Source organism: Durio zibethinus, chromosome 25 (assembly GCF_047325235.1).
Source record: "Durio zibethinus cultivar Kanyao isolate XHJ-2024 chromosome 25, ASM4732523v1, whole genome shotgun sequence".
NCBI lineage: Eukaryota > Viridiplantae > Streptophyta > Magnoliopsida > Malvales > Malvaceae > Durio > Durio zibethinus.
The window spans coordinates 13,039,970-13,104,211 of record NC_143186.1 but is presented as its reverse complement, the minus strand read 5'-3'; the positions used below and the strand labels follow the sequence as shown (position 1 = coordinate 13,104,211).

At 29.9% G+C, this 64,242-nt stretch overlaps 2 protein-coding genes and 1 pseudogene across 6 annotated transcripts; all 3 read right to left on the bottom strand.

The window, feature by feature from the left end:
- Positions 1-10,383: 10,383 nt before the first annotated feature.
- LOC149511647 (uncharacterized) lies at positions 10,384-23,287 on the bottom strand. Of its 3 annotated transcripts, none has more exons than XM_089754633.1 (6): positions 22,402-23,170; positions 22,108-22,326; positions 13,646-13,936; positions 12,677-12,748; positions 10,771-12,044; positions 10,384-10,671 (listed from the first exon to the last, which is right to left on the bottom strand). In XM_089754633.1, the coding sequence occupies exons 1-5, from the start codon at positions 23,024-23,026 to the stop codon at positions 10,780-10,782; spliced, it is 2,472 nt and encodes an 823-aa protein (XP_089610759.1). In that variant the 5' UTR covers positions 23,027-23,170; the 3' UTR covers positions 10,384-10,671; positions 10,771-10,779. The 3 variants fall into 3 exon arrangements, with proteins under 3 accessions (XP_089610759.1, XP_089610760.1, XP_089610761.1); XM_089754634.1 differs by having other exon boundaries at positions 10,391-10,687; positions 22,402-23,287; XM_089754635.1 differs by having other exon boundaries at positions 10,535-10,671; positions 10,771-11,369.
- A 3,761-nt stretch (positions 23,288-27,048) lies between these two features.
- On the bottom strand, positions 27,049-40,285 carry LOC149511646 (uncharacterized; annotated as a pseudogene).
- A 13,181-nt stretch (positions 40,286-53,466) lies between these two features.
- Positions 53,467-57,999, bottom strand: LOC111276288 (receptor like protein 22-like). 3 transcript variants are annotated; one of them, XM_089754706.1, is made up of 5 exons: positions 57,817-57,998; positions 57,428-57,718; positions 56,784-57,077; positions 53,695-54,961; positions 53,467-53,549 (listed from the first exon to the last, which is right to left on the bottom strand). In XM_089754706.1, the coding sequence occupies exons 1-4, from the start codon at positions 57,854-57,856 to the stop codon at positions 53,736-53,738; spliced, it is 1,851 nt and encodes a 616-aa protein (XP_089610832.1). In that variant the 5' UTR covers positions 57,857-57,998; the 3' UTR covers positions 53,467-53,549; positions 53,695-53,735. The 3 variants fall into 3 exon arrangements, with proteins under 3 accessions (XP_089610832.1, XP_089610833.1, XP_022717790.2); XM_089754707.1 differs by having other exon boundaries at positions 53,700-54,961; XM_022862055.2 differs by lacking the exon at positions 53,467-53,549 and having other exon boundaries at positions 53,600-54,961; positions 57,817-57,999.
- Positions 58,000-64,242: the final 6,243 nt, after the last annotated feature.

The window sequence follows — 64,242 nt, the reverse complement described above, 5'->3', positions numbered from 1 at the left end:
GTCACTTCTTATGCACTATTTAAAATGTACTTAAAAGAAATTATGACGTACTAGCATGTTTTTCTTAGAAGAACTTTTATATTGTTTCAAGAAATGTTTCCCAGCATTCAAAAAAAATATATTTTTTTTAAAAAGCATTCCTTTGAGCACACTTCCAATACATGTTTTTCATGAACTTTTCATTCATCATTCTTTTAAAAGTGATTCTCATACTTTAGTTTATGAACCTTTTCTTGTTATTAAAAAAAAAAAATCCTAAACTGTTAGCATATCATCTTAAAAATGATTCATGATTAGAACTATTTAAAAAAAAAAATCCAATTTGTCATGTGCCTTTTCAATAATAGTATTCATTTTTTTAATTTCCTTGGATGAAAGATTCAATTTTTTATTTAAAAAAGAACTTTTACGTAGGGGAATACTATAAAAAGAACTTTTAACTATGCATTTTTAAGTATTTTTTAATTTTAACTTTTTTTAAAAAAATTCCTTGCCCATAGGGCATTCCTAAGCACAAGGATGCTTGTGCATGGAATGTTGTTTTTACTCTTAAAAAAAATTAGACTTTTCATGTTTCACTTTTATTAGTTTCTTTAACTTTGACTCAAATGTGTGGCATCTAAAAAATTTACTTGCAACCATTAGGGGAAGGCAAATAAAGTGGATGTGAAACAAGACAAAAGAAATTGTAGCAAATGAGTATAACCCATCCTCATTCTTCTCACCTCTATATATAAGGCAGGCCTTTGCGTGTAAGGTAGGCCTTTACGACCAAACAAAAAAAAATTTTACAATACTTGCTAAAAAAATTAGCTATCTTGATTTATTTTTGAAAAATAAAACTGATTTTTATTATTTGTTCTCTTCTTTTTTTAGAGAGATACTCTTATTACTTGTTCTTTTATTTTTTTTGAAAAATATTCATATTACTCGTTTTCTCCTTTTTTTTAGAGAAATACTACCATTATTTATTCCCTTAATTTTTAGGAAAACACTCTCATTACTTGTTTTTTTATTATTTTTTAGAAAATATTCATATTACTTGTTCTCCTATTTTTTGGAGAAATACTATCATTACTTGTTATTCTAATTTTTAGGAAAATATTTGCATTACTTATTCTCATATTTTCTTAAGGGAAACAATCATTATTTGTTGTCCTATTTTTTTTTTAAGAAAACACTCCCATACTTATTGTCATTTTTTTTTTAAGAAAATACTCCCATTACTTGTTATCCTATTTTCTTTAGGAAAACCATTTCATTACTTTTTTTTAAGAGAAACACTAATGTTATGGTTTACACTTTTATACATTACCTTTATCACAAGTAATTCTTTCATTTATATTAAAATTTATTTATTTTATATATGAAACATTCTTTGATCTTTATCAAAGAAATTCCATGCTGTGGGCAATGAACTTGCTCATGCGCAATGTGCAGTAAAAATATATATATTTTTGAATGAGGCATATAATACACTACTAAAAAAAAGGTTATTATCAATGGATTTTTATCAACGGAACAAAATTTATAGTTAATCTGTCACTAACAGTTTGGCACAAATTGCTGCCAATTTTATTGATGAAAAATTCATCGCTAATAATTAACGATGGATTTATGAATTCAAAATCTGTTGCTAGAAAAATTGAATAAAAATTTTTTTTGACATTACTAACAGTTTTACTGACAAAAACATTCATCGCTAAAAAAATTCAAAAACATTTTAGACTTTATTGAAAGAATTTTCATCCGTAAAACAATTGGTAAAAGTCAAATATTTTTTATTATCAACAAAAAATTCTATCAGTAAAATCATCACCAAAATTAAAAAATTCAAAACCCTCCACCATCGGCCCCTCAACTTTGCCCCTAAATTCTCAAATCCCTAATTATTCCCTTCCCTCTCCCCCTCCCTTTCTCCCTATCGCCACCTTGCTGCCAGTGCCACAACCTTGTCCCCTAGCTATCTTTGGTGAGTTTTTTGTAAATGAGTTTATTTTATATTTTTTTTGTTGAGTTTATTTGTTGAGTTTAGGGTTTAATTTTTTGTTATAAATTTGTTGACATTTGTTTGGGTTTTGGTTACCAATATGTTGAGTTTTTGTTAGTTAATCATTTGATGAAATTTATTTGGGTTTTGGTTTTATGTTTATTGAAATTTTTGTTGGTTTTATGTTTGTTGAAATTTGTTTGGGTTTTGGTTATATATTTATTAAAATTTTTTGGTGATATGCTTTTATTGGATTTTTTGTTGAGTATTGTTAATTTTTGTTTAGATTTATTTTTAGTATTGGTTTTCGGGTTTTTTTTTTTTTTAATTTGTTGAGTTATTTATTTTTTTATTTGTGAAAGTTTTGTTGATATTTGTTGGGTTTTGTTATATATTTATTAACTTTTAGATATGTAAGATTTAGGGTTGGTTAATTTGGGGTTTTAGTGCATTAATATTTATATATATTTGAATGGCTGTTTTATATTCAATATTTTCTAGATTTTAATAATAATTATAGAAATTAAAATTATTTATATTGATTTGAGGTTATAATTTATATATCACTAATAGCTATATGATTTTGAAGTAAGTTATATATTATTAAGATTTATATTTGTTTTGAAATAATTTATATATTTGATAGTTTAGTGAAATTTATATATTACTAATTATTAAAATATTGTGGTTTGATTGTATTGATCAAATTAATATAAATAAATTATATATTTATTAACTTTTAGATGTGTAAGATTTAGGATTGGTTAATTTGGGTTTGATGTGTATTAATATTTATATATTTGTATGGATGTTTTATATTTAATATTTTCTAGATTTTAATAATAATTATAGAAATAAAATTTATTCATATTGATTTGAGGTTATAACTTATATATTACTAATAGCCAATGATCCTTTTGAAGTAAGTTATATATTATTAAGATTTATATTTGTTTTGAAAAAGTTTATATATTTGATAGTTTAGTGAAATTTATATATTACTAATTATTGAAATATTGTGGTTTGATTATATTCGATGTTCACAATATAACTCACTTAAATATAATATTTTATTGTTTGTTTTATCTAAAATTAAATATATTTTGTTAATTTCATTTAATCTTATATTACTAAAGTAATATTACATATATTTGTTTTTTTCTTGGTGTTACTGGAATATTGATGGAATGTTTTTGTTCTATATAGATCAGATGATGAGACATCATACAAAAAGTACTATCGATCAAGATGGTTCTAGGGTAGGATCCAGTAAAGGTGATGAATGTATCAGGTCATCATTAAAAATGATATAGTATGATCCACCATACGAGTCAGTTGAACCATGGGGGTTAAGTTCACCCTAGATATAGTTTATTGACCATACTAGTCACCTCCAGCACCAATGATGGGTGATCCATAAATAGACCAATATGTCAATCCATAAATAGCCAATGATCCACCAGTTGAAGAAAAAAAAGGGAGGACAACTAGGTAAAGGACTAGGGGGAAAACAAAGGATTATTGATTCTTTTGGATCCAGATAAGTGGGTATGGATTACTCTACTTGAAGGTAGGTATTACTTGTTTTCTTATTATTTTTTGAATGTTAATGAATTTGTTTAGTTAAATTAATCTTACTAACAAATTGATGTTGGTAGTTGATTTGAGCAATCATCGGTTAGTTCAACAATTTCAAAAATAATTCAAGTGAATTATATTGGTCCTTGGCTAACATGGGGTAAAGTACCTGTGCCAGTTAAGTCTATGTTGTTTGATAAATTTAAGGTAATAAATGGATATTTATTTTTTTGTATATATTTTTATTTAATTTGAATTAAAAGTTCAAATTATTGTCAACGACTTATAGTATTCCTATTTATTATGTTAGAAAAAATGTCAGTGTGTAGAGTTAGATGATGATCTTGTTCAACGAGCTTGGAACAATATTTCAAAGAATCGATTGAAAGACTTATTGTTCGATGGAGAGACTTAGCAATGAAAAAGTGTGGAGTTGATAACATCATAGAGTGTAAAGGTATAGAGCAAAGGTGGATCATAGCTTTGATTTGGGATGCTCTTATTGACAATGTATGGAGCACTTTTCAATGGCAAAATATCTTTGCCAAAGCTAAAAAAATCATCGGACACAAAAGGAAGGAAGTATTATGAAGCACACTAGTAGCTTGATTCCTTTTTTTGTTCATAAAAAAAGAATAGTACTATCTTATTTTATGAGTTATTTTTATCATCAAATATTAATAAATTATATAAATTGTATTGTTATATGTTTCATTGAATTAGACCTGGCAATCCGTGTTTTCATGTTGTGTTTGATTCATGTAATGACACAAATTACTAAAACATGAATACGAAATGAATTATAAAATGTGTTTAAATCTTAAACATGAACACGATAGTTTATTATACATGTTACATGTGACATGACACAATTAATATGAATAACACTGATAACACTAATATACATTGATAAACACGAATAACATTGATATGCACGAATAACACCGATACACACTGATATACATTAATAACACTAATATACATGAATAGATAATAGATATATATCATCAAACATCATGCCCAGTTCAAGGCATATGAACCTACTAGCTTGAGAGTATTAAAAAAATAACAATAATTTACATGTTACATTTTAATAATATAGTATCATGAAATATAGAATAAATTATAAATTTTTTTTATCATTTTACATATTATTTAGAATGTGTATTATTTTTAATTTCAAATGTGTAATCTCTTATTTTAACTCTTATAATTTAAAGAATTGCATATTATGATTTATGTTATTAAGATGATCATATAATTTTTTATCATTATAAATGTTATCTATTATCATTATAATATATTATTGAATATTTAAATGATTTAAATTTGCTTTGCTTTATCAATGATCATATTGTTGAATTTTACTTGTTGTTAACAATTAAGTTTATATTTATCATTCTAAATTCTTTTGTTAATAAAAAATATTTTGTAATCTTATTATAAAATGCTACAAAGAACAATATATATTTAATATGTTAAAATTTATATATTATATATATTACTAATATAAAAAAATACTTGCCTATTTAAAAAATAAAAAAAAATTTATACCCATTTAATATGCATTTAACATATATTATGTATATTTCAATTTTAATATATACATTACTAATATAACAATCATAAATGTTTACATAACCATATTAGTTTTTATTGTCAAATCCAAAATGATGAATTACTAAAGATTAAAGAATAAAGTAATAATGTATTGAACTAATATTATTATTTATATTGTATTTATATTATTAATATAAAAATAATTTCACAATAATTATCAAATCAGTATCATAATTAAATGTTTAAAGTAATCCTTATATGTTTATATGAAATTAAAATAAATATAAAAAATTGTTAAACATGTTTTCGTGTAATGTCATGTGTTAAATGCGTTTTTGAGTAACACGTTTTATTTAAACATGTTTTTCTTGTCTTATACATGTTAACACATATAAGACATGAATTGTGTTGTGTGGAAATTCGTGTCGACATGAATAAACACGAAACATTTTTTTTTAAAAACACATAAGATTTTTTCATATTATTTTCATATCATAACATCATGTCATATAAAAAATTGTTAGGTTTACATTGAATGTGTCTAAACAAATGCAATCTCCTGAGTTGTAACGAGAACTCACATTTATAGAATTTTTCAATCGCACTCAGAAAAATTCAGGAGGATGTGGGGACTTCGTTGACAACAAGTTCAAAGTTGTCAATGTATGTGACTTTTAAATGACTGAATAATGATGAAATTATTGCCTTGCTTTATTGAAATAAATGATATCTTATGTGTTTTGTGATGCAAAGGCTATGAAATCATAAAAATTGTTGCGTAATTTGCTTTGTGCTTCTAGTTGTATAGTGTGATAAAGGTTGTATATTGTGATTATTGATCAAGTATTGCATTTTTTGCATTATGATGATGGTTGTGTATTTTGATTATTGATGAAATATGTATGTTAATAATATATTGCGAAAACTACTTATTTGTGAAAGGTTTTTGCATGTTATCTAGATGAGATCACATTTGTGAAAGGTGAAAATTTTTGTATATTTTCGTTTGTGATTCTGTTTGTGTATTTTGATTGTTAATGAAGTATATAGTGAAGTAATTGAAAGCAAAGACATTGTAGGAAATCTTGTATTGAAGTATATAGTTTAGTGTATATTGAAATGCAATGAATTTGTAAAATGTGAAAATTATGCTTAAATTTGTGAATTGTTTGAAATTGTTAATTGTTTAAAGTTGTGAATTTTTTAAGTTGTGATATTTTAGTGAACTATATAGATCCTATAGTAATGATTATTGTTTTAGACATTTTGTAGGAAAACTATGATGTTGCATTATCTTAGAAATACAGTGAAGTCTATTCCAATCATCTAGAATTTGATCCACAAGTATGGACTGAAGCTATTAGAGGGGTTGAAGCTAAATGCACTCATGTGCATGGCTTTGGATCAACATATAGATCTAGGGGCTTCCTTCATTCAACTTAATCTATGCTATAGTAGGGTCATCTAACTCTGTTTATGGTTCATTATCTTTGCCTTCTCAGACTCATCAGCTTCAGATAGAAGAACGAATTGATGAGTTGAGAACTAATCTAAGACTTGAGCTTAGATCATTCATGGAGCAGATGATGCAATTGATAGGGTCTAGACGAACTCCAACATCACAATATTCTAGACCTGATGACGACATTAGATATTCTAAATTAGGAGGTACAACAGTAGTATAGTGACATATTCTGTTGGATTTGTAAGAGGTATTGGATGGATGGATGGATGCTGTGGATATTTTATGATGTTATGGATATTTGATGGATGTTTGATGAATGTTGGATGATGTATTTGATGAATGTTACTTTGATTTGATATTTTAATTAATAATAATAGCAAATTTAAATAATTACACATGTTTAAATTGTAATTTACAAGGTTTGGAAATAATTATAGGTTTTTTGAATAATTATAAATCTTTTTATTTAAATTATTTATGAATTTGTACTTTTACTAACGAATTTACCGATAAAATTTTACTATTATCGATGGAAAAAATTATTTTGTGACTATTTTTATGGTTATTACCGATAAAATTTACTATTATTGATGGAATTTTAATTATTACTGATGGATTTTTTTATTATTGACTAAAAAAATCCATTATCGATAGATTTATTGACGATTTTACCAATAAAAAATTTCGTAGCTAATTATCGATGAAAAATTTTATAGGTAAAATTGTCGCTAATAAATTAGTCAGTAATTACAGATGGATTTTTTGTCAGTAATTACTGATAAATTTTAAGCATTATCGATAGAATAATATTACCAATATAGTTAACATCGACAAAATTATTTCGTTGATAGAACCATCAATAAAAGTATTTTCGATGGATTTTTAGCTTTTATCGATAGAAAATTTTGTCGATAAAGCCTATTTTTCTGGTAGTGTTATTCATTTTTAAATTATGAGAATAAATATATCATACTTATTATACATATATATTACTTTTACTCTTTCATTATACTAGTGCATGAGAATTTCTTATATTAAAAATTCTTATATTAGGGGCAAAATGTAGATATTTCATTTTGATTACTAATATTTTATTCTTTTAAATTTTTCTAAAATTGTTAAAGTTAAGGATAAGTCAAAATAGGTGATTAGAATGTTTTAGTAAAGATTATTTGACAGAATAGCTAGTCATGGAACAACTCTTTCACAAAACAGTTATGTACAGAACAACACCTTCATAGAACAACTTCCTCAAAGAATAACACCAACACCTTTATCGAAAACTCTTTCACTAAAAGTTGCTTCACTAAGGGTTATTCCATAAAAGATGTTTCATCGAATGTTATTTCATTAAAAGTAAAAGTGAAAATAACCCCAGAATATGATAGGGTTCTTGAGTTAATTTCATCATTGGGATGTTTCAAAAAACTTAGTTTGTTGGATCAGATATAAAGATAGTTAAGAGGTTTCCTCTTAACCTATTACCGAAATATGAATGTTCCCCTCCCTTTTTTTTTTTAAAATGGATAATGAACTTCTATGTTCACCATGACTATCACCAAAAGCTAATTAAACTCTCATTAACCAATATATTAACATCTTTTGTAACAGCTAGTTTCCCCATTATTTACCATTATTCATATTTAATACATTAACACTTTTTATAATTGTCAATTTCATCATTATTAATATTCAATATTTAAGATATGTAACTCCTATTCTTGAAACTTATAAATAGGAGTTTCCACAATTTATTGGAGGACTTTTGGAGATTTCTAGCAAATTTACTCAATTCTCTCTTCCTATATTCTTTTTTAGCCTTATTCTTTTCCTTACTTAGCCTTGCTTCACCACCTATTACCACATGCTAGATATCATTGCACTTAATACCTCAAAGTATGCTCCAATCTTCCTTTCTACCATCTCCCGGCACACTATTAGATATTGACTCAAATTCTAATTGGGAATTAGTTTGAATTCTAGTGAAATTCTATTAGTTAAAGAATTACTTGATAATTAAGAATAAATATTCTTAATGAGTAAGAGTTTTTAGTAAATAGAAATTCTTGGTGATCAAGTAATGGAGTTTTATAAATATGAAGTAAATATTAACTTTTAGAATTATGAGAGAGAGAGAGAGAGTTATAAGATCTCCATATGAGAGCTAAGTCCATAAGAATGTGAAAAAGAGTTTGTTTGAAAAAACACCAGTTGAATGGGATAAAGGATATTCCATAGGTTATACACTTGGGAGCATGGAAATTAGGATTGTTTAAGGGGCTCGAGATTAGTGTTTATTTATGGTGGTTTTTACTCTTTGTAATCTCTACGTTTTTATAGTGGATTTTCTCTCTTATTCGTAGATGTGGGCAATTGAGTTGAACCACAGTAAATTTTGCCTCTTGCGTGTGATTAATTTTGTGTTGATCTCATTATGGAATTTGTTTCTGAGTGGTATCGGAGTCAGGTTGCCAACATCTCCTCATGCCCGGGCATAAAAGATTTCTTCTATAGCCCGATGTGTGAAATAGAGAGATTGTTAAGGTTATCCCACATTGATTGTTGCCAACATCTCTTTGTGAGCTAGGCATGGAAGTTCTCTTTTACGACTTGATGTGTGAAAAAGGAGATTGTTGAGGTTATCCCACATCAATTGTGGAAGGGGATTTGTTGTTGTAGATTGTGTTTGTAAGATTAGAGACATGCAAGAGAATATGTTGCAACAAGGCATTAGTTGCATGTGGACTCAATTGGGTAAAGTTGATTTGGCTGCACATGAGTACTAACCATATTGTTTGAATCTAGTGGAGTCAGCATTGATTCAACCATGTGTAGTTGGGATTTCTTGAAGGTCAATGTTGTGGTAGAATTTGTGTCAAGGTAGAGATTTGTTAGATATTGACTCAAATTCTAATTGGAAATCAGTTTGAATTTGGTGAAATTCTATTAGTTAAAGAATTACTTGATCATTAAGAATAAATATTCTTAATAGGGTAAGAGTTCTTAGTAAATAGAAATTCTTAGTGATCAATTAATGGAGCTTTATAAATATAAAGTAAGTATTAACTTTTAGAATTATGAAATATAGAGTTATAAGATCTTCATATGGGAGATAGGTCTGTAAGGATGCAAAAAATAGTTTGTTTGGGAAAACACCGGTTGCATGGGATAAAAGATATTCCATAAGTTATATGCTATGGAGCATGAAAATTAGGATTGTTTCAGGGGCTCAAGATTAGTGTTTATTTATGGTGTTTTATACTCTTTGTAATCTCTATGTTTTTTTTAAATGGATTTCTCTTTCATATGTGGATGTAGGCAATTAAGCCGAATCATGTTAAATTTTGCCTCTTGCGTGTGATTTGTTTTGTGGTGATCTCATTGGGAATTTGTTTCTGCTTAAAAATATCCCAACTCACACCTTCTTCTATTTATTTGCAACATTTCCTCAACTCACCAAAGAACCCATTTACAGGCAGTTTTGTGAAATCATCGGTTATCCACTGATTCTGCTAATAAATTTGTTGTATTTTGACAATGAGCTAAGCATCAGTCAAAATGCTGTCACCTGTGGGCTAAGTACTTGGGAATCAGTCTGAATATTTTAAAAGGGAGAGACATATAAGAGTAAGCTTGTATATAGAATAATGTTGAATAAAACTATCATTAGTTCGAAGAAAAACAGGGGATTATCATATTCTATCAGATCTTTGGAAAGCTGTAATTGAACTGCAAATGATTGTTTTGCTTGGTTTAAAAGATTTGAAAAAAATGAAAAAAAAAAATATTTAAAATTTGAAGTTAGTGCTCATTAACTTTATTGAAGATAACAATGTGCAAAAGAAGTTGCATATCATTGTTATAGGGAAGCACTGTAGAATTTATGGAGTAATATTACAGCAGAAACTAGTCACTATAATCCAACAAACTGGAAACAGTAACCTCAAACACAACGATGTTTAACGTATAACAATATAGGATATCCTGCCGGACTTGAAAAATCTCCGTTCTTGAATTCTTATCAAGAATGTCCCATTTGCCAATCTGTTAGAAATAGGCCTCCCTTGGAGTATCCTTACTGCAACACATAAAATCTGGTCATAATTGTTAAAACTTGTTAAAGAAATTAAGATAAAAAAAAAAGCAGATATTTTTTGTTAGAAATATCGAAACTCACCTAAGAGTATTAGTTGTGTTGTTTTCTTCCTTGTCTTCTTCGGGTTTTCCCTGTAACATATTTTTGCAGAACTCTCTCAATGATCCTAATGAACCACCATGGTTTTCCAGTTGTAAATACAATGTATCCCATGCTCAGTCCCAGCACCAATCCGCATCCATAACCCATCAATATAGAAAATTTCCAATTCAATTCTCTTGTGGTATCATCATCTTCATCAAACTTTATTGGATGAGTTTCCGAATTCTGATCATCATCACATTTTTTTGATAAAGGAAGTCCACATAAACCCAAGTTCCCAATGTAGGAATCATTTGAGAAAGTACCAAACTGATTGCCTTGAGGAATCTGTCCCACAAAATGATTCTGAGATAGGTTTAATACCTCTAAGAATATCATATTCACTAGTTCTTGAGGAATTCTTCCTTGGAGCTTGTTTGACGAGAGATCTAATGATTCAAGTGCTGACAAATTCCCTAACACTGATGGGATAGAACCTGTTAAACTATTGTGAGAGAGGTTGAGGACTAAAAGGGAATGAAGTTCTCCAAGTACTTCAGGAATTTGTCCAGCGAATCGATTACTTGAAAAGTCTATTGCTGTGAAAGTGGTTAAGATGTCAATGAATTGTAACTCCAACCCTTTCGTCGTAATCAATACTGAGTTATCATAAAAACGATCTTCATCATATAAATCTATCATGTACTCTGCTTTCCTTTTGTTCGAATCTCTTATAGCATGCAAATTTTCGAAAAATTTCATTGGTAAGTAGCCAATGAAATCATTATGGGAGAGATCAATGATCCGCAAATGAGAGAACGAAGATGTAACTTCAAAATTGTCTATCCGACCATAGAATCTATTAGATCGCAAGACAAGAGTTTCTATATCCAAAATTCCTAACCAATGGGGAAAAGTGTCATTTAAGTTGTTGTTTGCTAGATCTAAAAGTTTCAAGTCTCTACAATTAACCCAAGATCGTGGTAGTGACCCTTTCAGCTGGTTGCTATTCAGGTTAAAATTTCTTAATGAACAACCTTCAGAAAAATTTCCTGGTATTGTACCATGAAAATTATTCATCTGTAACTCCAAGTCTACAAGGGAAAAGCTTAAGTTTCCAAGACATTGTGGAATAGTTCCAACGAGATTATTCTTAAACAAGCTGAGACCTTGAAGTGACCTCACATTGCAAATTGAGGAAGGGATGTCTCCAACTAAATTATTATCGGAAACCATGAACCATCTCAATGAAGGTGGTGGAGATGGAAGTCGTCCTAGGAGCAAATTTGAACAAGATTATGAGTTTGAAGATTCTAATTTAAAAGAGGTTTGCTCCGAAAAATGTAAATAAAATATTGTGATCTTTTTTCTTTAGCAAGAAAAATAACTCTTTTACATTCCCTTGTAGATTTGGAACTTTTTCCATGATACCCAGGCCAATTATTTTTTTTTTATTTGAAATTGTTAGAATTGAATTCGGTAAATCTGATAAGTGAAATTAATAATTTAACAATCTATCAACAGCTTACATAGGTATAAGTTAAATTAGAAAATTATAGTTGAGGATAAAACTATGAAAAGCAATTACTTCACTAATTATTTACATTATGTATTCTATGTCAAAATTTAATCTAACAGAAAGGAAAGCTCTAATAAGAAATGTTTAAAATACTTTCTAGGGACAAATAATTTTCTCTTACATGTACTAAATTTTTATTAATGACTTGAGTTGTGTTAAAGAAAACTTCTAATAAAGTCATATTTATATTAATTTGCTCTTTCAATATCACACAATTAGTACTATAATTTTGAAATCTAAATCCTTATTTTCAAATTCAGACGTAATTGAAAGAATTTCTGACATGTGGAAACCTGATAAAAAAAAGGAATGGAGATGATACTATACCTGTGAAATTGTTAGAGGGAAGAAACAGTACACCAAGAAAACTCATGTTTCCAATAATTGGTGGAATTTCACCTGGAAAACGAGTTTAAATCATCCATTATAGGTTAAAATTTTCCTACGAGAAAGTACTGCAACAAATAAATAAATAAATAATTAATTAAGAAGGCCATTTTTCAATCGAGCACTTGTGAGAAAAGAGGTGTTCTAATCTTCTTAATTTCCATTTATTTTTGCATTATAATTTTTGAAAATCCTAGTTATAGCTCAAAAGGAGAAATCAAAATTTCCTAACAATGGCTAGTATGGCATTTTTCAAATATGTAGCATTGAATATCCAAAAGACTTAAGTTGAATTAGTTTTCAAAAAGCCTTTGGTTATTGTAAATAAACAAAAGTTCTTGTTTCCTTTTTAAAGCAAAATGAATTTTTTAGCTTTTTCATTTTTTGTTTTAGTAAGTAATAGTTACTTTTGAACATATAAAAGAAAAATTTTCCAATCCAAGTGACCAAACATAAGCACGATGAAAAGATAAAGCTTTATTAGATATTTTATTTTATTTTATTTTTTGCTAACGCATAACATAAATAGTATAGCAAAATGATACATAAATTGAGCACAAGGCTTACCCTAATTACTTCGTATAATCATTTTTTTAAAAAATAATATTTAACAAATTTGAAATTCAAATTCTAACATGTGAATTATTTTTTACTCTTACCAAACTATGACCACTTTGTATTAAAAAAAAATACACTAGTTCACACTAGCAAGCTTCAAAAACTTTAGACAAAGTATCTCAAAGTGATAAACAAGTTCAAAGTGGCCAAAAGATCACAGCCACAAACTAAATGTTTAATTTATAAAAGAATATTTGAATTCAAGTTTTTGTTATACATAAAATTTTAGATGAAAATTGAAATTAAAAACAAAAATGTAAGCATTATTATAAGAATGAATTAATGTTTTACCTTGGAAGTTGTTATGGTCGAGAGCCAACTCCGTAAGCCAAGTTAAATTCCGGATTTCTACCGGCACAGTCCCCTTCAATTGATTGTAGGACAAATATAGGTATTGTAACTCTTTGCACTTGAATAAACTTGTCGGAATTCTTCCGGAAAATTGATTCTGACTCAAGTCAAGCGATTGTAATTCAGAAAGGTGATTAAACATATCTGATGAGAGATGACCTGAGAAGTTGTTTTTCCCTAGCTGAATTACTTGCAATGTAGAAATGTTGAAGATTGAGGAAGGAATGGAACCTGAAAACATATTATTATTCAAACTTAATTAGTTTTTGTAAGGTAGATAGATAGTAGATCATACTCTAGCTAACAGAAATTAATTGAATGTCTATTAATGAACAATCAAGGCACAATGTTATTTAGAAGCATTAATTTAACATTGCTATTTAGATTCAATCAATATATAGTTGATTTTATATATGTTGAGGAAAAATGACAAACCTTGAGCATTCATGTAATACTAGTTTATTCTACACATACATTGCACATGGATGAAATAATACTTTGATATCATTATTTAAAATATCATCCATATATAAAAGTGTGAACTCTAAAAGTATTAAAAGTGAACGACATAAATACCTCTATGAATTTTAAGAAATAATAAATTTACCTTTAAATTTCTAGCATTTTTTATTTATTTAATAAAGATTATTTGTCATTAAATATATAACTTTTATTAGTTAGTTATTTAAATTAAATCTAAAAGTGTTAAATATGAATAACATAAATATCCTTATAAATTTTAAAAATTAACACATTTATATTTCAATTTTTAGCATTATTTATTTATTTAATAATGATTATTTGACATTAAATATATAGCTTTTTATTCATTACTTATTTAAATTTAAATCAATTAAAAATTATAAAATTTATATCAAATTAAACTACATTAAAAATTTATTTGTAGGATATGGTGGATCTATTGTCCAAAATTAACTCAAATTAACTCTCATATTTATTTTTAGAATTCTTTTTTGTTAAATTTCATAAGTAATAATTCAATCAAATTCATATAAAATACATTTCTCATCCTATAGCCTATGATATACTATGAGTTCGTGATTTTGAGCGAAATATAGACAAATCTTTTCTTTATTTCTCAATTACTAATTGTTTTAGTCTAAATTATTAGACCATAATGTGTATGCCATCAAAACATTTAAACTTTATCTCAAGTAAAGCATATAATTTTTCATTTTTAAGATACAATCTAATTTACTCTTTATCTTTTTTAATGGTTTATATGATGAGTCCTTAAATATATTTATATTTTTTATTTATTTAATTTAGATTAATTAAAATTAAAGTTCATATAAAATTATAAATTAAATTATCAAAAAATTATTAAAAAAAGAGTAATACATGTATTATGGTAAGTTTATATGTTTTTTTTTTTATGATAAATATACATTTATATGTTTGATGATTGCAATGGTTGATTATAATATTTCTAATCACTCTATGCAATCACACCTTAACATTATAATGCTTAAATGAATCTTTACTTTATGAACATAATCTCATGTACTCTTGAATTGTCACTAAACTTAGTTTTTATTTCATCGTTTATAGATTGATTCTATACTACACCCAAATTAATTTCGGTCTATCCTTATTTTTTATACGTAATTTCAAATATTTAGTACTTAAAAAAAAATTTATGAAACCAAATACAATATTGGTAAGAAACATTAATATTGAAGAAAGAAATTATTTAATATATAGATAGTTAAGTTTTTTTTATTTCCATAAGTGGGTTAAGAAATTAACCCATCACTCACTTTTTTTTTTCAATTAGTTTTTTTTTTAATATACTCTAAAACCTAAAAAGTATATATCATGCTGCTAACTTCATTTGTGAAATTTAAAAATAATATTATCAATATATTTCATTATTTTTTCTTGAAAAATATGAATTTATTATTTTCAATTAATAATACTCTAACATATTTTTGTGTTTTGATAGTAAAAAATATTGATTAATTGTGTGTGTTTTGTTGAATGATCAAAGCATTGTTAGTTCTCTAACTAATTATTATATTCTTTGAAACATTAATGTTATAGTTCATTTCATTTTATTTGTTTATATACTTAGGTCATATTTGATATACAAAATTATGAGAATATAGGATAAGATAATATTATGAATAGGATTAGATTAAATAATATCATCAAAATTTGTGTTTGATGTATGCAAGGATTATGATAAGATAATTTATTTATTTGTCAAAATTATCCTTCCTCAAAATTTATATAATTTAAATTATTGATATAATTTTTAAAGGTATAATTGGACATGCAAGTTTAATCCCATGGATTAAATATAATCCTCTTCATTTTTGGAGGATTGAATAATCCTATGCCAAGAGGATATTAATTCTCCTCATAATCCATATCCCTCTCCTTAGATACAAATAAAATATAATATAAAATGATTATCATCTTATTCTATTAATAATTCTAGCATCAAACATGGCCTTAAAGTATATAATTATTGATTTGAATTCTTATCATGAAAGTATCCATTTAATAATTATTTGTACTCTTATGAGTGTGTTTATTATACATAAATACAAATATCATCTATGATATATGCATAAAAAAATGTGAACTACAAACAATATTAAAAATGATTTTTTAATTTGGTAGACTCCTATTAATAATACACTACATGCCAATCATGCATATTTAAATAATTCTTCAATTCATAAAGAATGGAAGACTTATAATTGAACTCATTAGTCACATTATAAAAAATTTGAAGTATGAGGTTCTGGAATAAAACATATCTATTTATATAGTCTTGCAATTAAGATAAAAAATTAACTCAATTGATAAAATAACATTATATATATATGTATATATACAAAAACAAGATAAATGAATCAATTAATATTTCATATAGATCCTCAAATTACTAAATTAGTCTTTTTATTATTCAGTTGGTCAATATATCATAATATATATGAAAATGATTAAAAAATGTATTAGATTATAGATGATATCATGACCTTAAATTTTTTTAATTAATGTGTAAAAAGTGCCCTATTTGGAATTGAGCCAACTTTACTATAAATAGTTATTTAAATTTTATCTAAAATTTAGAAAACTGACAAACATGTGCATATTTTAGATTTTATAGCTTACTTTGAATGGGACATTTTATAATTAAGAAGATGTTTCATATATATCTATATTATATATAATATGTGATAATTTACTAAATTATCTCTACTTATTTCTATTTAATTTTTTTAGCAAATTAAAATATTGTCTACTTTTTATTTAGTTTCTTGTTAAAATAGTTTTTCTTGGTTAAGTCATTCATGCCCCACTTAAAGTAAGCAATACGACTAGAAGATTTAAAATAATTTTTTTACAAATGAATATTTTAATGTTTGTAATACATTACGTCTATTAATATGTTTTACACAATTAAATTAACTATAGAGGATTTAGTGTTAAATAAATTGTAACATGATAGTAAATGTATACTATTCCCTCTGTCTTATTTTCTTTGTCCATTTTTTTAGGATGTCCCAAAATTATGTCTTATTTTCTGTTTTAAATATCTATACTCTTACATTTTATATTTTAAATTATTTTTATGATTTTTTTTTTTACTTTTTAACATTAAAAATCATAAAACTTTAATTTTATAAAAAATTAATTTTAATATTAAATATATTAAAGTTAAAATATTTTTCTTAAACTATGTAAAAATCACCACAAGACAAACAAATAAAGGTAGAAAGAGTCATATAGTAGCAAAATTATTGATAATGATAGTTTAGACAATACCAATAATAACTTTATATTAAATCAATGATAACTATATATTAAATTATGGATAACTTATTAGTAAATTATTAATAACATAATAGTAAATAAATAATAATTTAATAGTACATAATTGGTAAGATAGATGTATGTCAGGGATAACATAATAATAAATACATAATAATATAATAGTAAATAACAAATAACTTAATAGTAAATTATTTATACATAATTGTAAATACATAAAAATAAACTAGTAAATTAAGGATAGTTTAATAAAAATAAGTGATAACTTAATAGTAAATCAATGATAACTTAGTAATAAATTAATAATAAGTTAATAGTAAATAAGATTCAATTTAATACTTTCTCCATCCTAGTATAATTATCACATTTTTATTTTTGTTGGTCAATTTTTTTTAACTTTAATCACTTATTATTTTATATTTATTATTGATAAAAAATCTGAAAAAATACATATTTTAAAAACTTTAAATGAAGTGGTTTCTAAATATATGTTTTATAAAATTAAATTTATTAAAATATTTAAAATAATAAATGTCAAAATTAAAAAAATTTAACAAAAGAAAGTTAATTGGGATAGATAAAGAGAGTAATAATTAATTGACAAATTTAACAGTAAATCATAAACAACTTAATAATAAGTTAATGATAATTTAGTAGTAAATAATTTAGAACTTAGTAATAATTAATAATTAATAATTAAAAATAAATCAATATAACTTAATAGTAATCATTGATAAATTAATAGTTAATCAGTGATAATTTAGTATAGTAAATTAGTGATAACTTAATAGTATATCAATAATAATTTAATAGTAAATAATTGATAACTTAGTAGTAAATTAATAATAACATAATAATAAATGCATAATAATTTAATAGTAAATCAATATAACATAATTGTAAATGCATAATAGCATAGTTGTAAATTAATGATAACTCAATAAAAAATAAATGATAATTTAATAGTTAATTATTGATAATTTAGTAGTAAATCAAGGAAAACTTAGTAATAAGTTACTAATAACTTAATAGTAAATCTATTTTAGTTTAATAGTAATTAAATGATAAACTTAGCAGTAAATCACAAATAACTTAGCAATAAATCAATGATAATTTAATAGTTAATCACTAAAACTTATTAGCAAATCAATGATGACATGGTAGCAAATGCATAATAGTATATAGTAAATTGTTGATAATTTAATAGTAAATTATTGATAATTTAGTAGTAAATCACTAATAATGTCATCGTAAATCATTGATAACATAGCTGTAAATTAGTGATAATTTAGTTATAAATTAATGATAATTTAATTGTAAATTAGTTAATTATTAATAACTTCATACTAAATCATCAAAAACTTCATAATAAATTAGTAATAACTTTATAATAAATTATCTATAACTTAATAGTAAATTATCAATAATTTAGTAGTAAATTGTTTATAATTTAATAGTAAATCATCTATAACTTAGTGATAAATTAATGATAATTTAGTTGTAAATCAGTGATAAGATAGTAATATGTAATTGATAACTTATTGTTTAATTAGTGATAACATTTTTTTATATATGAAGTTACCAGTTATTGAACCCTGGTAACTAGAAAGAACAAAGCTAGAACTTTCATCATTAGGAACTATAATAAACCTTCCATGAACCTATTCATTAAAAATATTTAGTAAAAAAATTCTAAATTATGAATGAAACAATGATGTTATTATATAAAAAGGAAATTATTTCATATATTGTAATTTATTGATAAATTAATAGTAAATCATAAATAACTTAGTAGTAATTCAATTGATAACTTAGTAGTAAATAATTGATAACTTAATAGCTAATTGTTAAATTGTTAGTAATAGATCAATGGTAATTAGTAAATGCATAATAATATAATAGTAAATCATTGAATTTAGTAGTAAATCACTTATAATTTAGTTGTATATCAATGATAATTTAGTAGTAAATTAATTAATCATTGATAATTTTGTAGTAAATATTTCATAACTTAATAGTAAATCTTTGATAATTTAATAATAAATTACTGATAATATAGTAATAAATCCACGATAACTTAGTTATCAATCGATGATAAGTTTTTTTATACTTGAACTTTTTAAGGATTAAACTCTAGTTACTAGCGAGAGTGAAGTCAAAACTTAGTAATAAATTAGTTATAATAATAAATCAATGTTAACTTAGTCGAATTTATTGATAATTTAATGATAATTCAGTTATAATTTAATTATAAATTAGTGATAACAATAAATTAATGATAACTTATAATAAATCAATTTCAGCTTAGTAGTAAAATATGAATCACTTAATACTAAATTATTCATATTTTAATAGTAAATTAGTGATATAATTTAGTAGTAAATCATCGATAATATATATAGTAAATCATTACTAACTTAGTAAATTTTTTTGTTTTTGTTTTGGTTGAATATTGATATAGAGGTATATATATTTTTTAATTTGTGTAACATATTTTATTTATTTAAAAATATATATTTATTGCCATTTAATACTAAGGTATTGAATTACAAATATTTGTGGATATTGTACACATATATAAATAATTAAAACAATATTCATGTACCAATTACTATAATAACATAGTTTTATTGAAAAAAAATCAATTTCTGAAGTAAAAATTTGGAACGAATTTATCTAAATTTTATGTCATTGATTGTCTACTTGATAATAAATTAATAGTAACTAGATTAACGCTATATTTTTACTAAAAATAAATTCTTGTGTTATGTGGTAGGTTTTATAACACTGGCAGCAACTATAAAAAAATTATTGGCTTTAAAGATATTTTTAAAATGAAAGAAAGAAATAATGAGTTTAAACTTATTAGATAATACTATAGGAAAAATATCTAAAAGTTATTTTATCAAGTACATAATATTTTAAATCAAAATATATGATTTAATAACATTAATAATAATATGAATTCTATAAATTATACTTTTATAACAATATCAATTAAATGATAAATTTTTTGTATGACTTATACTAAATATATAATTAAGTGTTCGTTGAATAAAGAAATTACTCCATTTTAATTAAAAAAGAGTTCAAATATTAAAACTATATTCATTATCAATTTTAAAGTCTAAGATTTAAAACATAGTTTACCTTCAAAATATAATAATATCTTTTGATATTTATCTAAAATAGGTCATATCTTATTAATTTTAGAATTATTATATTTCATTATTTAACAAACAATAATAATATTGAACCAAAGTTAATTGAGAAAAATATTTCAATATTTAAAGAACAATATAAAAAAACTATTTGATTATGATAAGATATACCTTTAAGTAAAATGTGTTATTTAAACTCTTATTATAACATATTTTATTAAGTTATGCATATTTAGTGGCTTTTTAAGAAATCAATAGTCGATATTAAAAGTAGTTTTAGTTAATATCTCTTGTAAATGTATAAATAAACATCATTGATGAAAATGGTTCTTGATTGCTTCAAATCCTTTTTTTTAGAATATGTTTATAAATTAATATTTTTTAATTAGTAAAATTCATGTAAGTATGTATTTTTTAATATAAAATGAAACTACAAAATGATTTATATTTCATAAATAAGTACATATCAAAAACAAAAGTAAGTGATCATGAAAAAGAAAATATTATATATTTACTTTATTTCAAGCAACAAAAACTTTATAAGAATATGGTTTCAAATCAAAATAAATAATTTAAAATTTCAATAGCAAATAGATGAAAAGCAAGAGTTTAAATGAGTTCATCAATAATCGATTACTTTAAAAAAATTTTTAATTGAAAATAAAAATTCACTACAAAAAAAGTTAAAAGAAAAAGCTCAAGAAAAAGCATAAAATAGAGAAGAAAGGAAAGTAAAAAATCCGATTTGATTGTGATAGAAGATATTCTCTAAAAAAATTAAAAAAAAAAGAAAAATATATAAAAAATGAATGAAAATGATGAAATAAAATCAAAAGACTTAAAAGAAAAGTTCTAAAAAAAAGTCAAAATAGAGAAAGGTTAAATATTTATTCTTTATTGGAATTTTAATTTAAAATTTTTGTTATATTTATTTTTTTCAAACTTAAATTTATATTTTCAATTTAATTTAGTATGATGATGGTTATTTCAATTTTATTATTATAAAAGTATTAAAATTATTTTAAAATATTAGAATTATAATTTGGTTAACAATTACGTGCATAGCACATGAAAAAAAACTAGTATATATAATTATACATATCACTTTTACATCATCTTGATATAATGAAATGTGGACTTTCTTTAATATTTGATACTATAGCGAAAATATATAAAATACATGCAAAATAATGATTCATGGTTAGTAAAGAAATTAAAGCATATGTCAAATCCCAAATGGTATGACGAAAGTTAATTAATTACATAGAAAATTTCGAATAAAATTCACGAAATTTTGAATTAAAATTTCTAAACCGAATCTGAAATTCAAAATTCGGATCTATGAAAAAGTTCATACAAATTTCCAATTAATCACGTATTCCATATTAATTAGTTTTGATTTTAGTTTGTAAACCATGGCCAAGTTTAGCGTACCTTCAAGGTTGTTCATACTGAGATACAACTCCCTGAGCATAGTCAAATTTCCAATTTCTTCAGGTACACTTCCGTTCAAAGAGTTGTTCGATAAGTACAAAATTTCCAACTCCTTGCAATTGGATAAACTGGCTGGAATTCTACCGGAAAACTGGTTCGAAACCAAACCTAGCTGCCGTAATTTAGGAAGGTGATCAAATATATCCGAAGGAAGATGACCTGAGATGAGATTATTAGTGTTGCAATCAATATTTTGCAATGAAGATTATATGAAAAGATTGGCAAGTATGGAACCTGAAAGGCGATTATAATCCAAATATAACCATTGCAAATTAGAAATATTTCCAATTGCTTTAGAAATCTGCCCTTCAAGACTATTGTTATATAGGACCAACTTCTCTAGCTTTGACAAATCGCCCAAAGAAGATGGGATAACACCAGTGAAGTTGTTACCGTACAGAAACAAGTTTTGAAGTTCAGGGAAGGAGCCAAACCATGATGGGATTTCTCCACTGAAGCTGTTGCTACCAATATCTATTAATTTCAACCGACGCAAATTGACCAATTCGATTGGTAATGAAGCATGAAAACTGTTATTTCTAATGTTGAGCGAAGTAAGAAAAGACAGATTTCCCAAGATTGGTGGGATGGTTCCTGTGAGACTCATGCTAATAAGATTTAGAGCAGTGACTCTGCGGTGCTTGGATCCACAACTGACACCAATCCAATTGCAGACAGAGGTAGCAGCGGACCAGTTGGTTGCCAAAACATTTTGAGGGTCTCGAGTGACATGGGCTTTCAGGGCAAGGAGAGCCAATCGATCAGTGGTGATGTTGGGTGATTCCATCGAAAAACTAGGCACAAAATTATGCAAGAGCATCACAACCATGAGAGGGAGGATGAACCGAGTGTCTTCCATCGGTATATGCTTGGGTTATGAGGCAAATTAAGAGAAAGAAAAGAACAATTAAGTTTGGTGAATCATAGTGTTGATTGTTCATTATTTAATACTAATACATTCCACATGTTTTGTTTGTCAAAGGCTATTTTGATGGTACCTTAATTTCAACCTGATTTGGAAACTTTTAAAAATGACAACGATAATCCGGGACCCTCTGTCTTCAATTTTCATCAAGTTATCTCAATTGGAATCAAAGCAAGCTTAGTTGAACTTGAAATTGGATGGAGTATCTATTGGATCACTTAAATGGATTTTTTGTTTCTGCGGTGTTTGTTTGACGTGTCTTTTTCATAACTAGACATCATTGCAGTGGAAAATCTGTACAATATTTCTGCAATGTCGAAAATTTATCCTGTGTTCACACTTCTATCTTGTCAAACAAGAACAAAAGTCTGATTTGAAAGGACCTTACCTTGAAGTCTTCTTTCCAAAAGTAAGAAAATGAGGGACACGGGTAAGACGAGACGAGGCGAGGGCCAAGGCATGGCCATGGTGACCCTTATTGACGCTTTTCTCCAAGGGTCAAGATTGGAACCCAACTGGATACCACTTGTAAGACGTAGACAGTAACAGAGGCAACGAAGTGATACCACTAACAAATTGGAATAAAGAATAGGACTGCAATTTATATTGGGTTGGTGGATTTTTTTTTTTTAATTTCAAAATAGGTTTATGTGTTTGTCATGTGCAGGAGCGGTGGGTAAGCTAAACCAGGGGGGCCTCCCCCCAAGATTTTGAAAAATCTCTTTAAAACTTTTATATTTATATATTATATATATTAAATAAAATTAACTGGCCCCTTTAAATTAAAAGATTAAAATATATTTATTTATTTTACTTACCAATTATTTTTTTATAAATGTTTAAAATTAAATGATTTGTCACAAATATTAAATTATAATTATGCGAATTTAAAAAAAAAACTTAATTGAACTTTTAAAATTTTAATTTACACTTTCTATTAATGAACAAATAAATTTAATTTTTTTCTTCGATCCACTTATTGGTTGTCAATATTGAAAGAGAGATTATTGAAATATTTAATTGAAATTCAATTCTTTAAAGTTTTTTTTTTTTAAATGTCACTCACAATTTTAAATATAATTATTTATTTGATATATTTTGCTTCTTTGTACTTTTGTTTATAAATTGATAAATTTATGATTTTATAAACTTGTGATTTTTTATTAATATATTACTTGCATATATGTTTTATGTTAGTTAAATAACATAACTCAAATGAAATATTATATATATATAAAATATTAAACTTTTAGTTAAATATAAAAATTCGTTACTGGTCATGTGTTCATTTATTAATTAATAATTTAATTTTTTTTTATAAATATACTCAAATAGACACATGCTAACCATTTAAACCTATTTTTTAAAACAGGTTTCAAAATTTTACTAACAGTGAATTGGATAATTGTTATCAAAATATTATCATTACTATATATAAAAGTATATAAAAACTCTAAAAATGAAAAAAGAGAACTATTTATATACACATCAAACAATTGATAATGTATTAAATTAATTATTTTTCCTTAAATAATGATTTTCATATTGAATGAAATATTGGTTAATTTTTATTTATGTTAGCTCAAGTATAATCAATAATTTAAGAGAAAGGATGAATTGAACTGTATCTAAATTCTTTTCAAAGTTAAATTTTAACAAATATAATTGGGAAAAAGATAGTATAAAAAATATTAAAAAAATTAAAGCATAAATGAATTTGAAATTAAATAGAGGATAAAGCATATAAAATTTAAATATAATAATTTATAGAGGTTTAGTCTTTAAGACACATGCATTCTTTTTCTTGACTTTTTTTGCCAAAAAGTTTAATTCGCTATTATATTTGAATATTTACGACTTACCTTTTCTAAGCTAAGATAAAATTTTTACAATTAACATAGCAAAAAAAAAAAATCTCTTCAATTTCCAACAAGTGTTCTCATTGAAAAATTCTCTTCATTTTCCATCAAGTTAGCCCAATAGGAATCAGAGCAAGCTTAGTTGAACTTGAAATTAGATGGAGTGTTTATTGGTTCACTTGAATCGATTTTTTGTTTCTGCCGTGTTTGATTGACTTGTCTATTTCATAAGTAAACATTATTGCAGAAGAATATCTGCACAATATTCCTGCAATATCTAAAATTTTTCCTGTGTTCGCACTTTCTATCTTGCCAAACAAGAAGAAGACCTACGCTTTCCAAGTCTATCGAAAAAGTCTAATTTTGAGAAGGCCCATTTACCTTGATGTCATCTTTTAAAATGTTAAGAAATTATTAGGTCCACGATCGGGAAGAAGAGACAAAAGACGAGTTCATCGCACGACCTTGACTCTTGTTGATGCTTTTCTTTCTGTTTTAAGTCAAGATTGGAGCTTAATGGAATACCCGCTCGGTAAGAGGGGACCATGAATTGATGCCACTAAAAAATTAGAATAAATTGTATGATCATTATTTTTATCCATTCGGTGGAGTTTTTTAATTTTATAAATAAATTTATATGATTGATTTTTTACAAAAGAAGTTGCAATTTAAAAACAAAAGTGTGGGTTATAAGCATGTAATTTAAATTTCAAACTTATTAAATATAAATGATTATACGAATTAATTAAATAAAATTTTAAGTAATTATTTTTATATTTGAGATTTTCAAAGTTTAAACCCTTATCATTGAAATTAATAATTCAATACTCTATTAATAAATTACATAATTATTGGCTAAACTCTAAAATTATTATTATATAATTATTATACGTGTAATAATTAATTCAGACGTTATCATATAATAAACTCCAAATTCATTATTATATATAATTGTTTTATTTTCAGTATTAATTAAATATATTTTAAATAAACACATATGAATTCTTTAAGCCCATTTTATATAGGAAGTTAAAATACCTTACTAATGATGTATGATAGACTTAAATCAACAACAAATTGGAATAAGCTCTAACATATATCACTAACAAATTGGAATTTATTTAGAAATGGACTATCATATCAACACAAAGGGACAACGAAGTCAGAGAAAGTAAAGAAATAAAGTATAGAAGGTTAATTTTAATAACAGAAAAAAAAAATAAAGAAAGTTAAATCACTATAATATTTATTACAAAATTGATTTCGTATTTAACTTTTCTTACTTTCTAAAGATATGTAAACATTGTAATAAAGATTATAACCATGATTTCTTTAATTAAGGAGATGAGGCCTTTGTCCGCCCCTAATTCGTCCCTGTCAACAAAATACAACATCTATCATATAAATGTCAAAAACTTCGTCCTCTTCACTGTACATTGCTTGGAAAATAAATATAAAAAACCATTTTTACTTTTATATTTTTTCCCAGAATAGAAGATTATTGAAGAAATATTGCAGAGGCCAAAAGGATCCAATTCAAAGAAGTGGAGTACTCTACTCACTTTAAAATCAACAAAGACAAAATATCCATATCCACAAAAACTAAATCCAAATTATGACCATAAAACTATATTCTTAACATATCATTCATGAATCATACACCTAAAATTATATATTGACTACAAGTTACATAGGTATCAACAAAGAAAATCCTAGCAGTCATAAAACAAAAAAATAAAAGCTAAAGGATACATGTAAAACTGAACCCTACACGAGAATCTCTCCTATTTATATAATTAAATAAAATTATAGAACCCTTACCGCTTTAGGCTTGAAAAATGTCCTTTGTTTTCATCAACTCCCTATAAGACCGAATCTGAAACATTTATTAATAATTGTCAGAGAAAAATCTTCAGTTTGAGGTTTAGTCGTAACGCCTACCCTCTTGTAAAAAAGAAAAAGAAGATTATAATAAAAAGGAATAATTATTTGCAGAGAACGATTATACCTTACCTATAGGAGCATAGTTTGTTCTATTTTCTTTCTCCAGCACTTCTTCGGATTTTTTTCACTCTAATATATTTTTGTTGACCTCTTTCAATCATCCCGACGAACCACCATGGTTTTCCAATTGTGAATACAATGTATCGCATGCTCAATCCGAACACCAATCCACATCCCAATTTCAGAGGGAGAGAAATCCAAAACATTAGCACTTTGCGATCTCGCCCGGAGGAAACTCAAAATACCTTTCTTCTCTTCTCGATCCAGTCTTAAGGTGAGCAGCCCATCTTCTAATTGCAGAAAAAAGCGTCGCCTCTGGAGATCCTGTTGGATCAGCATTGCAAATTTCCAACTAAATGCTCTTGTTTTCGGTGTTGGCTTCAATTTCCCATCATTACTGCAACTCTTTGACAATGGGAATCCACATAAACCCAAATTCCCATTGTAAGAATCATTTTCAAAAAGTATCAAATTGATTACCTTAAGGAATAGGTCCGACGAGATAGTTATGAGAAAGGTTTAGCACCTCTAAAAATACAAGATTTTTTAGCTGTGCTGGAATTTCTCGTTGGAGCTTATTCGATGAGAGATCCAATGATTCAAGCTCTGACAAATCACCTAAAGATGATGGGATAGGACCTGTTAAACTATTGTGAGAGAGGTTGAGGACTACAAGTGAATGAAGTTCATCAAGTGCCTTAGGAATTTCTCCGATTAATTGATTGCTCGAAAAGTCAATTACCGTCCAAGTGGTTAATATTTCCTGAAATTCTGCTTCAAACCCTTTTGCTATAAAAGATACACTTTCAATATAATACACAATTCCGTCAGCCGATGCATCGATCATGTACTCTGGCTTAACTTTCTTTTCATACCCTTCCCTTATGGCATGCAAATTTTCAAAAAATTTAGTTGGTAAGTATCCACTGAACTGATTGTGAGAAAGATCAATGACACATAAATGAGTGAAGGAAGATGTAACTTTGGAGTTATATACGTGACCATAAAATCTATTCGATCTCAAGACAAGAACTTGTAGCTGATCCAAGTTTTCAATCCAATTTGGAAAAGTGTCACTTAAATTGTTCTTTCCCACATCAAGAAGTTTCAAGTCTTTGCAATTACCCAGAGAACGTGGTAGTGATCCTTGTAATTGGTTGGTGTTGATCTGAAACCTTTTCAACAAACAACCTTTAGCAAAATTTTCAGGTAATGTACCACGAAAATTATTCTTCTGTAGATCAATGTATAAGAGAGAGCTCAAGTTTCCAATACATTTTGGAATAGTTCCACCCAAATTATTCTTAAACTAATCGAGACCTAGAAGGGAACCCAAGTTGCAAATTGAGGAAGGCATTTCTCCAACTAAATTATTATTTGAAACACAGAACCAATGCAATGAAGGTGGTGGTGTTGGAATCCGTCCTTGGAGAAAATAAAGAATAAATCTAGGTTAGGAGTTTGATGATTATATGACATTAAAAAACAAAGGCAAGTAAATTGTTAGAAGGTGTGTTTAGGACTACTAATGTGGATTCATAAACGTTGCTTAGTTGAGTGTTTCAAATTGTTCTTGTTTTTTGGTGTTGGTTATTTTTTTTTGTTATTCATGTTTGTGGTCATGGCGTAATCTTAGAACCGTGATTTTAGTGGGTCGTTATTAATTAAGCTTTAAATTGTAATGTTTTTTATGTTAATTTTAATCAAGTTTTCTTTGCTTCAAAATACGTTGCTCTCAATTTTCATTTGCCTTTACTATAGAAATACTCTGTTTTTCTTTTCTTATTAAAAAATAACAAGATTTGGTATCAGGGCTCTCTTTTTAAGGGATCTGTGTGTGATTTTGACGTATCATGAAAGTCGAAGCCAATCTCTCTATAATTACTCTGTTGGTGTTCGATGGAGACAACTACCAAATTTGAATAGTACATATGGAGACATACTTGGAAACTTTGAATCTTTAGGAAGTAGTGGAAGAAGACTATCAAATTCCTACACTTTCAAAAAATCCCACCATGGCACAGATGAAAGCGCAGAAAGAAAAAAAGACAAAGAAATCAAAGGCAAAGGCCTGCTTGTTTGCTGTAGTCTCATTCATCATCTTCACTCATATCATGTCTTTGAAGTTAGCAAAAGAGATATGGGATAACGAATATAAAGGAGATGAAAGAATTAAAGGGATTCAAGTTCTAAACTTGATCAGAGAATTTGAACTTCAAAGAATGAAAGACTCCGAGACGATTAAAGATTAGTCCGACAGGCTTCTTAGCATCACAAACAAAGTGAGGCTTCTTGGATCTGAATTTACTAACTCAAGAATTGTAGAAAAAATTCTTGTTACAGTACCTGAAAGATATGAAGCAATTATCACTACCTTGGAGAATACCAAGGATCTGTCAAAAATTTTCTTAGCAAAATTGCTTAACACATTACAAGCATAAGAACAAAAAAGACTGATGAGAGAGGATACAACAACCGAAGGAGATTTGGTAGCCAAGCATCAAAACATGGCTAAAAACAAAAGGAAGAAAAAGAAGGATTTTGAAGGAAATGGGGTAAGTATAGCATCAGCCAATGCAAAAGGAAAGAATGAAAATTAGATGAAATCTTATCCACCTTGCCTACACTACGAAAGGAAAGGTCATCCTCCATTTAGTTACTGGAGAAGACCTAAAGCTAAGTGCACTAAATGCAATCAGATAGGGCATGAAGCTATTATCTACAAAAATAAAAATCAACAACATGGTGAAGAGGCAAAGATTACCGATCAAGAGGAGGAGGATCACCTGTTCATCATTACATGTTTCTCTAGCATCGAATCAAGTGAGAGTTACAATGGTTATACTAACCACATGACATATGACAAGGATCTATTTAGGGAACTAAGTAATGCAAACTCATCGAAGGTTCGAGTTGGTAATGGTAAGTACATAATTGTGAAAGGAAAAAGAACCATTGCAATTTCAAACTGTTCAGGTACAAAGTTCATTTCTGATATGTTGTATGTCCCTGAAATTAATCAAAACTTATTAAGTGTTAGACAACTAATTGAAAAGGGTTATAAAGTTCTGCTCAAAAACAAAAGTTGCTTAATTAAAGATGCAAGATATTTTCAAAGTAAAAATGAAAGGAAAAAGCTTTGCTCTAAATCCATTAGAGAAGGAGCAAATTGCTTTCCCAATCATAGAAAATATCACTGAAGTATGGCACAAGAAGCTCGAACACTATCATCATCAAGGGCTGCTACAGATGAAATCCAAGAAGATGACAAATGATATTTCAAAACTTGATGATCATATTCCAAACTACAAAGCATGTCAGTTTGGAAAGCAAAGTAGGAAACTATTTTCCAAGGTAATATGAGAAGCATCAAAGAAGCTACAATTAATTCAGACTGACATTATAGGCCCACAAAGAATGCCTTCTCTTAAAGGTAGTCTTTATTATGTTGCATTCATTGATGATTTCACCCATATGTGTTGGATCTTCTTTTTAAACCACAAGTCAAAGGTGGTTCAAGTCTTTTAAAACTTTAAAGCCAGAGTTGAGAATGAGAGTGGTTGTAGAATTCAAACTCTCAGATCAAATAATGGCAAGGAGTACACATCTGAAACATTCAATCATTTTTGTGAGAAGGCAGACATCCAACATCAATTAACCGCTCTATACACTCCACAACAAAATGGAGTAAGTGAGAGATGGAATAGCTTCGTATTGGAGATGACATGATGTATGCTACATGAGAAGAACCTGTCAAAGCAATTATGGGCTAAAGTAGCAAACATTGCTATTTTTTTGTAAAACAAGCTTCCCATAAGAGCAGTGAAGGATCAAACACCCTTTGAGGCATGGTATGGTTATAAACCATCTTTGAATTTCCTTAAAATATTTGGATGTTTATGCTTCACTCATGTTCCATAGATCAAGAAAGATAAACTAGATAAAAAAGCATTTCCAGTCATTTTCATTGGCTACAACTCGGTTGCAAAAGCTTATAAAGTTTTCTAGCCACAAACTAAAAAAATTATCATAAGTAGGGATGTGCACTTTATGGAAGATGAAGAGTGGAACTGAGATGATGCAAAGAAGATGGATCCAACCTCAAAAGAGCCTAAGCTCAAGTTTTTTGTTTTGGACATAATAGAACAAAGCATTGGAGACTGCGAGAATGAAATTATGGACGACAGTCCTATCAGAGGCACAAGACTACTTTTTGATGTTTATTAAAGATGCAATATTGCTGTGTATGAACCTACAGATTATGAAAAAGCCAAGACATATCAAAATTGGATTGCTGTAATGAAAAAAGAGTTGTTGATGATTGAAAGAAATAAAACATGAGAGTTGGTTGATCGACCCAAAAAAAAAAAAGGTAATTAGAGTCAAATGGGTGTATAGAACCAAGCTTAATGCTAATGGCTCTATCAACAAGTATTAAGCTAGACTTGTGGTCAAAGGATATGCTCAACTACTCGGTGTGACTACTTGTCATAACGTCTAGATCCGAGGATCTATCGCTAGGCATTAACTTAAGGAGTCGCCACCAATCTTTTTTATCTAAGTGCGATTGGCCACCTAAGGAATCTATCCTTTCAGGGAACACCTAAGTTTAAGGGTCCCTAAAAGAATAGGTTTAGATCTACTAACCAGAACACGGTTCGGGAGTTCGATTACGTGTGAGGAAGGTTATAGCATCCTCACAACGCCCATCAAAAGATGGTACCAGCTTAAATTTGTGTTATCCAATGAGCCTTAAAAATTTACCAAGTGATTAATTATTAGAAATTATTCTCAATTGACTCTAATACTTTTAGCAAAAAATTGAAAAAATTTCCTCACCTCAGGAGTATGCAAGAAAACTACTGTTTCACTTGTAGAGGCTCCATCGTCGGATTATTTACCATTAAAAAATAAAAAAGAAGAAAAGAATGCTTGCTTTTGTGTAGGAAAAATTGATACTTTCAACTTTTCCTTAAAAACCTTTTTTGAAAATTTATTTTTAAGGAAAATTGATACTTTCAATTTTTTCCCAAAAATATTTTTTGGAAACCTTAATTTCGAGGAAAATTGATACTTTCAACTTTTCCTCAAAAATTTTTTTTTTGAAAATTTATTTTTAAGGAAAATTGATACTTTCAACTTTTCCCCAAAAATATTTTTTTTGGATTTTATTTAAAGAAAAAAAAAAGAAAAGTAAAACAAAAATAAAAATAAAATAAAGATAAAAATAAAAATAAAAGAATATTAAATAAACCTAATCTAATAATAAAAATAAATAAAAAACAAATAAAATATATATAAAAAAAGAAAATAATAAAAAAAACCTGGAATGGCTCAGCTCGGCTTGGCTTAAGGAAGAAAAACACCTCGAAAAAGCGGCTCAGGGGTGTCGGTTCGGCTCGGCTAATGGCTCGGAGAGGCGAGACACGCGCGGGTCGAAAGTGGGTCGATGCTCAGGTCAGGTCGGATCTCGACAAAACGCGCGGATCCTCTGGGTTACTTAACGCAAAAACGGCATCGTTTTGGGATGGTATATAAAGCTGATTCCTTTATTTTTTCAGTAGATCGAGCCTCTTCCCTCTCTCTCTCTTCCTTTTTTTTTCCTCATTCTCTCTAAAATTTCTGAAGAACTCCGATTGAATATTCATCGGATTTTAAAAAATTCATCGAAATCTGAATTTTTTGTCGAAAGTTCATCGAAAAGTTGATCAGTTTCTGGGAATCTTCATCGAAAACTAGGCAGCTGGTCAAAAATTTCAATCTTGACCGAAATTGTCGTCGAAAAATTCAACTTTTGTAAAAAAATTCAACCGGAATCTGGAAATTTTCCAGAAATTTTCAAAAAAAATTCGCAGAAAAATCTTCAAAAATTTCCCAATGATTCCTAAAGCTATTCTAATGCCTCTAAACCCTTTTGCAGCTTTCGAATCTCTTTTGTCTGCCTTTTTCTCTCAACCAGTACTCTTTTTCCTCTGTTTTCTGTTTTGATCCAAGGGTCCTTTTATGATCAATCCCAACTCCTCTTTGGATCGAGATTCAATCATTGAATCTAACATGGACTCTTCTGATTGAATCCCAATCCAATCTTCAGTCGAATAAATCAAAAAAATAAAAAAAATTAAATATAAATATAAATATTAATGAAAATAAATCAGATAAATAAAAAAATTAACAGATAAATTAAAATTAAATAACAGATAAATTATAACATATAATCTGATATACATATAAATATTAACAAAAAAATAATAATAATAAGGATATATATTAATAAATAGTAGTAATAAATAAATAATAATAAATACATAAGATAAAAATAAAAGAAAAATATATAAAAAAATAATAATAATAATAAAAATAAAAATAAAATAAAAATGTAAAATATAAAAAAAAAAAATAGGCTTACTTATTTGGATCAGGCCCAATTGATCCGGGCCTAGACCAAATTGGGTGTCTATAGCTGCCCCTCTTTGTATATTTTCTGTGAAACAAAAATTGTGCAAAGACGTAGACACCCAATCAAGACTCAACTTGACATTTTTTTTTTTAGATTTGATTAAAACTCCTCTAAGTAGAGGCTCAACGACTTTGGAAAAATAAATGGCTCCTCTAAACAGTGGCACCACAACTTTTGAAAAGTAAATTGCTCCTCTAAACAGAGGCACCACGACTTTTGGAGAGTAAATTGCTCCTCTAAACAGAGGCACCACGACTTTTGAAAAGTAAATTGCTCCTTGACAATCATGTCCAAAGGAGTTAAAAATTGTGTTTGAAGGAATTTCAAGAGATTATGCCCAAAGGTCTTATAAATCAACTCCGATACTAAGAGACATCCTATTTCAAGGATTAGGAACTTACCTGACAAGTTTTTTTCTCAAATTTGAAAATGTCTTCATATCTATCTCCTCTATGTGGGATTTTGGAATACCCCTGCTTCTTGAATTTATGTAGTATATGCTATGCAATGTATATGAAATTCAATGCATGTTATGCAAATGTTGGCTAATTAACTCCTATTTAGTTTGTGGTACTCAAGCTTCTTAAACTCTTTTCTTGGGCCCTGAACCTTTTGATTCTTCAAAAATTGAATTACGCTGCTTTTCTAAGATCAAGCCAGTGTAGCTCTCAATCATTTCTTCCGCTCATATTCTTTCTGTAAAAAAAAAAATTTCCTTCCAAACTCAATGTCCTTATCAGGAACTGAACATCTCGATTCTACCTTTATCATTCGAGACCTCTTCAATGTAATGTAAAAATTCTTTCATGCCATTATTCATTTATCAGTCATTATTTCAAACTCAAAAAGTAAGAATGCATTTGTCCATTTCTTCCATTGTAGGATATTAAGAAAAGAATAAGAATGGTTGAGAAACAGTCACCAAAAAAAGACACAAAGAGTGAAATAAAATGTTTTTTTATTAGCAAAATGTTGGTAAATTTTGACCAAGAGAGAATTACAAAGATAAGTATGGGGACAAAGCCCAAAATGAATAATCGGATAATCATGATAACATATCTCAAGATTTTTTTTGAAAATCCAACCCTTTGATATATTTAACAACTTGGAGCTCCTCTGAATTTGCTAGTCTCCATGCCAATGGATTTTTAAATTCGATGTCGTATTCTCTTTATCTAAGCTGCCTTTTTAGGTTTTCAACCTAAATAAACCCCTTATGACTCAAACCGTCCTTTTAGGTTTTCGCCTTGAGTCTTCCTTTTTCATTCACTCTTTTTTTCTTTTTTCATTTTTTCATTTTTTCATTTTTTCATTTTTTTCATTTTTTCTTTAAACATAGTATTTCTTCACAGCATCAGAATTTATAAGATGGGGTAAATCATTTTCATCCATCTCAGTCAGTATCAATGCTCCACCCGACAAAACCCGTTTCACCACATATGGCCCTTCCCAATTCGGAGTCCATTTTCCTCTACTATCATGCTGGATTGGAAGAATTCTTTTCAAGACCAACTTTCCTTCTCGAAAGCAACGGGGCTAAATCTTCTTATCATGAGCCCTCATCATTCTTCTTTGATATAGCTGACCATGGCACAGTGTAGTCAATCTTTTTTCTTCTATGAAATTTAACTGCTCATAGCATTCTCGAATCCATTCAGCTTCTTTCAACTTAACTTCATTTAGAACCCTCAAGAAGGGGATCTCTATTTCTACTGGTAGTACAGCTTCCATCCCATAAATAAAAAAAAATAGAGTTGAGCTGGTAGAGGTGCGAACTGACGTTCGATATGCATGTAATGCAAATGGTAACTTCTCATGCCAATCTTTGTAAGTCTCGATCATTTTCTCTAAAATCTTTTTTATGTTCTTATTGGCTGCCTTAACTGCCTTATTCATTTTCGGACGGTATGGTACCGAGTTATGATGCCTGATCTTGTATTGAGCACATATTTCTTGCATCATCTTACTATTTAGATTCTTAGCATTGTCTGAAATAATTCTTTTTGAAAGTTCATATCTACAGATGATCTCTCTTTTTATGAATTTGCAAACCACAGAGCGTGTCACACTTGCATATGATGTTGCCTCTACCTATTTTGTGAAGTAATCTATCATCACAAAAATGAATCTGTGCCCGTTAGAAGCCTTTGGGGTGATTGGACCAATAACATCCATGCCCCACATTAAGAATGGCCATGGTGGTGTCATAACATATAAAGTAGATGGCAGAGCATGGATCTTATCAACATATATCTAGCATTTATGGCATTTATGAGCATAGTCAATGCAATCATTCTCCATCATCAACTAGTAATATCCTGTTCTCATGATCTACCTCACCATCATATGTTCACTGGTATGTGCCCTATATATTCCATCATGCACCTCTTCAATGATTTTCTTCGCTTTAGTCTTACTTACACACCTCAATAACACTTGATCCTAGCTTCTTTTGTATAAAATATCCTCATCTAGAAAAAAACTCATAGCCAATCTTCGGATGACCCTTTTATCATTTTTTATTGCTTGAACTGGGTACTGCTGATCCTTAATATACTATAGGATATCATAATACCAGGGCTTTCCATCTTCTTTTTCTTCTACATTAGAGCAATAAGCTAGTATATCTTTAACATCTAGCTTGATGGGCTGAATGTTAGTATTGTCGTTAATTCGAATCATTGCAACTAGAGTAGCCAATGCATCAGCAATCAAATTCTCTTCTCGAGGTAAGTGGTCAAACTGGATATCTTCAAATTGTTTCATCAACTCTAGAATATACTTATGATATGGAACGAGTTTTGAATCTCTCGTCTTCCATTCTCCTTTCAATTGATATATAACTAGAGCTGAGTCTCCAAACACTTTTAGTGCTTTCACTTTTCTATCTATAGCAGCTTGTAAGCCCATGACATATGCCTCATATTTAGCTATGTTATTTGTGTAATTGAAATTTAACCTTGCTGTTACAGGGTAGTATTGTTCTTCTGGAGAAATCAGAATTGCCCCAAGGCATTGGTAGCTCCATCAAAGTACATTCTCCAACATTTTTCTCCATGCTCCTCTTCCTCCAGTTGGGAAATAGTCATTAGGTCTTCATCAGGGAATTTCAACTTCATTGGCTCATACTCTTAAGTAGCATGATCTGCAAGAAATTCTGCTATAGCATCCCCTTTTATTACTTTTTGGCTCACGTATATAATATTATATTTCGAGAGCATTACTTATCATCTAGCAATTCTTCTAGACAAAAAAGGCTTCTCGAAGATATACTTAATTGGATTCAGTTTTGCTATGAGCCATGTAGTATGATAGAGCATATACTGTCTGAGTCTTTTGGTAGTCCACACTAATGCACAACATATTTTCTCCAATGATGAATACTTAGATTCGTACTCTGTGAACTTCTTACTCAGATAGTAAATAGCTCTCTCTTTTCGACTAGACTCATCTTGTTGCCCCAACACACATCCCATTGAATTTTTGTATACTGTTAAGTACAGAATTAAAGGTTTCCCTGAAACAGGTGGCACCAACACTGAAGGATTTGACAAGTATTGCTTAATTTTATCAAACGCCTCTTGACATTCTTCATTCCATTTTCCAGGATTATTCTTGCGAAGAAGTTTAAATATGGGATCACATTTGTAAGTAAACTGAGAGATAAATCGAGAAATGTAGTTCAATCTCCTAAAAAAACCTCGAACTTCTTTTGGTGTGCTAAGAGGTGACAAATTTTGAATGGCCCGTATCTTATCTGGATCGACTTCAATTCTTCTTTCACTGATCACAAAGCCTAGCAACTTCCCTGACTTTACCCTAAAGGTGCACTTGGCTGGGTTTAATTTGAGCTAAAATTTTTTCAACCTTTCAAATAACTTTCTGAGGCTGGTGACATGATCTTCATCCTCACAAGACTTTGCAATCATATCGTTTACATACACCTCGATCTCTTTGTGCATCATGTCATGGAAGAGTGTTATCATAGCCCTTTGATATGTTGTCCCAGCATTCTTTAACCCAAAAGGCATGACTTTGTAGCAAAAGGTTCCTCATATGGTCATAAAAGTAGTCTTTTCCATATCATCTGCAGCCATTTTTATCTGATTATACCCTAAGAAACCATTCATAAAAGAGAAAATCAAATGCTTAGCCGTGTTATCTACCAATGTGTTGATATGAGGCAAAGAAAAGTTATCCTTTGGGTTAGCCTTATTCAAGTCCCGATAGTCTACACATATTGGTACCTTTCCATCCTTCTTAGAAACTGGGACTATATGGGCTACCCACTCTAGATACTTAGCCACTTGTAGAAAACCTGCATCAAATTGTTTCTTCACCTCTTTTTTAATCTTTAGTAGCATTTCGAGCTTCATCCGTCTCAGTTTCTGCTGAATTGGCTTATATTCTGGCTTTAGGGGCAATCTGTGCTCCACTATCTCTGTGCTCAGCTCTGGTATATCCTGGTAAGATCAAGCAAATACATCTATAAATTCTCAAAGTAAGTCTGCCAATCGTTGCCTATCTCCTGATGAAAGTGAAGTGCCCATTCTGACCTCTTTCTTATTCTCTTCATCTTCAAAATTCACTAAGTCAACTATCTCCTGATGAGGCTCAATTGGCTTATTTTCTTATTCAATCAATCTCATTAGGTCCGGAGGCATAACATATTCTTCAGAATTCTTTTCATTGTCAAGTTCATCAGTGTTAATTGAATTCTTAAAGCTAACCTCTTGATTGTTATCATGATTATCTTCATGTTCATTTAAAGACCTAAAATTGAATGAAATGGGATATGTTGGCAAGATGTGGTTGGAAAGATGGAAATAATGAAGACACAAGAAGAAATGAATGAAAATGCATCCTTCTTATTTTTTATTAAAAATAATAAAAGACAAACGGCCCAAACAAGAAAGATCACCCTAATGCCTTGGGCAATAGCTATTGAAATGTTACAATTACATTGTATTAGTCTCAAAAGTCACAAGCATCTTAATGGCACTTTAATTATTCAGCTCATAATCTGGCAGACAAAGGCAAACCCACTCCTCTTGATTAAGCCTCACTTCATCTTCAACAGCATTAATGGTTAACTGGGTAAAAGCATCTTTCATGTTTTTTCTTGTATCTGGGTACATGAATCCTCCAGGCCTGAAAGTTTCATATAGGTGCGGGATAACCATTAGTCTTGCTGTCTTTCCTGATAGCCTTCTTTTGACCTCTCATTCTGCCATCTCATAGCCTAGGCCTACCCTGTTGCTATTGTCTATCACCATCGGGGGTTCCTTTATTCCCTATAAGTGCTTGTCCAACCCCAGTCTTGAATACCAGCCCTTGTTGATGACTTGGCTCATCACTATTTTTGAAAATGGTTGACTTTTAAATCCTTTACCTACAAAATTAACCAATTTAAAAGATCGATAGGAGCATTCTAATATTTTTTCGGTAGCTTCTACATATGGAGTATTCAAGGGTTGGGTCATTAGCATGTCTTTCTCTCCGACTACCACTACTAATTGACCTTCTACATTGAACTTGATCTTTTGGTGCAAAGTAAAGGGTACAGCTCCTGCCATATGAATCTACGACCTTCCTAATAGACAGTTATAGGATGGAGAGATATCGATCACTTGCAACTTTACATTGAAAGTGCATGGCCTAATTTGTAAGGGCATCTCGATATCCCCTAGGACTTCTCTTCTGGTCCCATCAAAGGCTCTCATAATCATTTGACTATCCTTCATATGAGAGTAATCAATGGGTAGCCTTGCCAAAGTTGACATAAGCATGATATTGATAGCAGAGCCATTATCGATAAGGATCTTGGCTATGATATGGCTCTTACACTTAACCGTGATATGCAGAGCCTTGGCATTTTTTTTCCTCCAAGGGAATCTCATCATCGCTGAATGAAATGTGATTTGGCATGACTAGATTTTTAGCCAAGTGGTTCACATATTCAATAGATACATTATGTGCCACGTATGCCTAATTCAACACTTTCAGCAGGGCATTTCGGTATGGCTCTGAGTTCAACAGTAGTGATAATAATAAGATTCGAGCTTGCATTTTATTCAACTATTCCACAACTGAATACTCACTATGTTTTACCAGCTTCAGGAATTCATAAACCTTTCTTTTTGATACTAGCTTCGGACGATCTTCTTCAGGTTCTACTTCAGGATTATTCTATCTTTCTCTTTCTTTAGCCTTCTCCCTTCTAGCCTTCTTTAACATTTTTAGAGTGTAGCACCTCCCACTTCAGGTAATGCCTCCTACACCAGTTATATTGGAAGTGTTGACTTTGAAAACATCTTTTTTTTGCCCCTGAACTACAGTGTCATAGCCATATCTCCAGGGTATAGCTTTATCATCCTTGTACGAAAAAAGAGTCGAGACTTTAAAAGTTATCGACCTGGGGATGAGTTTGTCTATGATTGACTTCGGTTTGTTCCCACATTAAATTGTCACTGGTTTTGGAAACAGTTTTACAGGCTTATCTGTCATGGACACCTCAACACTCTTTAAGTCTTCTCTTTCTTCATAGACCTCCATCTGATATGAATCCAAGAGTTTTTGTACCTCTTAGTGAAACTGCTCACAAGTTTCAATGGAATGGCCTATTGCCCTATTATGATGCTTACAACTAGTACCAGCTATATATGCTCCATGATAGCTATGTGGACTTACTAATTGTATCATGTCAGCTCTCCGTAAAACATCGAACAGTTGGTTGAGAAGTATCTTAATATCTGCCACTCTTTTCTTCACATGGCACTCATATTCTTCACTTATAGCATTCATATTATGATTCGGCAAAGGATTGCCACTAACATTAGGTGCAGTCACCCCTCTCATATCAAAGCAAATCATTTTATCTTTGATCAACCATTACACTTTATGTTTTAGGGTGGTGCAATTTTCGGTGGAGTGATCGGTAATCCCATAATGGTAGTCACAGTAGGCTGTGGGATCGTACCACTTGGGTAAGGTGGCTTGAGAGGTTCCAATTTACTTGGAGCAATCAAATGACTGTTGTAAAGCTCCTTATATAATTCTGTATAAGTCATTGGAATTGGGTCAAACACAAGTTCCTCATAGGTAGTTCTTTGCTCTCGCAAACCACCAATAGGGTTAGTTGGGTGATTTTGGGGTCTTGGGGTAGGCTGTGTTAGGACTGTACATGGTATTTTGAGGCCTATGAGGGGTTTGATATGTTTGGAGGTATGGTGATTGTACAAATGGTTGGTATGGGTAAAGGGAAATATTATTTATAGTAGGGTAATATGACAGATATCCTGGTGGTGAAGGGTTGATAGCCTCCAAATTGCTATCTATCGAAGCTCACAGCCTGAGCTTCAGTTTTTTTCTTCTTCGGGACTCTCTTGCTAGATGCTTCATTTCCTTTTAGCTTGCCATTCTTGATGGCACTCTCAATAATTTCTCCTAAAATTATCATATCAACAAAGTTTTTTATTGCATTCCCTATCATCTTTTCATAATAGGGAGGTTTTAAAGTGCTAACAAACAGCACTGTAGTCTCTTTCTCAATCAGAGGAGGTTATACTTGAGAAGCAATATCTCTCCACCTCTAGGCATACTCTTTAAAAGACTCGTTTGCCTTTTTCTCCAAATTCTATAAAAACAAACGATCAGGGGCCAAATCGATAATATGTCGATATTAACTGATGAAGTCATGTGCAATATCGCTTCAAGAACGAATGCGGGTTTTGTCCAGCTAAACATACCATCTGGCCGCAGAACCAGTAAGGCTATCCTGAAAGACATGCATTAAAAGTTTTTCATCATGAGTATGAGCTGCCATCTTTTGGTAATACATGGTGATGTGAGTTTTGGGGCACTTCATACCATCATATTTTTCAAATTTTGGTACTTTAAACTTATGAGGAATGACCACATTAGGGACTAGGCAGAGCCCAGTAGCATCAACTGACCCATAAAAACCAAATCCTTCCACAGCTCGTAGCCTTTGCTCTAGCATACTAATCTTGGAGCTTTCTCGAGTTTCCACTCTTATCTTTTCTTTCTCCTTCTCTTTTAAATCATCTAGATCAGGAATTGGTTATACTGCCTTTTCAGTAAAGACAGGATTTACATAGCTATTATAATGCCCTGGGTTGAAAGCTAACGGTATTCCAAGATATGTTGGATATGTGAAGTGTTACGGTGGAACCTCTTAAGCAGACTGGGCTTGAGGTGGGCCAAAACCTGGAGGATATAAAAGGTCAGCCACTTCTTGCAACGGGGGAACTTGTGGGCTTGCATTTTTTTTAACTCCCTTTCTTTTATTCAGGTTATTAAGAGCATCCAAAATCTTGCTCAACTCACTTTCAATCTTCTCCTGTGCTTTTTCTATCTTTTCAAATCTGTGAGAATTTTCTTGCTCCATTTACCTTACTTTGGATCTTATGTTGTATCGATGGGTAGGGTTCTCCTTAGATGGAGCTATCCTTGAACCTTGAGTACCATATCTTAGAATTAGTGAATTTGTATGACTATCACATGGTTACTTTATTAAGCGTAATGAATGAGAATGCAATGAATGAAAAATGCATGTATGCAAAGAACATTTGCCTTAAAAATGGTATTCAACTAAAAGATTTCATTTATTCCAAAAAAAAACTTTTATCTACATTGAGTTTATCATCCTAGAATCATAGCCATAAAATTGTTTGATCTATTCATACTGGGCCTTGGCTTCTTCGATGAAGTTCAACAGATGTTGTCCATGTTCTCCTACTGGGGTTACCATTTGTCTCAATGCCTTTGCCTCTTCCACCATTTCTCTTGCCTTGCATACCCCTTTACAGATTTGGGTTGTTAGGTGCTCAATGTATTTCTATCTTCCTAAGTTCTCTCTTTTACCACACCAGACTTGGTATAATAATTCTCTATGCTCTCTAACCAATGCAGCAATGTGGTCTCCTTGTTCATTCAACTTTTACCTTAGCCTACTCAAGTAACTGTTTAGCATGTTATTCTCTGCCTGTACTTCGGTACTTTCTTCTTCCAATTCAGCATACTCTTGTTTCAATCTTGTATTTTCCTCAGTCAGCTTGACAATGGTTATCTCTTTGGCCCTTTCTCTCACACATAACCTTTTATGCTCTTGGTGTAGCTTTGCTAGATCTTCAATAGCTGTATCACATTTTCTAGCAATCTTGGGAACTTTAACTTCATGACTTTCAGCTCTATCTTTCCACTGGGCTTTTTCTTCTTGAAGCTTTTGGATTTCTTGCTTTAACTTGCCCTTTTCAAACTCAAATTCTTTTGTTGCAAGCTCTAATTCTGATGGTGTCTCTTCAAGTTTTTCTTCTATTGGTGGTTGAGAGATTTCATAAGTGAATACCATTTTTTGTCTTCTTTTTGTTCTCCAAACCAAGTACCTTGGGGTGATTTTATCAGTAAATGGTCTAGGACTCACTCTTTGAGGATTTTTCCATGCTTTAATCATCTCATTCATCCTTTGAAATGCTTTAGGCTCACTATAAGAGAAATCTAACTAATGAAGCCCATAAGTCATAGTAATGAATTGTTCTCCCTTAAATTGCCTTCTCACTAGGAGTGGTGCATAATTTGTCACTCCCCATAAACCCAGAAGTGGGACCACTATACTATCCCCACATTGATACAACATAGGCTCACGATTCATCCATAGGGCCAACCATCTCACCTTGGCGCTTTTTAACTTTTGTAAGAAAGTTATCCATTCTTGTTTAGACTTTCGTTCGAACCACCCACTTTCACAGAATTCTTTGATCGAAACACGATTATGGATATAAAGCTTCGAGAAAGCACCATTTCCCTGTTCAAAATGGCTTTTCATCCATAAGTACAATAACTGTATGCAACCTATGAAGCGCCCTCCATTCCGACGACAATAAATCAAAGATCTGATAGTCTCTGCTAATATTACTGTTAAAGGATTACAACCATTGATCACACTCTCGAAGAAGTCAACCACTGCTATCTCAATATATCCCAAAACCTTTAAAAAGATCACCAGTCCGTATATGGCCAAGGTAAATATATCTAACCCCCGTTTTTCATTGGCATGTTGCATTAGAAACTCATGAAAGAACTTTCAAGGTACGCAAACCTGTTCTTGTTTCTTCTTTGTATGAGAATCCATAATTTCCTTATCTATCCCCATGAGTTGAGCCAGACCTTTACGAAATCTTAACTTGTGTTTTTTGACATATATCTTGTCAGGAGCCTTGAGGTGCAAACCTAACAAAATTGAATATTTTTCAATGGTAGGAGTCATATTAGCTTCATTAAAGATGAAACACTTGTATGCAGGATCCCAGAATTGTGCTACAGCTCTGATTAGTTGATCATCAATAACTATTGCTAGAAGGTGTGCTATATGCCCGTGTGTCTGGCAAAACTGCTCTTGTCTTGACAGACTCATCTTCTTCTAGATATCAACCAAATCCTCTAAATTATTCTGTTTGAGGAGGATAGATGTTTCTTGAGACATAGTAGAATCATACCCGATTGGCAAACAATCTCTCATCTTCAGTTAAATTTTTTCTGACTGGGCCCTTACTTCATTGGGTGTCCCACAAGGTGCTAATACGGATGAAGAACAAACTAGTCGTTCAGTGGAGTCCATGAAAAAAATTGTTGAAGACCATTTTTCAAGCAAATGTTCTTTATGCAACTTTATGATATGCAAATGAACCAATGCAAAAGAATAAGAAAAAGGTTAGTATACCCAGAAAAAGAATAAATAAATAACTAAGTAAATTTAGACATCACACAGAGTAAAAGGAATGAATCCTACGCTTTTGGTCAATTCTAAAAGGGAAGAGTGATGCTTCTATCTATAGGTTAGGCACACTTAAGGTTCACTATATACGATTTTAAGGTCAAAGTCTAAAGGTTCCCAAATTGCTCCTTACATCCTTGTCCATCATAGACTAGTAAGGCACCCTAATCATCACCCATTACAAGCTACAAGCGAAAAAGGTTCAATTTGAGTAGGAATATTTCACTAGCCACTGCGGAGGCATTAGACCTCACGAAAGCAATAGGTACTTTACTCCCTCCTAGAGGGACGGAGCTTGGGTGTAGAACTCATGTTATGCATATGCATATGAATGACATAATTAACAAAGTAAATAAACATGAATGAATAATAACACATGTATACAAAAATGTTCAATTTTATTAGGCTTTTGGATAACACAAATTATTTGTTGGCCTGATTCTCAAGGTCCCCAGTGGAGTTGCCAAGTTGTCATAACATCTAGATCTGAGGATCTATCGCTAGACATTGACTTAAGGAGTCATCACCAATCTTTTTTATCTAGGTGCGATTGGCCACCTAAGGAATCTGTTCTTTCAGGGAACACCTAAGTTTAAGGGTCCCTAAAAGAATAGGTTCAGGTCTACTAATCAGAACAGGGTTTAAGAGTTTGGTTACGTGTGAGGAAAGTTATAACACCCTCACAACACCCATCAAAAGATGGTACTTGCTTAAATTTGTGTTATCCAATGAGCCTTAAAAATTTACCAAGTGATTAATTATTGGAAATTATTCTCAATTGACTCTAACACTTTTAATAGAAAATTGAAAAAATTCCCTCACCTCAAGACTATGCAAGAAAACTACTGTTTCACTTGCAGAGGCTCCATCGTCGGATTATTTACCATTAAAAAATAAAAAAGAAGAAAAAAATGCTTGCTTTTGTGCAGGAAAAATTGATACTTTCAACTTTTCCCCAAAAATATTTTTTGGAAATCTTAATTTCGACCTTTTTTTTGAAAATTTATTTTTAAGAAAAATTGATACTTTCAACTTTTCCCCAAAAATATTTTTTTTGGATTTTATTTAAAGAAAATAAAATAATAAAACAAAATAAAAGTGAAAATAAAAAAAATAAAGAAAAGTAAAATAAAAATAAAAATAAAATAAAGATAAAAATAAAAGAATATTAAATAAACCTAATCTAATAATAAATAAATAAATAAATAAAACAAATAAAATATATAAATAAAAGAAAATAAAAAAAAAACCTGGAATGGCTCGGCTCGGCTCGGCTTAAGGAAGAAAAATGGCTCGGAGAAGTGGCTCAGGGGTGTCGGCTCGGCTAAAGGCTCGGAGTGGCAAGACACGCGTGGGTCGAAAGCGGGTCGACGCTCAGGTTGGGTCGGATCTCGACAAAACGCGCGGATCCTTTGGGTTACTTAACGCAAAAACGACATTATTTTGAGAGGATATATAAGGTTGATTCCTTCATTTTCTCAGCAGATCGAGCCTCCTCCCTCTCTCTCTTCCTTCCTCTTCTCCTCCTTCTCTCTAACATTTTTGAAGAACTCTGGTCGAATATTCACCGGATTCTGAAAAATTCGTCAGAATCTGGGTTTTTCGTCGAAAGTTCATCAAAAAGTTGATCTGTTTCTGGGAATCTTCACTGAAAACTAGGCAACTAGTCAAAAATTTCAATCTTTACCGAAATTATCGTCGAAAAATTCAACTTTTGCCAAAAAATTCAACCGAAATCTGGAAATTTTCCAGAAATTTCCAGAAAAAATTCGCAGAAAAATCTTTAAAAATTTCCCAATGATTCCTAAAGCTATTCTAATGCCTCTAAACCCTTTTCCAGCTTTTGAATCTTTTTTGTCTGTCTTTTTCTCTCAACCAGTACTCTTTTTCCTTCTATTTTTTTGTTTTGATCCGAGGGTCCTTTTATAGGGATTGATCAGAAGAGTTTCTGATCAATCCCAACTCCTCTTTGGATCGGGATTCAATCATTGAATCCAACATGGACTCTTCTGATTGAATCCCAATCCAATCTTCAGCCAAATAAATCAAAAAAATAAAAAAAATCAAATAAAAATATTAATGAAAATAAATCAGATAAATAAAAAAATTAACAGATAAATTAAAATTAAATAACAGATAAATTATAACATATAATCTGATATACATATAAATATTAACATAAATAATAATAATAATAATAATAAGGATATATATATTAATAAATAGTAGTAATAAATAAATAAATAATAAATACATAAGATAAAAATAAAAGAAAAATATATATAAAAAATAAAAATAAAAATAAAAATAAAATAAAAATGTAAAATACAAAAATAAAAAAAGAAAATAGACTTACCTATTTGGACCAGGCCCAATTGATCCGGCCTGGACAAATTGGGTGTCTATACTACTCAGATACCTTATGTAATACCTGTAACAAAAAACTATTTAAAGCATTTTTATAAGTGAAAGGACTATTTAATAAAGCAAGAGAAATGCAGATGACCTATTGATAAGTAACCTAATTTTTTAATAGAGTTAACTTATTCAGTTTTCAATCGATGACTAATCAAAAGAAAAATACAAGCTTATTTGTCATCTATTTTTTATACAAAAAAGATAAATCGAAAGATTCCAAGTGAAGGGTAACAATAAAATCTGTAAGGAGAATTGTTTGTCAGAGGTGAGTAAATAATTTCTTTCAATTTTGGAGTATTGATTATTAAGTCTTGAGGTGTTATTTGTAATCAAGAAACTTTAAAATTTTGAGGTTTCCATTATCCCTCTCCAACATTAGTTTGGGCAAATAAGTTAGACTTTAATTAGGGTCTAGTTAAGTGTTGAGAAAGTTGATAATGAGATTTTATTGCTGTAAAAATAAAAAACAAAAATTTGATAGGAATAGTAAAGAAAATTTTTGTTTCGTATGAATACTAATATGAATCTTGGGGTTTATAGTGATGGATTAAGGCTATATTTTGCATTAAAGGATTAAATAATGTGATGATTTTTATATATCGTTGGAAAGCTTGCTAAATTTACTTTCCAATGAAATAAATGGAGTCAATTCTGAATTTCTATGAAGAGTAGTTGAATGTTTACTAAAGAATATGTAGGCTACCGAATAGCAACAGTAGGGTGGAATTATAAAATTTCTCTTAATTTTTATACAAGGATTTATAGATTGAGCCATATATGTTTGAAAGCTCATTGAGTTTACTTTCCAATGAAATAAGCAAAATTGAATTTGGAGTTTCCTATGAATAAATACATAATTTTTATTAGAAGGTATACAGGCTATCTGACAGCAACATCTGATGTGGATTGCAAAAATTGTTATAATTAATCCACAAGGAATCACGAGATGGGCCATATATGTTTAAAAAGCTTATAGAGTCTAGTTCAGGGCCATATATGCTTAGAAAGCTTATTGAGTCTAGTTTCTAATGCATTAAAAAGACTTTAATTTCGAGTTGGATATCTTGAGATATGGTCATTTTAGTGAAAGTAGAACAGGCTGCAAGAATTAGTTACTTGAGTTAATTCTTGTTTAACTTAATTGTTTTGGTATAAGTGGTCTAAAATAGGTTGATTAATTACTGTTATGTTGAAATTATCTTGAACAAGTCATTAATTATTTAGTGAGAAAAACTAGATGGTGGAATCGGAATGAGGTAAATAGAATCTCACACACTTTACTTGTTTTCGAATCTATGTATATATGTATGTTTCTAAATGAATGGATATTTTATTTCATTATTTTTAGCATATGAAAATAGGATCAAACATATGATTATTTTGCATTTCTCTATATAAACGATGGATCATGCTTATGAATGAAATAAAATAATGATTTATGTTTAAAGAATGATTTTATGTAACTACATTTTTACATCCTTGGGAAGTGGGATCATTGACACCAGAACTAGTTCTACGGCCCTGGTTAACGGGTAATAATAGTTAGCATAGACATGATTATATGGCTCTGCTAACAGGTTATAGTAGTTAGCATAAGGGCCTGGCTAGTCGGTTATAATAGCTAGCAATGATCATAAGGATGAAATTGTCGATACGACCAATGTTACAGGTTATAACAGTGACCGTAGCTAACGATAAATGAATGATAATGATGATTTATGATGAATGATTTTTATAAATTGATCCATGATTTGGTGACATGCTTTGATATTGATTTATGATCTATGAAAGCTTGATAGAATGCTGATTTTTGAACTATTTTTGACATTATTAGTTGATAAATGTTTTTGGAATGATCTATATAGTATGTATAAAAATGATATTTGATCTGTTAAGCTGTGTAAGCCTATACTTACTATGCTATGGTTTACTCATTCCCTATTTTTTTTTCTTTTATAGATGATATAAATGATAAGTATGATTAGTTTTGTGAGGAGCTAAAAGAATTGAGCATTGGAAAACTACTTAGAGAATAGGATTTTATGAAGTGTTATTTGTTTTAGTTGTAATACTCGACATTGAACCTTTGGAGACTTGTTATTTAGTTATTTTACTTATTGAGATCCTTATTTTATTTGAGAATTTTTCAATGGTTATAGATTAGGCTTCGTATTGCTTTGAGGTTTTACTTCAAAGTAATATGGCCGTGTTATGTCTCGATCTCGAGGCATAACATAAAGTGGTATCAGAGCTAAGGTTTAAGATCTGGGAAAGGAAAGAACCAAGTTATAATTAGTGTAGAACTTAAGTATTCTTAGCAATTACGCTAATAAGATTTGATTATTTATTTTTGATCACTTACAAGCTATTTTGTTGGTACTAATTTAGGTGAGAATGAGTGGTAAAAATGAGATATTGATAAACCTTACTGGTCAAAAGAAAAGAGTTGACAGAAGAAGGGGTGAATCTGAAACCACCAATGTTCGAAATGAGTAAATTAATAATCAAAATGCTCCTATGACGCAAGATGATTTAGCTGGGGTGTGTCAGGTGGTGTCTAATTTGATACAACAACAGCAGATACAAGAAAACCTGCAACAACATGAGACAACTTATGAACGATTTCGAAGGGTTAACCCACCTCAATTTGAAGGCAACCCTAATCCTTTGGTTACAAAAGCTTGGGTTAAAGAGTTGGAAAAACTCTTTAAGGCGATGCGAATCTTTGAGGATCTGAAATTAAGCTTGGCTATCATTCAACTAAGGGGAAATGCTGAATACTGGTTGGATACCATAAATCCCACATTTGAAGATTCAGGTAAGCCTTTGACTTGGGGAAACTTTAAAGAAATTTTCTTTGATCAATATTTTCCAAAGTCAATGAAAAAAGAGAAAGAGAATAAGTTTCTACAGTTGCAGCAAAAGCATGATATGTCTATGCTGGAGTATGCCAACAAGTTTAATGAGCTGGGACATTTTTGCACTTGCATCATTGACTCAGATAAGAATCAGAAGATACGATTCGAGCATGGGTTGAAGCCAAGTATTTGGTCTTATTTGTATTCTTACATAATTGATAGTTACAAAGATGTGTTACAGTGAGCACTGAAGATCGAGTTAGACATGAAAAGATATGAGCAAGAAATGGGTAATAAGAAATGCCCGATGTTTGAAGAAGATCAGAGTAATCGCCAAAAGAATGTAAGAGGAAACATAGGTAAGAAATGGGGGATGAAATCTGGTACTAAGCTCGAGAAATATGACTTTTACGAGTGATTTCATTTTGGACCATGTCTTAGGAAAGTAGAAGTTTGCTTTGAATGTGGAAAATATGGGCATATTGCATAGAATTGCCCAAACAAGAAGAATGATGTTGTTAAAGCTAAACTGATAGAATAACCACAAAAGGGAAATGCTTGAGTTTTCACTTTGACTTGCCAGGATGCTAATACAAGTGACAATGTGGTGACAGATACTGTTCCCATTAATCATGTCCATGCCAATGTTCTGTTTGATTCCGGTGCCTCTCATAGCTTTGTATCTGTCAAGTTTGCTACATCTTTGAGTATTGAACCTGAAAAGTTGAATGAGCCTTTATATGTTTCTACTCCTATAGGAAAAATTGTGTGTGTTGATACTGTTTATAGTAATTATGTTGTACACATAAGGGGTTATGAATTGTTAGCGAACTTGGTGCAGTTAAAGATGCTAGAATTTGATGTAATCTTAGGGATGAATTGGTTGTCTATACATCATGCATTTATTGATTGCTATAGAAAGAGAGTAGTGTTTCAGTGTCCAGGATAACTAGAACTTGTATATGAAGGTGATCATTTGAGCCCTTCGTGTCAGATTGTGTCGATCTCAAGTGCCATGCAATCTTTAAAGAAAAGGTGTCTAGGCTACCTCGTCTATGTGAAAGACACTCAAATAAATGTAGGCTCACGATTAGAAAATATTTCGGTTGTTAGGGATTTTCTTGATATCTTTCCTGAAGACTTGCCTAGCCTACCTCCTAATTAGGAAATTGAATTTGAAATTGATCTTATCTCTAGAACTGGACCAATATCTAAGCTTCCTTATCATATGGCTCCATCTAAGTTACGTGAGTTAAAGGTACAACTTCAAGAACTATTAGAGAAAAAGTTCATTCATCCTAGTGAGTCACCTTGTAGAGCTTTTGTGTTATTTGTTAAAAAGAAAGATGAGAGTTTGTGCTTATGCATTGATTATAGAAAGTTAAATAAAGTGACTGTGAAGAATAAATATCCTTTTTCCTCAAATTGATGACTTGTTTGATCAATTACAAGGGGCAAAGGTCTTTTCAAAGATTGATTTGCAATCTGGATATCATCAGTTAAAGATTAAGGTGGGTGATATACCCAAGACTGCTTTCCGAACTAGGTATGGCCATTATGGATTTTTGGTTATGCCTTTTGGATTAACAAATGCACTTGCTGCATTTATGGACTTGATGAATAGAATCTTTAAGCAGTATCTAGATCAATTTTTATTGTTTTCATTAATAACATTTTGGTTTATTCTAAAAGTGATGGGGAAAATAAGAAACATTTGAGGATTGTATTATAGATCTTGTGGGATAAACAAAATATTTATGAAGGCATTTTTTGATATAGCCACCTTCAATAATCCGACCATTAAAATTTATCGTTGGGAACATTAAAGGAGTTTTGAGCCAAAAATGCCTTCAAGCATCCCATCCAAGTTTTTTCTATGAAATATTGAAGGCATTTTTTACAAAATCGCTTTTAAAAATCACCAAAAAAATTTAATGATTAGATTATAGAATGCGAGTTCGACCAAAAACTCCTTCAAGAATTGACTCCATATTTTTCCTATGGATTATTAAAGGCATCTCTCCACGAAAAACGCCTTCAATATTCTATGAAAATTTTTTAAAGCAATTGGTGAAGGCATTTTTGCCAAGAAAATACCTAGAATAATCAATAACAAATAATCTGTGCAAAAACTCAAAAAAAAAACTAAAGGATGGATTGAACCAACAATCTTATGGTAAACATCCGTACGATCCAAATAATTTGATAAGCTTAATATTAAATGTATTTTTGAATAAAATAAATTCAATAAGCTTGCAAAATTTTTTGGTCCAAATATTAAAAGCATTTCTTGTAGACAACGCCTTCATTAATCTCATACAATTTTTTATGATGTGATTATTGAAGGCGTTGTCTACCAAAAATACACCTTAACTATTTATTGAAATTTTTAATAAAAAATATTCAAGGCATTTAAGTTTTAGAAATGCCTCTAATATCAAGTTTTGGATGACGTTTATAAGTAACAATGCCGCTATTTGAATATTTAGTGGCGTTTGGATAATAAACATCTAAAATTTTATAAAAATACGGAAGCTAGCGGCATTTATAAGTAAAAGATCACTACAAAATTGCTGCTAATATGCCATTTTGCTGTAGTGTGTGATGTCATCTTTTAAAATGTTAAGAAATTATTAGGGACACAAGATCTGGAAGAAGAGACAAGAGAGGGACATTGCACGAGCTTGACTCTTGCTGATGCTTTTCACTCGGTTTTAAGTCAAGATTGGAGCTTAATGGAATGCCCACTTGCAAGATGGAGACGGTAAAGAGGGGACCATGAATTGATACCATTAAAAAATTAGAAAAAAGTATATGATCATTATTTTATCCATCTGGTGGAGCTTTTTAATTTTATAAATAAATTTATATGATTGATTTTTTTAAAAGAAGTTACAATTTAAAAATAAAAGCTTGGGTTATAAACGTTATAATTTAAATTTCATATTTATTAAATATAAATAATTATATAAATTAATTAAATTAAATTTTAAATAGTTATTTTTATATTTGATCCCTTATCACTGAAATTAATAATCTAATACTCTATTAATAAATTACATAATTATTGGCTAAACTCTAAAATTATTATTATATAATTATTATATTTGTAATAATTAATTCAGACTTTATCATATAATAAACTCCAAATTCATTATTGCAGATAATTGTTATATTTTCATTATTAATTTAATATATTTTAAATAAACACGTATCATTTCTTTAAGCCCGTTTTATATACGAAGTTAAAATACCTCACTAATGATGTATAATAGACTTAAATCAATAACAAATTGGAATAAGCTCTAACATATACCACTAACAATTGGAATTTATTTAGAAATGGACTATCATATCAACACAAAGGGACAACGAAGTCAGAGAAAGTAAAGAAATAAAGTATAGAAGGTTAATTTTAATAACAGAAAAAAAATTAAAGAAAGTTAAATCAATAATATTTATTACAAAATTGATTTCGCATTTAACTTTTCTTACTTTCTAAAGATATGTAAACATTGTAATAAAGATTATAACCATGATTTCTTTAATTAAGGAGGTGAGGCCTTTGTTCTTCCCTAATTCGTCCCTGTCAAACAAAATACAATATCTATCATATAAATGTGAAAAACTTTGTCCTCTTCACTGTACATTGCTTGAAAAATAAATATAAAAAACCATTTTTTCTTTTATATTTTTTTCTCAGAATAGAAGAATATTGAGGAAATATTGCGGAGGCCAAAAGGATCCAATTCAAAGAAGTAGAGTACTCTACCCACTTTAAAATTAACAAAGACAAAATATCCATATCCACAAAAACTAAATCCAAATTATGACCACAAAACTATAATCTTAACATGTCATTCATTAAATCATCATCTAAATTTATATATTGACTACAAGTTACATAGGTATTAACAAAGAAAATTCTAGCAGTCAAAAAAAAAAAAAAAACGAAAGGATACATGTAAAACTCATACGAGAATCTCTCCTATTTATATAATTAAATAAAATTATAGAACCCTTACCACTTTAGGCTTGAAAAATGTCCTTTGTTTTCATCAACTCCCTATAAGACCGAATCGAAACATTTATTAATAATTGTCAGAGAAAAATCTTCAGTTTGAGGTTCAGTCGTAACTCCTACCCTCTTGTAAAAAAGAAAAAGAAGATTATAATAAAAAGGAATAGTTATTTGTAGAGAACGATTATACCTTACCTATAGGAGCATAGTTTGTTCTATTTTCTTTCTCCATTATCGGATTTTTTTCACTCTAATATATTTTTGTTGACCTCTCTCAATCATCCTGATGAACCACCATGGTTTTCCAGTTGTGAATACAATGTATCCCATGCTCAATCCGAACACCAATCCACATCCATAACCCATCAGCATTGCAAATTTCCAACTTAATGCTCTTGTTGTCGGTGTTGGCTTCAATTTCCTATCATTACTGCAACTCCTTGACAATGGGAATCCACATAAACCCAAATTCCCATTGTAAGAATCATTTTCAAAAGTATCAAATTGATTGCCTTGAGGAATAGGTCCGATAAGATAATTATGAGAAAAGTTCAGCACCTCTAAAAATACAAGATTTTTTAGTTGTGCTGGAATTTCTCCTTCGAGCTTGTTCGATGAAAGATCCAATGATTCAAGCTCTGACAAATCACCGAAAGATGATGGGATAGGACCTGTTAAACTATTGTGAGAGAGGTTGAGGACTATAAGTGAATGAAGTTCACCAAGTGAATTAGGAATTTCCCCAACGAATTGATTGTTCGAAAAGTCAATCACCATCCAAGTGGTTAATAGTGCCTGAAATTCTGTTTCCAACCCTTTTATTGTAAAAGTAAGATTTTGAATATAATACACCACTCCATCAGCCGATGCATCCATCATGTACTCTGGCTTAACTTTCTTTTCACACCTTTCCCTTATGGCTTGCAAATTTTCAAAAAAATTCGTCGGTAAGTATCCACTGAAGTGATTGTGAGAAAGATCAATGACACGCACACGAGTGAAGGAAAATGTAACTTTGGAGTTATCTACGTGACCATAAAATCTATTCGATCTCAAGACAAGAACCTGTAGGTGATCCAAGTTTCCCAACCAATTAGGAAAAGTGTCATTTAAGTTGTTCTTCCCCACATCTAGGAGTTCCAAGTCTTTGCAATTACCCAAAGATCGTGGTAGTGATCCTTCTAATTGGTTGTTGTTGATCTCAAAACCTCTCAAAGAACAACCTTTAGAAAAATTTTCAGGTAATTTCCCATGAAAATTATTCTTACGTAGAACAATGTATAAGAGAGAGCTCAAGTTTCCAATACATTTTGGAATAGTTCCACCCAAATTATTCTCATCCAAAATAAGACCTAGAAGGGAACTCAAGTTGCAAATTGAGGAAGGCATTTCTCCAACTAAATTATTCTCTGAAACAGATAACCAATGCAATGAAAGTGGTGCAGTTGGAAAGCGTCCTGGGAGAAAATAAGGAATAAATCTAGGTTAGGAGTTTGAAGATTATATGAAATTAAAAAAATGCAAATAAACTATGTTTGTGATGTAACGTATGCAAATAAAATGCATATGTCAACCAAGACAAATGACAGGATAATTTACCCCACAACATCTTGCCATGTCTAAGTGCGTGGCTGCACTATTAATCGGACAACCATAAGTTGAATTAGAAAATTCTATTAGTACGTACGTAACAATATTGGAGCACACTATGAAAAAAGTAATCACTCCATCAGTCTCTCTCCGATTCTCCCAAATTCTTTGTCTCTCTATATGACTTTCACAAAAACTAAAAGAAAGAGTTTTGAGTTTATTGTATTTTATATTAAAATTTTAATTTTTTATAGCTAATATCTATATGATTTTATTTTCAAAAGTTAAAAAAATCATGAAAAATAATTTCCAGATATATAACATAACATTAACACAAGTAAGAAACTTTTTCGATGTTCAAAAAGAAAAAGAAAAGAAAGATGGTGTTAGGTCATTAAAAAGAAAAAACGTTGTATAAAAAAAAAAAAGAAGACACCAATAGTTATGTGATCCCGTGATAGAATATTATTAGGATTAACTCAAAATTCTATAAGAAATGTATTTTAGACTTTTTTTTAGATTGATTAGATATTGTTAGATGGATAAAAAGATTTGTAAGAGAAAAATTTTAAGTGGCAAGGGATTATTGATAGCCAAATTTGCATGTTTATAAATAACGAGAGCCTTTATAGGATTAGGTATGAAAAAAAAATATAAAAGAATTTTAGAGTTATATTTAATAGACACCTTATAGGAATAAAGTAGATTGAGAAGGTTCTTATGGGTGTGTATATTTAAGTGAACTAGAGGAGAATCAAAATGACATAAGTATGGTGAACCACATGAGTATGTACTTGTTTAAGTTGAAATACTTCATAAGATTAGAGAAAAATAAATGCATCCACGTAGGTATAGTAAACCACATGAGTATGCAATTGTTTGGGTTGAAAATACTCCATAAGATTATAAAAAATTGAAATGGTCCATAAATATTGATTATGAATGTTGATTAATATGATTATATATTTGTAATTCTCTATAACTAGTGGATCTTTTCTCTCATTTGTGGACGTAGCTAAAATTGGTATCAGAGCAAAGGTTCGAGACATAGAAAGAGACAAGCTTAGAGGAGCTCGATTCAAGAGAAAAGTTTGAGTTCATATCTTGATAGATTGGTTTCTGAGAAGAATTAAAACACACGTAGAAGATTATTATGATAATTCCATTGCAGTTAGAGTCAAGTATGTTTAGCATGAAAATTAATGATTTGATAAAATTTGAGTCAAGGTGAAAATTATTGTGATTGACTCAAATCTCATAAGAGATTTGTTTGAGTTTTTTTTTTTAGATTGATTGGATATTGTTTTATGAATAAGCAGATTTGTAGAAGAAAAATTTTAAGTGGAAAAGAATTTTTGATTGGCAAATTTATATGCTTATAAGTAATGTCAATGTCTATGAAATTAAATATGAGAAAAAAACATAAGAGATTTGTAAGGTTTTATTAGGTAGACATTCTATCAGATTAGAAGAGATTTAGAAGGTCTTTATAAATATATATGTTTAAATATTTGTAAGTGAATTAGAAGATATTAAGATGATCTATATAAACATGCATGCACATATGTATGTATTTGTTAGGTTGAGAATACTCCATGGGTAGAGCTATGTTCAAAGTAGAAGCCGATGGGGTCTAATAATTAAGATTAAATTTTTTATAATTTCAATTACCAAAAAAAAAATGCTTACCGGTCAAGTTGTTGCCGCCGATGTTCAATACCTTAAGTGAAGTCAAATTGGCGACTTCTAAAGGCACAGTCCCGTCCAATTGATTAGAAGCCAGGTATATATGTTCTAACTTTTTGCATTTGAACAAACTTGTTGGAATTCTTCCAGAAATTTGACTCCCACTCAAATAAAGCCATCGTAAATTAGGAAGGTGATCAAATATATCCGATGAGAGATGACCTACTGAGAGCATGTTGAATCCAAGATAGATTACTTGCAATGAAGAAATGTTGAAGAGTGATGAAGGAATGGAACCTGAAAGCTTATCATTATTATCATAGACGTCTTTTAAAAAAATTATTAAAAATTAGAATATATGAAACATAAAAAAAAGAAGGAAATGTAAGTCTTTAAAAAAGGTAATTAAATATAAAAGTGAGAGAGTACTACATACTTTCAAATATATAAAGGCTGAAAATTTCAATAAAATGACCAAATGTATAAGACATTTAGTTTGATATATAAAATTATAACTTGAAATTGAAATTAAGACAAAAAATATAAAGATGATATTAATGAATATAATATTTCAATTAATCACCTATATAATCTTATGTGATGTTCACTATATATCTTAGGCACACCAAAATATACCTTGAGCTTACCTTCAAATTTGTTCTGGTCGAGGCACAAATGTTTAAGCCAAGTAAAATTCCCAATTTCTGAAGGCATATTCCCCACCAATTGATTACCAGACAAGTATAGATATTCTAACTCTTTGCATTTGAATAAACTTGTTGGAATTCTTCCAGAAAGTTGACTCGACATCAAATCAAGAAATAGTAATCGAGGAAGGTGATCAAAAATATCTGGTGAGAGATGACCGGAGAGCTTGTTAAATCCTAATGAAATTACTTGCAACGAAGACAGATTGAAGATTGAGGAAGGAATGAAGCCTGCGATAAGGTAAATTTCTTATTAGTATTTCAGAGAAGCGGACCCGGTTTGATACCTTAAAAAGAAAAAAAAAAAAAAATAGACATGTTCATTGTACCTTCGAGGTTGTTCCTGTAGAGATACAATTGGTTGAGCATAGTCAAATTTCCGATCTCTGTGGGCAAACTTCCCTCCAAAGAATTGTTATGGAAAGATAAATACACCAATTCTTTGCATTTGAATAAACTATTAGGAATTCTACCGGAAATCTGGTTCCATGTCAAACTTAGTGCTCGTAATTTAGGAAGGTGATCAAATATTCCCGACGGTAGATGACCTGTAATGAAATTATTAGTTTTAAAATCAACATTCTACAATGAATAAAGACATTAAAAATTGAGAAAGGTATCCAATTGCAACCTGAAAGGTAATTATTATCCAAAATTAACCATTTCAAGTTTGAAAGATTTCCAACTGCTGCAGGTATCTGCCCTTTCAAATTATTGTAATCCAAGATCAATATTTCTAGTTTTGACAAATTGCCCAGAGTAGATGGGATAACGCCTGTGAAGTTGTTGCCATCCAAATACAACGACTGAAGTTGAGTGAAGGAACCAAACCATGACGGGAATTCCCCACTGAAGCTATTGTTAGCAAAGTTCAAATATTTCAACCTACGCAAATTAGCTAACTCAATGGGTAACGAGCCTTGGAAACTATTATTGTGAATGTCGAGCCAAGCTAGGAAAGAAAGATTTCCCAAGTGAGGTGGAATGGTGCCTGTAAGACTCATTGCTGGAAAATTCAGAGCAGTGACTCTCAGGTGTCTTGATCCGCAAGTGACCCCAATCCAATTGCAAACAGAGGCAGAAGTAGACCAGTTGGATGCCAAGAAGTTTCGAGGGTCGTAAGTGACATGGGATTTTAGTACAAGAAGAGCCAATTGGTCAGTGCTGATGTTGGGTGAACCGGCAGATAAAGTAGCCCCAAAGGGAGGCAATAGGAGCAGAACCATAAGAGGGAAGAGGAAGCCAATTTTTCCCATAAGGTTAGGCGTGGGGATAAGGCAAATCATGAAGAGATCAGAAACAACTGAGTTTAATCGGTGCCAGTGTACTATTCTAGTGTTAATCGTTCAATATTCTTTAAATACTTTCTTTTCATGGATTTAGCCACCGCATCCTCTGACTCATCTTTTGATTAAGAAATACGTGCAAATGGGTCCTAATTTCCAAACACAACATACGGTACAAGAAGAAAGCCTAAACCGCAAGACTCAAATCTCAAGGTTTAAAAAAAAAAAAAAAAAAAAACAATCGAGTATTATTTTCATATAAAAATTTAATGTAATAAAATAAATAGATAAACCAACCTAAAAAAATTAATATAAGTGAATAAATTCAAGATAAAGTTGAATAAAATCCGCATATATATATATATATATATATATATATATATGATGCGGCTTTATCTTAACGTCATAAAGACAAATTCTTATTGTCTAATTTCAGGAATTTTAGAAATAAGAGAATGATTAACCTAGCATTTATATGTGAAAGAAAATTTGTTAAATTGTAGTAATTTTTAAAATCTTTTAGCATATATTAATTTACTAATTAAAATGTAATTGAAATGGAAATAAGCTTCTTAAAGATGATAGTGATAGAAGTAACTATAAAAACTTGAAAACGATTGAGGCTGAAGCTCTCAACACTCAACAATCAATGCAACAGTTCTAGACATCAGAGACGGAGGAACATTTTACCTGCAATCACAATAAAAAATTATATATCCACTACCTATAAGTGTAAATTTTGTATAATATTTTAACATATTTTACATAATTTTAAACTCAAATTGATTAATTGCAATATAAATAATATAAGTGATATACTTTCGACAAAATTGTGCGTCAAAACTACTAAATTCAGTGCCCCAAACCGTACGGGACACTCTTTTGATGTTTGGTTCAAAAAAAAAAAATTATTGAACTTTTGAGCATATATAGTGAGAGTTAGGAAAATGAGAGGATAGGGATAGAAAGTAACTATACAAAGTTGAAAAAGACAAGAGGTGGAAGCTGTCAACCCTCAATAATATTCTAAAGACTGGAGAGATGGGACAATTCTTCCGCAAATGGCTGGTCATTCAGTGCCCAACATACGGTAAAGTATGTTGATCTTTTCTTCAATGGTCCAGACATCCAGTTGGGGACAGAAATGCAGTCTTACAAAACTCCATCTTATGAAAAGCTCTGTTTTGTCAGAATGTGACAAAGTCTCTAATTTACTTGTTCATCATTATGGCATTCTTTTCAATTCATCCTTCCAATGCCGGTTATTAGAAGCAATTACGTTGCAGGACAAGTAAAAGGATGTTATAGTCTCACAAAACAGGGTTCAATCGTCAACCTTGATTGAAATGTAACGTCAAACTGTAGACACCCCAATCTGTTTGGGGATCTACAAGATATGGATTCCGTTAATAAATTAGAAAAAAACGAAAAAAAGCTGGAAAACAAGAAAAATGATGGTTGAATTTGGGTAGGATTGGGTTGAGGTGTTTTAGTTAGATTAAAGCTTAAAGTTAAAACTCAGAAGGGATTAAAATCCTATCTAGTTTTAGGGCCTCGAATTCACCTTATAAATATCTATAGATTAGAGACAGAACAAACACACAGAAACATAGAGGCAGAAAAGTCAGAAAAGCAATTAGCAATTTTAAGGGAATTCTTGAAGAAAAGAAGAAATTTTTTTTTGGAAAATTTTTCAAAAATTTTTCAATTTTTCGCTGAATTTTTTGACGTCGGTTAAATTTTTTGGTGAGATTCCAGCTACATTCCCAGATTTCGATAAGCTTCCTAGTTTTTGACAGATACTTTCCAGAAACTGGTGAACTTTTCAATGAAATCTCGATGAATAACCTAGATTCCGGCAAGAATTTTCAGAATCCGGTTAAATTCAACCGATGTTCTTGGAGGGATTTAGAGAGAGAATGAGAGAAAAGGGGAAGTAGAGAGAGAATGAGTAAAGGAATTTTGGTGAAAATAGACTGAATTTGGGCTATTTATACCCTCACTGAAATGATGTCATTTTAGCCTTAATAACCAATCAGGATTTGTGAGTTTTTCATTCAACCGACCTAATCTGTAGTGCGACCCACTTTTAACCCGTGTGCCAGCCGCTCTTCATTAGCCCAACCACATTGAGCCACCAAGCTGTGTCCCCTTGAGCAGCATTTTGTGCCTTAAGCCGAGCCATTTTTATTTTTTTGATTTTTTTGATTTAGTATTTTATTTATGTGTTTTTATTATTTTTGCATGATGAAATTTAAAAAAAATAATAAAATAAAATATTTTGAGAATAAATATTAATTATCCAATGATAGAATTTGTAGAAATTTCAATGGTAAATTTTTATAAAATTTCTAAGCGAGGAATTTTATCTAAATTTCTCTCAAATAGTGGAATAATTTAGATGAAGTTTCAATAACAATAATTAATATTTATTTTCAATCTAAAAAAATAAAAAAAAATTTTGGTTGAAAATATTTGACAATTATCCAAGGATGAGATTCGTAAAAATTTAAAATGATAAATTTTCTAAGAAATCTCTAGGTGAGAAAATTCTTTAAATTTGTCCCAAATGGTGGAAGAATTTAAATAAGATTTCAATAAAAAAATAATTATCATATTATTTTCTTTCTTGAAACCAAAAAAAAATATATTTCTAAATTGATCCAAATGGTGAAAAATTTAGAAATAAATAAATTTCTAAATAGGCCCAAATTGTGGAGAATTTAGAAATTCAAAATGAAAAAATATTTCTAATTTGAGCCAAATGGTGGAATAATTAGATATATTTTCTATAAAAATTATAAAAAAAATAATTAAATATTTTTTCGATGACAAAGCCTCTTCAAGAAATCAAATGATATTCTTGAATACTCTTGAGGTGAGAAAATATTTTTAACAATTTTACTAGATTGATGAAAAATCTTAAGAATTATTTCTAATATTTCAACATTAAATTTCAAAACCATTAGAACCAAAACCCTAGAAAAAATTTAAAATAATATGGTACCATTCTTCGAATGGGCATATGAGGGTGCTATAACCTTCCCTATATGTAACTGAACTTTCGAACCCTGTTTTGATTAGTAGACTCGAACCTATTCTTTTAGGGACCCTTAGTCAAGCTTAGGAGTTCCTTAAGATGATAGATTTCTTAGGTAATCAATCACATCTAGTAAAAAAATATTGGTGGTGACACCATTTGTTAAGTCTACCTATAGATTTACAAATCTATATGTTATGACAATTTGGTGACTCCACTGGGAACGCTAGAGAGTTAAGCCATAATTTTTTAATTTATCATATCCTTTAGTCTAATGATTTTAAATTGTAATGATATGTGTTATCTGTTTACTAATGTTTTTGTCTTTTTTCTTTTAAATTTTTAGGGCATGAAATTTATAAGTTCTTTCACATACACCACCACTTGCATTTGCATTACATAAGCTCTATACCTGGGCTCTGTCCCTCTTAGGAGGGAGTAAAGTACCTACGCTTTCATTAGATGATAATTTCCATAATGGTTAGCAAAATACTCTCACTTAAATTGAATCTTTTTCGTTGGTAGCCTGTGATGTATAAGGATTGGAATGCCTTACTAGTTTGTGATGGATGATGATGTAAGGAATAATTTAGGAACCATTAGTGGTCAATATCACCTAACCCTGTATATAATCAACACCTAAGAGCCAACCTTGAGATAGAGCCTTTCCTACCCAATGATAGATGTAACCCAAAGTTAGGACACAAGAAAGAATGGTTTGTGATCTAACCATTTTGTTTATCTGACTTTGTGCATCTGCATTATCATGTCATGCATCATTTTTATTGTCATATGTAATATCGTGCATCTGCATCAGTTTCATATTACATTTCATCCATGAAAATGTACATTTTATTCATACATCAACATATCATGCATAAAACATAACATGTCTAATCATAATTATGGTACTTAAAGTTCAAGGATAGCTCCACCAAGTAAGAACCTAACTCACCAATGCAATACAAGGGCTTGAGCCAGACAAATGGAACAAGAAAATTCCAACCATCTCGAGAGGATAGAGAAAGCCTAAAAGAAGCTTAAAGAGGAATTGAACAGGATTCCAAAAGCTTTATATAAGTTAAACAAAGGAAAGAATGTTAAAGAAAATACTAGCCAACAAGACCATCCATTATAAGAGATCGCTGACCTTATATATCCTCTTGGTTTTTGGCCACAATAAGCCCAGTCCACTTAAGATCCATCACCACAGCAGTTCACATACCCTGTAAGGTATACATACTTAAAAATGCCATCAGCTTCAAATCCACCATAGTATCAGAGTTATGTAAATCTTATCTTTATCAAGAAGGCAGTATAACTAATACTAGTCTCTAATTTGAATGATCTAGAAGAGAAAAAGAAGTTAAAGCCAAAGGAGAATGAGACTTTAGAAGCTTCAAAAGCTAAACGAAAGATAAACTTATTAGAAGAAAGGTTACGGGCCGTAGAAGGCATTGGTTTTTATGGTTCAGTGGTGCTGCTAGACTCTGTTTAGTCCTAGATGTGGTTATTTATCTGAAGTTCAAGGTTTCGAAGTTTGAAAAGCATGACAGTACAAAGTGTCCATAGACCTATATTACCATGTATTGTCAAAAAATGGCTGCCCATGCTAATAATGAAAACCTCTTAATGCGTGTGTTTCAAGACAGCCCCACTGGCTCTGCTGCTAGGTGGTATGTTCAGTTGGATAGGAATCGTATTCGTTCTTGAAGTGATATAGCCTATGACTTCATTAATCAATATTGACATATTATAGGCTTAGCCCTCAATCGCCTGTCTTTGCAGAACATGAAAAAGAAGGTGACTGAATCCTTCAAGGAATATGCCTAGAGGTAGAGAGACATAACTTCTCAAGTGTAACCCCCTTTGACCGAAAAAGAGACTACAATATTATTCGTCAATACTTTAAAATATTTTTATTATGAAAAAATGATAGGGAATGTAATAAAAAATTTCATCGACATGGTGATTTTAGGAGAAATCATTAAGAATATTATTAAAAATAGCATGTTGAAAGGAGGAGAAACTAGAAAGGCACCAAAGAAGAAAAAAGCTCAAGCTCAAGCTATGAGCTTTAATAGACAATTCAGGGGTTATCAACCTTATCCACCATAAGGTTATTTCCCATATTATATTATTGTGAACAATACCTCATCCTACCCATACTAGCCCATACCACAACCCTCTTACTCATCCACATACCAGCTTATTTTCAATCCCCAAGCTCCCATATATAGCCTTAACATTCAACCTCTCGTAAGACCCCAGATTTCTCTTGCTAACCCAATAAGTGATTTATGAGAGCTATGAACTACTTGAGAAAAACTTGTATTTGACTCAATTCCTATGACTTATAAAAAGTTATATCGAGAGCTCTACAACAACCATTTAGTTGCCCCTAGCCGTATGGAACCATTTAAGTCACC

What these genes read in the sequence shown, in the direction of transcription:
- LOC149511647 (XM_089754634.1), bottom strand. Translation starts at nt 23,026, where the DNA reads ATGGAAGACACTCGGTTCATCCTCCCTCTCATGGTTGTGATGCTCTTG. An exon ending in GGATTATAATCGCCTTTCAG is followed by an intron (nt 22,327 to 22,401) that starts GTTCCATACTTG and finishes ATCTCATCTCAG; the next exon opens with GTCATCTTCCTTCGGATATA. An exon ending in CAGTATGAACAACCTTGAAG is followed by an intron (nt 13,937 to 22,107) that starts GTACGCTAAACT and finishes ATATGTTTTCAG; the next exon opens with GTTCCATTCCTTCCTCAATC.
- LOC111276288 (XM_022862055.2), bottom strand. Translation starts at nt 57,856, where the DNA reads ATGCTCAACCAATTGTATCTCTACAGGAACAACCTCGAAG. An exon ending in CTACAGGAACAACCTCGAAG is followed by an intron (nt 57,719 to 57,816) that starts GTACAATGAACA and finishes ACCTTATCGCAG; the next exon opens with GCTTCATTCCTTCCTCAATC. An exon ending in CGGCGGCAACAACTTGACCG is followed by an intron (nt 54,962 to 56,783) that starts GTAAGCATTTTT and finishes ATTTTCTCCCAG; the next exon opens with GACGCTTTCCAACTGCACCA.